Here is a 72,089-nt window from a genome sequence, read left to right as displayed (position 1 = left end):
TAAATGCTGGAAGTTGCACTTTATGTAATAGAAGAGGTGACAATTACAGAAAAAAACAAAAAAGTTTAGAAGTATGAGCAAAATTAAAAGAAGAAAACTGCTGATAGTGGAAGGCAAAAGTATTTCATGCCCTGTTTTAATTGAGTTCTAGGCAGATTCATTGATGCTGTTTGATTTTGTCACTTTTTGTTATTAGACATACGGACGGACGGACGGACGGACAGACAGACAGATGCTGCATTGATGCTAAATAAGCCATAAACTATAAAAACATCAAGATTTATTATGTAAGAAATAAAAATAGGGATAAATAAGCTGAGATGAACACAAAGTCCATAGAGTACAAAAAACACTAAAGAAAAACAATACACTGCAGTCCCTCTGGGCCTACCTATACTGTTCTTGAACCCATATGGGGAGGCTTGTTCACTTACCAGGCTCTACATTGCACAACCTCTTTCACATTCAATCATTTTCTTTCTCTTGTCCCTATTGCATCTTCCTTCCATCAGGGATATTTTACCACAACTAAAGGCTTAGACTAGGCCCAATTTGTTGCTTGTTCAAGCTAGTTTTAAATTCACTTATGGTTTTACTTACTGGCCATGTCAGTAAATCCCATTTGGGGTGAGAAACTGCCCAATTTGCTTAGATCCCTGGTTAGAATTTTCTCATGATATAGTAGACAGTAAAGCAGAATACTTCACATACTGCCCTTCAATGCCAGTGTGTTTATAGAGTAAGGCTGCTAGTCAGAAAATCTCAAAGCCAGCTGAACAGAACTGTAGAAAGCCTTAGGTCCACAGGCTTGATGATAACATTTTCTACTGTTAAATCTTGATTTAAATTATATAAACAGCAATTCAATACAGGTATATTTATTCTCTGTACAATTTAGAAGAGTATGGTGTGAAAAGGAAATAGTAAATTTGTGGACATGTTACTGTTGGTTGTAAATACAGTTCACTTAATACAGTTGGAAATGTGTGTTATCATCCAAGCACTTCATAATAGTATTTTCTTTAAAAAAAGAAAAAAACAACCAGCAATATCAGACTGTAGCAGTGAAATATTGAAAGATAACTGTGAAGACAATTGTAATTTGTCTGGTGTAGATTTTGATTAAATTGGCAACAGACAGACTAGGAGCCAGGTCTAGATGGTGTTTATCGTTCAAAACTCCACAGCCAATTTCATAGCTTGAATTTTGGGTCCAAATTTGGTTTGTGTCATGGATCACAAAGAGAAACGTATCAACAGTTGAATACATTATCTAGATCAAAACAATTTTTTAAACTTGTATATAAAATTAATGCAGATGTTTACAAACTCTAAGCTTGCATTTACAGTTCTACTACAAGAAATAATTCAAGACTTATACAATAGGAACAGGCTGCATTTTGAGCTTCAGTGAAACAGTTTAGCACCCATTTTTTTTTCTTCCATTTTTATTTCTCAAGAAGCAACCTCAATAAAGCAGATTACAAATCATTGAAACAGTGGAAGCAGAGTTAGGTGTGCTTACATCCTCACAAAACCTTGTCTAGACTGTAATTCTCCCCCAAGAACTAGGAACTATTTTGGACCTGGATTATACACTGATGATATCAGAAAAGTTGTGTGTGCATGATAGCTGATCTATTAGTTTCCTGATAGCTTTGCAGTCAAGTCTTTTGTACATTTAGTGAAATACTGTACATTGCCCTTCAGGCAAAGCTAATAAAAAGAGAACTGATGAATCCAAGAACTATATCTCACTGTCTTTCTTGTCTTTCTTCTATTGTCAGATTCTTCTTTCTCTTTCTCTGTCCCAAACTCTTTGCCGCATCTCTTTTTAAAAATTCTAAGACATCACCCTGCAGTTTCCAACTCTTAGAATAAATCAGTCTGGGAAGCAAGGGACAAGTGTGGTTATTCTGAAAAAGTTTATTCCAGAAGGTCACTATAGCTACAGGCATACAGTCCATACCACATAAAATTTGATCAGTCTGCCAGTATTTTTTTTACCATTATATGTACTGCTAATATGCTGCAGCTTAGTCACAGTAAAGGTTGATTTAGTGTTGACAATTCCAGTATTAACCCACATTTTATGTTGCTGCAGTGCCATGTCATCCAATGTGGTGATTTATTACACTTCAAGAGGTGTGCATTAATTATGTCTAAGTTCAATTATGGCTAATCATATTGTAATATCCCAACTTAAGAAGTTAATGTAACTTAACAGTTTTCTAATGAAAAATTATAATGATGATGAGAGTTTGTTATCACTTTCAGTTTAGTCCACTCTGTCACTCAGTCCCATTAATGAGAATAATGCTGCTGTTTGAAATCTACTCTCCGAAAAGAATAACTGTGATACATAATACATAGAAAATAAACTAAGAAGTGAATGCTGATGATCTGCTGTAATGTTAAATTTGGCGAAGTGGTTGTCAGTCTGAAACCCTTTGATGAGCATTGGGTTAAGATAGATAGATAGATAGATAGATAGATAGATAGATAGATAGATAGATAGATAGATAGATAGATAGATAGATAGATAGATAGATAGATAGATAGATAGATAGATAGATAGATAGATAGATAGATAGATAGATAGATAGATAGATAGATAGATAGATAGATGTTTCTCTGTAGATGTCATGTAAAACTTATCCAGTGATTCTGTATCAAATTGATCCTGATTCATCCCACATTATGAGAACGGAAATCAAAATTATATGTGAATTGTAAACTTGCTTAATATTTCACTGGTCTAGCAAATCACTGGTCATATTTCACATACATCAGAGTTAGAAATGAAGACATGTTTACATAGTAGAGTGACAACAATTATCAAATGTTGTGGGCATTGAGGGAATGTGTGATAATATGAGGACAAGGCAGTCTAGGGAAAAAGCCCATACATACAATGCCTCCCAAATTATGAGATGTTTCTACCTTCGAATACAGAAGATAAAAGCAGGGCTTGCAAAATTATAAAATACACTACTTTGGAGTACAGAAAAATGTTCTCTTTGGATAGTCTGTTATTGGTAAAATTAATATAACTGTAATTTTATCTTAATGTAAGGCACTTAAATTGTGGCAAAAATGGCCTAAACATAAAAGACTGGGTGAGTTTTATAAAGGCGTGTGATCTTGTCTTGCAGGTAACACCAAAAGTTTTATAATGTGGCTATGTGGTGGAACCTGCAGGGGAACGGTTGCTCTAAGCCTCAACTAAATGAGGAGAAACCATCCAATGCAATCAATCAGTTCTCTACACTGGAATCAACCTATCAACTTCCTGAACCATCCTGAGGTTTTAGGAAGCAAATTTCCTTGTTTTTGACCCCAAAGAAAACCTTTAAACCCCAAAAAGCTCTTTAATGAGTTTTGCATTTCACAAGAACAAATTGTGTAATTTCTATGAAATTGTATGAGAATTGAAACTTACTTGTTTTGCTCATCATTATTCACAAATGAGGACAGAGAGAGATGATCAGTCCAACAGCAACAGATTTATGAGCATTGTACTGAACTGCAGTGATGGTGCTGGAGCTAATTCCACTAACAAAGCTGTTGATTTACCAGTCAGTCTTTATCCCCATCCTTAGCTATGGTCAGGAGGTTCAAGTAGTGACTGAAAGAATACAATTGGAAGTAGAAATGGCTCCTGTACAGGGTTGCTGAGCTCATTCCCTATGGTAGCGTGAGAAGTCAGCAATATGGGAGGACCTTGGAGTAGAACCACCGCTTCATCAGTTTGAGAGGAGCCAGCCGATGAGGTGTGGGTATATAGTTTGGATTCTCCTTGGGTGCATTTAATATGAGGTAGGAGCAAGAAAGGACAGAGGAATAATATTATTTTAACTGTCCTGGGAGCATTTGGGCATTTTTAATGAAGGAGTAGAGAAAGTTGCTGGGAATGGAAGTGCTAATGAAAATGACGGTGATAATGATGTTAAAAATGCTTCATATTTCAAAGTGGTGCACTTCACTATATAATAGCTAATTTGTATAAACTACAAAATTACACAACTGAACTGGGCTTTACAGAGAGAATGACCAGGTAGAAGAAAGTGCACAAGAGTGGCACTATAAGTTAAATTATTGATGGTGGATATGGGATATCAAACACTTTTAATTTGCATTATTGTTTTGTGTTGAATTATACTTTAGAGTATCCTTGGGTCCTTTGTCAAGTATCTCATGAGTGATGTTTTATAAAATATAAGTGATCAATGTAAATTTAATAAAATGTGGGTAATTAAATTCAGGAGTCAAGCTGGAAACATACATTCCATGCTTGTTAGTTATTTTCATATTTGCACAGACTTCATTTTGCTGTTGCCTCCTTCAAAGTGTGAAACTATTCTTATACTGTACCTGATTAACACTTTATAACCAAAAGGAAGCTGCACATTTCCTGTTGATGATTTGAAAATATGCAACTAGATAAACAGGCCATCAAGCGACTAAGCTTTTTGCATGCTTTTATTTCCAAAGAATGCCTAGAAGAGCTTTACTCAGTTTCAGATGTATTTCAAGGTTCTCTGAAGAATTGATTTTATTACTGTTTCCCTTTGATTGTATCAAGCTCTGAGGAGATGCTTCTATGAAGAATACAGCATAAGTGTAAGCTGCTTTCTCTTTAGTATATGTTTTGAAATGGAAAGGTACGAAAAATGCAAAAATTACAAAATCATATTGATCTGCTTTATGCAGCTGGAGATTGGCCAAGAATGTGCTACAAGGATAATGTTTCATTACATCTCATCTGTGAAAAACACAGCATTCTTTCTCAAATGTACATTTTTGTATCTTTTATATCTTTCTGAACCAAAAAAATAAAAGATGTCTCAGATCCAAATTTTGTAAGGCAGTATTTGAGTCCCTAAAGGGATGTGAATTTATCTTATGATACTCTCCAAGCACAGTCATACATTTTCACAAAAGAACAGTTTAGTACAAATAATCAAGGATACAAAATATATTTGCACTTTGCGTTATGTCCCTTCGAGAAAATATACACAATCACAGAAATACTGCACAAAAACCAAATCATACCCAAGGCTCCTACATATGACCTTGATCATAATTGACTTTAGGACACTTTTACTTTTGATTGCCCTGCTTCTAGTAGAACAAAATCTGATCTAACAGTAAATGAAAACACTTGTGGAACTGCAATAGCATGTGCAACTCTTCTCCTTCCACTAGTAAATTAAAAAGTTCTCTTGTAAAAAATACATGTGCATCTGATAAATACACTGTCAGAAATTCTGTGTAAGACAATGCATTGTTCACATTGTTGTCTTGAACAGAAAATCTCATATTGCTGCTGTTAGTGAAAATTCCTAAAATATCAGTGACATCTATAGCTGCTATTACATCAGCACCCAAACCTGACCTGACCTTTCTTATCCTATGTGAACCATATTTGAAAAGGATTTGAAGCTAATTTTAAACATACTTTATTAGGTATAATTGAAAATGAAAGTAACATATATTTGCTACAGTAATTTATTTATGTTTATTCTTTGTAGATTTAACATGAGAATGTGCCTTTGTGAGTTATGTCTGTCAAATATGGCTTTAGGCTACACCCACACTTACACAAAAATTTAATAAACATAAAACACTGAAATATCAAATTATCTCCGGTATTCCCACACTTTGCTTTGACACTTGAAATCTGGCTCTAGTGCATTACAGTTCTATTTCTTTGATTATCATTGAGATGTTATTACACCTTGTTTGGACTCCACCTGTGGTCAACTTAATTGATTGCACATGATTAGATAGATAGATAGATAGATAGATAGATAGATAGATAGATAGATAGATAGATAGATAGATAGATAGATAGATAGATAGATAGATAGATAGATAGATAGATAGATAGATAGATAGATAGATAGATAGATAGATAGATAGATATTAGGAAAGACATGCACCTTTTTTATACGTTCCCATAGTTGACAATGTGTATCAGAGCAAAATATAGGTCTCTCAGACTGTGAAAAACAAGATTCTCTGCTCTGATGAAACCAACATTAGTGTCATGTCTGGAAAAAAAAAAACAAGCACTACTCATCACCGGTGTTGACCCCAGAGACAAGAAATGCAATTTACAGCATTCCATGCAGTGCATGCCGAGTGGTACACGTGGGACAAACATCTAAAAGACTCGCAACATGTATACAGGAACATCACAATACCATCAGAAGGAAAGATCCACGGTCACTGATTTAGAAACATACAAGTTCCACCAGACACACGTTTAAATGGGACACTGTGAAAGTAAAATTCAGGGCCAATACTAGGAGTGCCAGAGAGCTGGCTGAATCGTGGCTCTCTAATGAAAACACCATTAACAGACACTTGGACATAAGCCCAGCATATGCAGACTTAAAAAGAACAATATCTAACCCCACCTTATTAAATCCCCCTTACAACCTCCCCTTCCACCCCCACCCTCCACCTGCTGTATGTTGCCTTTGATTCCTGTATGTTGTGACAATAATTGAGTCCAGACATCATAAAGAGGTTTGGGGCAGCCACCCGTATCATATCCCTGGCTGCAAAAGGCTGTTTAAAGTAACAGAGATGTTCACCAGACTGAGTCCAAAACAGAACTGATTCATTGCAAGTAAAATGGCGGTTTTAAAGGCCTGTATCGGAAGTGGTGTCATCAAAGGGGCCGGAACTGGAAGTGACATCTTCTGGACCGCATGTGACATCATCAAAGGGCCCGGACCCAGAAGTGCCATCTTATGGGATGGAAGTGATGTCTTCGGAGGCGCCGGAACCTTGCAGGATTTCCCGGGAAAAGTCTGCAGGGAACTGAGAAAGATAGTACCCCGCCACCCCCTGGTCGGATGTGTTATTACAATTATTTAGGCCCTTTAGCTGCCTCTTACTTGCCTGAGTGTGACAATGTCTAATCATTTTCCTCTGGTGATAACACCAGGCAGGTTGTTGAAAGCTTAGGAATAAAAAACTATTTTAAGTTATGTGACTCATTTTCTCTTTTTGTGGATCTCTACCTGCAAATATGCAAACTGTTTCAAAGACCTTTACTTCCATATATATATATATATATATATATATATATATATATATATATATATATATATATTGTGACAAGAATGACACAAATACATTGCGAAGGTTTGGGGCAGCCACCCGTATAATATTTCCTGGCTGCAAAAATGCTTATCACGAACAGACATGTTTACACAACTAAGTCCAAAACAGAATGGATATACTGAAGGCAAGATGGCAGTTTAGTAGGCCAGTAAGGGAAGTGATGTCATCAGGTCGGAACCAGAAGTGATGTCGCTGGCTGCCCCAGAAACAGGCGGGATTTCCCGAGAATGGTCTGCAAGAGATTGAGAGAGAGAATTAGTACACTTCGCCATCCTTTGGCCCAGCGTGAAATTACATGTATTCAAGCCCTTTAGTTGTCTCCTAAACACACGTGTGTGACAATATATATATATATATATATAACAGGTATTTATAATTTCATGTACATTATATACTGTATATATAATTAAGTGACCACTGCAAAATTATTTATATTGTAAATACATTAAAACTTATAATTGTTTTCATTACTTCAGTGGGACCAAATATGCACTTGTCATTACACTAATAATTTCTACAATGTTTTATTTAGGTTGAGATAGCATACATTTACTTTCTTGACTTACTTAAAACTTGAGTATGGAATTGTTAAGGTCACCTTTAATCTTGCACAAATGCTTCCTAAGATCAACTGAATGTACGCTGAGGGTGTGCATTCTTTTTTTTATTTAGTCTGTAAGTGACAGAGACCTGTCAAAATTACTTTTAAATGGAAGTCTTAGGAAAGCTGGGTGTGTTGAAAAGACTGTGAGCTAAAACTGATCCAAATGTTACCCCTTCATTAAAGTGTGTTTTCTCCACCATTTGATCTTCTGAATGTATTGTTTTTTCACAAGACTTGCTCCTATTGGATGAGCATGAATGCAAGGATTTCTTGACTTAAAGTTGTTTGTGTAGAAACAGAAGCCATGTAAAGTTACACTGTCTAAAACCTCTTATTGTTGTAGAACTGTCACAGTGGAAATGGAGAGTTATGCCAACTGGTAATATTATCTGCTAGCAGGTGTGGAAGATTTAAACTCTCAGTAGCAGCACAAAAATGTATTCTCTTCTTAAACTTCTATTTGTTTTAAAATTAAAATGTGCTTAGATGAGTGGTAGTGTTGATATTTTAATATGCTATTTTAATTGATTGTAAAGTTAAATTTATAACCTGATTTATGTAATACAAAAGTAACTGTGCCAAATGAATATCAGTATGAAAATGTAGATATACATATTTATATTTTAAAATGCCATTGTATTTTCAAAGCCCACTTAATCCTGAGCAGGGTCACTGGGGGCTGGAACCTATCCTAGCAAGAATTGGGTACAAGGTAGGAATGATCCCTGGATAGGGCACCACTGCATCACAGGGTGATCACACACACACACACACACACACACACACAGGCCACTTTAGTGTGACCAATCAATCTAACCTGCATGTCTTTGGAGTGTAGAAGGGGAAAACCACTTTTGTACTTAAGGACAATTAATGGAAAAATGTGTCTATTTAGTGGCTCTTCCTCAGCTCCTTCTCCCCCTAAGACAACACAACCAAGATGTGCCAAAGGTCTCTGCTGTCTGTCTTAGAAAGAACAACTAACAGCTGGATCCTGTATCTGCTTTACTGCCAGTCCCATTCTCTTGGTCAGCCTTGCCACTTCCACAAATTTGCTCCTAGTCATCAGCTCCTACTATCTTCTCTGGCCTTTCTTTGTCACTTCTCCCACTTCTCTCCTTTGTCACCTTTCTATTTGTATCACATTTCCCTTCTTTCCTGTGTCCTCATTCTTTTCCTTTGGGTAATTATGCTAGCTGCACCTCTGGACAGACACTGGTTGGAATTTACTGTAGACCAGCAAGTGGATGGATGCATCCTCCTGGAGGACTAAAGTGTCACTACAGAAAAGAAATTAGCTTGAATGAAATGCCATATCCATTTGATGTTGCATGATCAGGGTATTTAGTTGTATTTGTACTGATAAAGGTAGCTACATTAGGCTGTTAATCTCTTTAAGCTTAAAAGCACAGTGAGAAAGCAGTATGCAAAGTTTTACTGCTGATAGAGAGCAAAGCCATATATTAGGGATGCAGAAAATGAACTGGAATGAAGGACAACTATGTGCATTAAAAACAGAATATCTGATAGATATATTGTGTATAGTTTTAGTGTCCTGATGACGATTAGTAACATAAAGAGGTGCAGGAATGAAGGTAATGAAGGAGAATGGAGAAGTAGTAAGACTGTTAAGATGGGTCTGACTGAAAGAGAATGAGGCAATAGAAAGAGGGTTTTACTTTGAAATGAAAAGGCAAAATCAAGGCACATTAGAACAGTTTTAAAGAGGATTGTTGAAACGAGTTGCCCCTTTACTAGAAAGGAATTGTTAGAACTTGTACAAGGTTTTGGAGAAAGGAACCCTGGATCTCTTTACATATTGATAAATCAGATGATCTCTTCCATCGCTCCAGTCTGCAGTTCTCAATCTTAAAGTGTTCTTTGTTGTCCTTACCCATTGTGATTCTTTTGAGCAATCTTGTTTGGACTGAGACTTGCAATATGAGTAAAAATTGAGTTATATACAGAAGCAACATCTTAATTTGTTTATAGGATGATTCCTGAGAAATTAGAAGAGAATATAAGGTTAGAGAGGTGATGAACCTCAGTAATCCCTTAAGGCGGTAGGCATGAGAATGAAATGGGGGATGACAGATACTTGATAGAGTCAAAGATATTTGTCATTTTATATAGAATCATTAACAATGTTCACCACCACAAGGTACATTATAGGTCTAGTAAGATTACAATAAAGTATTAAATACAAGAAATATAATGGAAAAAGAAGTTAATAAAAGAAAATGTCACTGTAAGAGAAATAAAACTATGAGGACTTTAGGAATAAACTTGACAGAATCTGAACAAAAGGTATACAATAAAAACAACTACTGTGTATAATTTCACACATTAAAGCTACACAGGGCATATTGCAGTAGTAACAGAAAAAAACAGTAAGTAACAAAATGGGATGCAAAGGTTAAAATCAGGTAGTTCTCCAGTCAAGATACAAATGCCATGGCAAAAAAGAGTTTTAAGAATAGACCTTGAAAGATATTATCACGGAGTAGTAGTCACAAAGCTGAATAAGTGTTTTCCAAGAGTTGTGTTACGGAATTCGGGAATACCAAAAACCCTAGTGTCAGAGGAGTCTGATTGTCTGACAGGTCTTTATAATCTAAGGGGTATAAGTCGGTACTGTGTGGTGTTAGAACAAAAAGGCTTTATAAATCAGTACCACATTTTGAAGATGATTCGATATTTGCCTGGATGCCAATATACATGAAGCAGTTCAGTAGTGACGTGGCCACAAAATTAGCCAGCAGCATGCTGAACCTCCAATAACCAGATACTTCTCACAGTTAATCAGATAAATGCACTAGAACAACCAAGACATTGCAAAAGAATGGATAAGGACATTACCATTCAAGCAAGAGATGGTGAACGGATATGGAAGATTCTGAGGCCAGGCAGCTGTCAAACAGAGTAAAGCTAACATGGCAGAAATGTCTTGCTAGTTGCAATTAGAACTTATTTTTGAGTTTGAGGGCATGCAGTTTTCACTCATTAACTATGTCACTTAATTGAGCCAGGCAATTAATGACACCGTGGAAAAATTATCTTTCAGTTTTATCGATACACTAGCCACAGTATCAGTCATAGACATTGTAAATGCCACATGGGCTGGATGGGCATTCCGGCCAGAAGAGGGGAAAGTTCCTTACCCAGTCGGGAGACTCTTAACAGGCAGAAAGGCATCCCGGAAGGGGAGGAGAAGGGGATCAGCCTCAGAAGGAAAAACCAGAAGGGATGGATGGACAGCCCACTGAAAGTGAAGATGTCACTGGGGGCTTTTTACTCCCCAAGAACGTTAGATGGCAGCAGCCCCGGATATCAATGCCCAGTAAGAAGCCAGCAGGGCATGCCGGGAGATGTAGTCCTGCAGATCAGCCTTTCTGGGGTCACTGGGTGCCGCAAGTGGGTGGGTGCTGCAGGGAGACAAGGTCTGTGTTATAATGGACTTTCACATGACCCAGAAGTGCTTCCATCAGGCAGTGGCCCTGGTACCGGTAGTACTCCAGGGTCCTTAATAAAAGGGACCGCATTGCCTTACCTAGGCGAGTCGGAGCTGGGAGGATGTAGGGCAGCACTCAACTGGAAGAGGGCAGTGTAGTGGTGAGAGGTACTGTGGAGAGAGAAAACTTGTTTATTTGTGCTTTTCTTACTTTGAGGAGGATTTGTTTAATAAACCTTCCTTTATTTGACTTGGTGTGATTGTGTTTTGGGGTTTGAGATTCGCTGATGACCCTGGTTTCCTTCACAACAGGGCATAGAATAATTAAAAAATATTCATTATCTATTGCCCTACATACACTTTCAGCTATTTCCTTCAGTTTTCATGCATGTCTGAACATCTCTTCACTGGCACTCCCTCTTTTGACCATATTCTTTTAAAGTCTGCTTCTTAGACTCTGTCATCATTTTCAAGGCACTTTTCTTACCTCCTGTCTGGTTTTATATTTGTTGCCCTTGAAGGCAACTCTCCCAGCATGCATCATGCACATTTACTCCTCTTTGTGTGTCTCACACTTGTACTTCCTTTTTTGTTGCATTACCAAAGCCAAACTGACCAATCAGATTGCATAGAGGAACTGGATGCATGGACCTTAGTACTATGTTATATAGTAGATTGAATATGTGAATGAAATTTAATGGCAACAAATCATGCAATAAAGGAGTGCATAGCAAAATATTACTGCATATGCAATCTTAAGACCCTGTGACTTAGTCAGACCAATCTGTGACACACTCCTAGATTTTGTCCTAAGTCATAGCAGTGAGCTCATGTATGTGTAAAAGCTGAAAACCAATGAGCACTTAATGCATACAAGGTTAGTGCAAGGAAAGAAGAAAAGTAGATGTTTTAGACCGCACAAAAAGAAGAGAGGCTCACCTGTCTCATATCTTTTGTTTGTTTTCCGTCTACAGAATGGAAACTGAAAGTGCTGAAATGGTGGATGAACTCAGTATGCCCAGAAAGCATTCATACAGGCACAAGTATTGTCAGTCAACAAGATAACTGGCTGTCAGAATGCAGCAAGATTGCAATACTTTGCAAGTTTGGAAGTTTGTAACTGTACTAAGCAGTTGTCACGGAATTGTTTTATTTGTCATCCCTGTGATTTGTAGTCAAGCAATCTAATTTGCTTAACAAAACGAGATCTGGCAACTGCAGTTATTAATTTAGAACAAAAACTCCAATTTAAGGGGGTATTACTGTACTAGCGACTTTAGGACAATGTTTAATAGCAAAGTCCATAAAACTGGAGTTTTCCACTTCTGCCTCTAATCTGCTATGTGATCTTGACCAACCTGATGAAATCACTTCGTATTCCCATTTGCCCTCTGTAAAATGTACAACTAAATATGTTAAAAGACAATTTTTGCATATTGATTACTAAAAAATGTTATACATTTAATGACAAGTGAATGATGTTTTCAGAAATGCTTGTTTTTTTAGCTTGTATGAATGAGAAGATTATCCTGTAGACAACTCAGTTCCAGGTTACTTTTCACCTTTCAACAGTTTTGAAGTGGTTTCTCAATTCCCCAGAGATGACATTAGGATCAAAGATAATATCAGGATTCAATTCTAGACACAGAACAGAAACCTGAAGGAATTATGGCCATGCTCAACATAATTGCTTATTTAGAACTGAAGACACCCATGAGGAATACTGTCCAATAATATGAACTTTTTTAATGTTATTTTGTTTTTATTATTTATCACATTATTATTATTATTGTTATTATAGTCAATAATTAATATTGCTTACTATTTTACTGTGAAACCATCTTACACTTTTTTGTTAGGATCATGGCCATCTTGCTTTTGATGACAGCTCGACTGGGAGGCATGAGTCGTATTGTGTCTTTCGTAATGGCACCCATCATATTAAAAGATGGATCCAAACATTTCCAGTTTGGAAAAAAGAAAAGATTTTCACAACGAATCATGATAATATAATACAGAAGGGACTTTCAGTTATCATTAGGACTAATTTTTCTCTTGTTTTTGATTTGCATTTTTTTGTTTTGTTTACCTGTTATTCTGACTCGTATGGCTCTGATGACCTGCTTCATTCCTGAGAATTCTTTTTTCTAGTCACTAAAAGTATTCAATGTTTGGATTGATCATTCCCATTTCAGGGCATAATAACCTATAGTATAGTCAGGAGAGCCCGTCATATCTATAAATTGATTCAATTGAATTAAATGAAGGATAGCTTGATTTGTTTTTAATAGGAATATTTTAATATTTTGTATAAAATTAAAAAGTGATATATTAACTTTTGAGGCATTAAACCAAATACAGTAGTTAAGATGGTTCATAGTATATAGTACAATCAATCATCCTTAACTACAAAAAAAAGATAAGAATCCTTAATGGCAAAATTAAACAATGGCAAAAAGAGCTACACTCAGACATGTTTTCAGCACAGCCCGTCATTTGCCTTTTGGTTCACAGAACCAAAAGCAAAGCATTACGAAAAGTACACTCAAGAAGATGAGGATTAAAACAGCACCTGAAAATCTAAAGAAAAAGGAATATCCATGCCTGAATGCCTTTGAAAATACATAACATCAATTATCGATACTGAAATGATGGATTGCAGTAGTTAAAAGAAGCCACAAATGACTACTGCTATCACAAGCTGCTTTCAATAGTAATATTGTTACATAATGCAGGCTGCACACAATGGAAAGTTAGTTTTAGCTGTCAACTCCTTATGTTGCCATTATCCCTCATCTGAAATTTACACTTTGATTATTTTGACTGGGTCATCGCTGGAGCATGGGTTTCCATAGAGTGGTGTCACAGCAGAATAGCAGTCTCAAATGTGAGTCTTACACCCTATACCATTGAACTTCTTATGTTATTATTTTAGGCAAAAAAATGTGTCGATTTCTGCAGCAGCTTACACAGACAGGCCTGATAAACTACACGCAATGCCACTAAAATATTGTATCTTGAGTAGAGTACATAAACATTATAAATACATAACACCAATTCACTGACTTCAAGCTACAGTCTTCATGGCCTTTCTACTTTCATGCCTTACTACCTTTTTCCCATGATGACTAGCACTAGATACGGGAAAGTAATAAATAACCTGTATTCATATATCATTAATATACACCAGATGAGCATTGGCTTCATGTGAGAAGATTTCAGATAGGTATTTTAATATGTCATGAAATGCAATATAAGTTTCCCTGCATTTCTATTTCACAGTTTTAAATTATACTAGTAAATCATATAAACTGAAACACCTGTGATTTCTTCACTAGGAGAAAGTACAGGGCCAACATAAATAGCTTGGAATGCTTTCTCACCTTAAACCCAGCAGTGTGACAGAGACAGCCTGGGATGTCATTTGGCCTAATTACCATGGGCTACTGTCGTGAATGTCAAAACTTTGTGAATTTTGAATAATGTTTTCTTATGGACTTGGACTTGGCCTTTTTTATTTTGGGTTTTTGATTCAAGTAGAACTTAGTTTCTCATTTGCTTTCAGGTTGATTTTTGACTTCTTATTTTATTTCAAATTTTAAAATGTTATTGTTTTTTAGCATGTGCCTCCAGTTTTAGTATTCTGTGTTACCAGGCTTATTGGTAACGTGCATGCTTCAGAAGACAAACACCTGTTGTGTTATTTTATTTAATCCAGTGTCTTATGTATGCCATTGTCCAAGATTTTTGATTCTTTACTCATGGCCATCTGGTGTGCAATTTTTTGATTAAATGGTTTTGCTGAAGTCTACTTCCTTTAGACTCTAATTTTCGTTCACATATTTGGTTGTAATGCATGATCCTTCTGATTGTCTGGTTTTGACCCCCACTCATGTCTTGACCTTCATTTTCATCTCCTGGTCTTTTTCTGCCAGTTTTCATATTGCAGTACTGCAAGAGATTTTGTAAACTGTTGAAATACTTAAAGTCTAAATAAACAGGCCATTCAATCTACTGTAAAGTTACCTCTCTACTTAAAACAGCACACATATCACTATTGTTTTCTTGTTTTTGCTTTTTATTCTCTTTGATCTATTGCTTATGCTTTGTTTTCACTTGTATTTTTAATTTGTCCACAATGCTTAACCATCTTTTGTCTTTAAGGACAAGATACCTCTCTTGTAAACTAAGCTCAGGGCCTGCATTAATTGACACAAATATTTAAGTAGCTCTTTTGGCCACTGCTAATTGCAGTGGCGTTAGTTAGATTCATAATTGTGTTCTTCTTCTCCTTTTTGATTTTTAAATATTCATTTGTGGTCTTCTGACTTACAGCTTTGGCTGTTTTTTGACTTTGGCTTTATAATTACAAATTGATTTTTGGATTTTTGATATTGACTTTTATTTCTGCCACCTTTATTTCTTTTTTGAACATTTTGTTAATTTCCTGCATTCTGGGGCTTTTTTAAAATTTTGTATTCTTTTTTAGATTTTTGGAGTTTTTACATTCTTGTTTCTGATCTCCTTTATTTCTTTGCTTAATTTACTGTGTATTTAATTTATTTAGTAAATTGAAGAACTTAATTTTCTTTTAATGTGGAAAGTGTTATTATCTCATTTTTTGTTTTATTATTTACAGTCTCTGCAGTATTATTTTAAGCTTGTTTTTAGCCCATTAACAGATTGGAATAAAGTAATTTGTTATACATGAAGAAAATTATTACTGAATCTCATTCACATCTTACGAGAGGCATGTTGTTTCTATTTTAGTTGTAGCTATGTTGTTATTATTGTTCAGTTCAAGTACTGGAAGTCATGTCGGGTACAGGTCAGCATCTTTGACATCCTAGTATTCAAGTTTGGGGATATCCAGACTAAGATACCTATGTGTTAGTGTGTTATTTTTCATAAGAAGACTTTTGATTTTCAACTTGAAGCTTGTTTTCTTGACTTAGGTTTATCATTAGCATTTTGAATTCAAATGAAAGTAGGAGTGGTTCTCTGGCATCAGTCAGGGTTTTGGATACTATTTTCTTTTCCTTACATGCACTGAAAAAGGTATGACCTCCATTCAACTTAAAATAAATAAGGTAATGATTCACACTTAATATTTTCAATCTGAACCAATATAATTCTTTTTATCTTCTTGAAACCACAATTTTTAAGTTTTAGGTAAATCATTTAGATTGATTGGGTATAATTCATTTGTTTTATACTGAAGTAAATCTATTTTTAAAGTTGTTACAATTTAAAACTGTTTATTGGTCGTAACCTGTTTTCATGCTATTAGAAATATTATGAACATAACACATTCCAATGCTGTACTTTTTATATTTATTTAAAAATCTAGAGCAAATACACAAGCATATTGCGTGTTAATCTTAAATAATACAACAAAAAATTATGAAACGTTTCTACAGCTTTCTTTAAAGTATGTTTTATTACGAGTTCTTACTTAAAATTAACAGTTGAGAAACAGGGTTACTTACCAGAAATCCTCCTTTATAAAACTCTGCTGCTGAAAATGCCCAGACCATAGCCACGTCCACTCCACTCTGGAAAGTGTTCTTCTTTTTTGGCAGTTGGAAAGCCAGCACGCTGTAAAGTTCGACCGAAAGAAAATACAAACGGCCCCTTGCACACAGCACACGAACAGCCTAAAATATTAGGTTAACTGAAGTAGGATTTTTATGGTTATTCCCTCCATCATAACTTACTTTGGTACAAACAATTTTTTTTACTTTGATTGAGCTCTGAAACCAAATATTTCAAGCTACAACACTAAATGACTTGTTTGAAAGAGAAAATTTATGTTGAATGAACAACGCCAACGTTATACTTTTTTCAGTGTGTGTTTAGATAGATAGATAGATAGATAGATAGATAGATAGATAGATAGATAGATAGATAGATAGATAGATAGATAGATAGATAGATAGATAGATAGATAGATAGATAGATAGATAGATAGATACTTTATTAATCCCAAGGGGAAATTCACATACTCCAGCAGCAGCATACTGATACAAAAACAATATTAAATTAAAGAGTAATAAAAATGCAGATATAACAGACAATAACTTTGAATAATGTTAATGTTTACCCCCCTGGGTGGAATTGAAGAGTCACATAATTTGGGGGAGGAACGATAGAGCCTGCCTTCCTCACCAGTTTGTCCAGGCATGAGGCGTCTCTCTTCTTTATGCTGCCTCCCCAGCACACCACTGTGTAGAAGAGGGCGCTCGCACACAACCATCTGATAGAACATCTGCAGCATCTTATTGCAGATGTTGAAGGACGCCAGTCTTCTAAGGAAGTATAACCGTCTCTGTCTTCTCTTGCACAGAGAATCAGTATTGGAAGTCCAGTCCAATTTTGTCATTTATATTCTAATTAAACAAGGTTTAGGTACATTAAATATATGTAACACCCTGTCCAGACATCATTTTGGGCATCACCATTTTTGTTTATAGTTGCTATGATTTTGCTAACCAGGAAAGACCAGGAGTACGAAGCACATGACAGAATTGATGTACTGGTTTCAAAGGTTAGCACCAAACAGTTTCTGATTATTCGAGATTACACATAATAACAAATAAATTCTCTTTATTTGTGTGTTTTGATTTAAAAATTCTCTGTTATAGCCCCCTCAGATTTTTGACTAAGATTTCTTTTTAGCATTAATGTTTTGATGACAAATACAGTAGAACTGTCTTTTGGTTTAGAACTTTTCCCCAGAATTTGACTATGTCTTTTTTCTTGTCACTATTATTTTTATTAGCTGCCTCCTTGAGACAGCACTACAGTCATGATATTATAAGATGAATAAATACAATGTGAATAAAACTTCGGTAAAAGAAAAGGATGGACGTGATTAAATCTGTGCTAAAAAAATGAAAAAGAGGATTACAAACACTCCTGCTCCTTGAGGAAGAACTAATTAAAAAATGTGTTTACATTTTAATTTTCAGTGAGGAATTATCCATCATCCATTTTGTCATTTGTATTTTGTGAATAAAGATGAGTAAAGATGATTGAAAGATGAAAGATGATTGACAAGGAAAAGGCTGAATTAATTCCTTAATATGACCTTCAAAAAAGTAGATCCTCTACATGATGATCTATGAAAGAGAGGGTTGCTAGAGTGTGAATGACCCATGCAAAATATCTCATTTGCCCCAAAACTGAACATACGAGGGTACCATAAGATAAAGACATGTTTGGTACTCTCAGGAAGAATTATAACACTTTCTCAGGGTGGAGTTAGTTAGGCAACAATCTAAATAATGAGAGAGTGAGACCTCAAAATCCTGACTTTAAATCAGAGGGCATGCTGGGACCACATTTCCTGTAAAAGACCTGAGAGGACTAGTGTAGGGTTGAATCTTGTCCACGAAACTGTCAGGGAACTTGTTCCCAACATAGAATTGCAGCTTTCTTGACTAAATAATGCTTAGAGTTTCAGATAGACCAAGAGTGCAAGTATTCGCCTGATGCCTCTGTAAACTATGGAATTCACCCTATGAAACAGTTCAAGTCAGAGATGAGCCTGAGGTTTAATAAGTATATAATCAGTTGGAAAGTTGGGGTGATGGCTCACTGACTGGAAAAAGGGAGGCAAGAATTGGTTTTAAATGGGAGTTCAGTTGTACCTCCATTTTGTGAATATAGTATGTTTACAGTTATTGTTTTAATCCAGCATTATGTTTTGAAATTCTTTTCATGCACCTTTGTCCTTTCTATGGACACTGCCATTTTGGGCAGTGGTTACTAGTACATGGGTTCTGGTTGCTAACCTAGGTCCCCTCAAAAGCTGCATCATGAAACATCAATATTTTGCTGGGGTCATGCCAGGCTCTTCATCCTTGACTGCAGACATTTCTCTATATACTGTGCTTGTGGTTTCTAAAGAACTCTGGTTTATGAATATCACAACCTGTTGTTTTTTAATTTGACTTTGGTTTAAAAATTTAGCTTAGATGCCCATTAGAATAGATTTCCTTGTTTAGATTCTAACTTGAGTTCTTTGCTATGTCTTCATCTCCTGATCAATCTCCACCTCTGCTCATCTCATTAGAGCTGAACAAAAACATCTTAAGAGGCATTTAAAATTAATACACAAAGAACAATAAAATAAATAAGTAAAACGAATAACCAGGGATAAAAGTCTGGCATAGGCATATAGGGCCTGCTCTAGCTTTTTTATTGCTCTGGGCAAAACTGAAAATGTTACACCCAAACCGCCAAGTCTTGATCGCAATTGCTATACATATTATTGCAGATTGTAGAGTGGCTTCCCCTTTGGTATTTCAAACAAGTTACAAACAGATGTAAGATCAAATAGCTGGATGTGGTGGTCCCACTACACGAGTCATATGTGGATGTCATATTGAATGAAAAGCCACCTTCTTTTGACGCCAACGGCTAGGTCCATTTTACTTATCAAAGTGCCAGCCCCTTAAAATTTTGACACAGTAGGCAACCACCTAGTTTGCTACCACCTAGAGCCGGCCCTAAAAAGCATAACAGATGCAGAAAGAAAGTGACTGTAGGTGTTCAGAGAGAATACTGTGGAGATACCTGAGAGGTAGACAAGTGGACACACAAACACAGGAGCAAAAGAAGGTCCCGAAACACTGCATTTTTCATTTGATTTAGTTTGTTCTATTGATCATTGTACACTCTCTGGGCTTATACTTCCATTGTGTGTTTGAAAATTACTTATTTTGCAAGAAATGTGATATATTGGTATACTGTAATGCTATATTGTAAAATTTGTGAAGACAATAAACAACACAAAAACAACACCAAAGAGAAGAACATTATTTTTGGTTTGTGCAAGCCTTTGTTGAAACATATAGGGATCCACATTCTAATCGCAAGACTGTAACTGATATTTGTGTTGAAAAACAAAGGCTAATTATTATATAACTTTAAATCATTAGACATTCAAGATTCATCATTCATGTATTGTTTGTGAACTCTAATAGGTGGCCCCATTGCAACCCTTGATCCAGATGAATGCCCTTGGAGGATGATAAACACAAAGAGTATGCAAGAGGACCAAAATAATCTGTACTACCACTCGAGGTTTTTCTGAATAGGTTCATGTTTTTGTCTGTGAAGTGGAGGTAGCTTATCCATTTCCCCACTACTCCCATTCTCTCTATCTATCTCACCTCTGACTTCTCTCCCTCTCTCCTTGTCCTCTTTTACCTTCATAACTTTATACTTAATAGGCCTCTGGCTCTAAGACAGCCTTAAAACCCCCTCATAGGATCACTTCCAGCCAAGCCCAGAACATCCTTATTTTAAAATATTATGATAGTACTCCCATTCCCCCACCATTCCCCTAAACTTGGATTAGACAGGTTTAGAAAATGAATGAGTGATAATTGTATATAATATAAAGGTATAGACTTGATTAATAATAACACATTTGCGTTGCAAGTAAGTGAAATAAATGTAAAAGTGAAGAGAACTCTAGGAAGTACAGTATGTCTATAGTATGAATATTATCTGTATTCTTTGTGTAACTGCATTATTTAAATTGAATTTGTTTAGATTTTTTTAATTGATTGCCTTATACTGTTGGAGTTAATTTGGCACTCTGTAGTGCAAGTAATCAGGCCTCAAAGCTTATTTTTTCAAAGGTCAAGTGTTATGGTGAAATAAATTGATGCTGCAGTTCATATTACATTAGCAATGGAAGCAAGAACAGTGTATTCAGTGTATCCAGTTGTTTTCTTCTAAAAGATATATCTTATAGGCAGACTCTTTTAAATCAGGTTCAGTAGAGTGGGGGGGTGTTGAAATTTCACATTTGTCTTTGACTCCGTGGCGTCTTCTTGTTATGGCTCATAACCATAGCTGTCATTCCTTGGGTTGATATCTGTCAAGCAAACCTTTCAGAACAGTAGGCAGTCTCACATGTGCTGATGGGTAGTCCACTGTCATCTGAGCCAAAGCACAGCCTGAGCAAAGCTTCTTTAGGTTTTACATGTATATAGCACATCAATGCACCACATGTACATTTCTTAACTTCACAAAATCTTTCTATATTAATAGTTTAATGTATATTTGTGGAACACCCGCTTGCGTTTATGCCTGGAATGAATAATTTACTATTGCAAATGTTTGCAATTATTTCAAAATAGTGGCAAAGGTGCATTTAAACAGTTTCAAGGATTGGAAAATTTAATGCCATGAATTCAGGTGTATCTTGTTTAACTGTAACAAATACAACAGCCAAAGAAATCCAACTTAAGTATTACATATTTATCCTTTTGCTTACCCTAAAAAGCCAAAAAGATCTGTTTAGAAATTTTAGAGATAGCTCCTGTTGATGCAGTTACTGACTGCACCCACATCACTTTCTTCTTTGTATGACAACACCTTCCTTGTTAAGCCTTGTAATACTCACAGTCTTTCTTCCCAGTGGCATCCAGTTACAGGCATTTGGTTTATAGTATTACTGGCTGGGCTTATTCAATTATTTTTAGTTTATAAGCTTGGCAGAATTCAACAAGCATTCAATGGATTCTTTGCATTTTCAGGTTATGAAATGAAATGACAGAAAAAATGTAGCTGCTGTCAATCAAGTAACATAGGCAATGAATGAATGTTTACTATTTTATTGTTTAATCTGTGGCATACATTATTTTGAATGACAGTTCTGTTTGTAATAAATAACATTTGGTATTTCCTTGACTAGACTATGTAAATACCTTTTAGGTAATTTAGGCTTACAGGTCTGGTAAAGGTATGCATTTCCTTATGAAATAATTAAGTGAAATACTTGGAGTATCTATGTGTTCATCTGCCAAAATATCGTAAAAAAAAAAGAATTTATATAAACATATTGTGATAATAATACCCATATAGAAAGAATGCAGCTGATGCAGCCAATATTTCTAACATAAATTTCTTCATGTATTTTATAAACCTTTTAACCCTGCTTTTGTTGCAGATCCTGAATAGGGTGTCAGTACAAGCAGAGTACTTATTTAACATTCAATAAAAATTGTGTTAAGTCAAATTGAAGATTTCAGATGCAAGGCAAATGAGCCAAGTTATGTGTTTAACCATAATGTTTTTTTTCCTAGAAAGGAAGAAATAATACTGTAGTGGCCATGCAGATTGTGGTTTGGTGGGGAAGGTAACAGCATGTTTTTGAATTGTTTATGGTTAAAATAGACTGCTAATTCTTAGTAGTACTAAGAAACACAGAGTACAAACAAGCAGATTATAGCCTGGCCTTCCAGGGTCCTGTGTAGAGTTGGGGGCATTAAAGTGTGACCTTTGGGAATTTGTCAGTCATGGTTTGAGTACCAATCAAATAATTTAAATAAGCAGCTAAACACCATTAAAAGTACAAATATATTGATTTTTGATGTTTATATTTCCCTTCTTTAACAAGGATATTACCTAAGAAAGTTAATTATGCTCCATCCATCTTCATATCTGCCTAATATCTGCTTAATCCAATTTCAGCACTGATATTACCATAGCTAACTATATATATAGTACATTATTATCTACTGCACAAAATACAAAAAAATACTTTTTTTTTTTAATTTTCTTTCAATTCCATATATATATATAGTTGTAAAATTGTATTAAAAATGTACTGATATACTGTATAGATCATTAGGGTCATTGGGTCTTAATTGTCACATGTTCTAAGTACAGCGACTTTATTTATTTATTTATTTATTTATATGTACCATTGCACCATTTTCTCCCCACGTCTCGAATCACATGCACGTTAGCTTGCTTGGCCATCCTAAACTGACCTCTTGTGCCTGCTCATGAACAAGTGGAAGCGCCACGGGATCAGCCGACGCCCCGTCCAGGGTTGGTTCCTGTCCTGCTCTGTTGGAAATGCTTCCGCACATGCGGCACTTCATTGCTTTAAGCTGGTCCGAGAATATTTTGTTATGTTGTGTTACATTCAGAGTAGTAACTACTCTATTTATTGCGTTTACTCTATTCCTTGAACAATAATGTCAACTATTTACCGCATTCTTTCAACACTACTCCTTAATGTTGCAATAACGGTCGATAGTGTTTTCTTCTAATTGCAGCATTTTTTTAAGTGTTTACCTGTATATGTTATAATAACTAACCTCGGGGGCAGGTTGCTATTTTGCACACTTTTTCCAATAACATCAACAACCTTGAATGTTTCAAAAATTGAGGTCAAGGGTGCACGAGCACGTCTTTGAAAGCCTGTCACTATAGGTGCCTCTGAACGCACAAATATTTCACACTTTTAGAATGGGACTGTTTTACAAGGGAATGCAAATTAGAATCGCGCGCCTGAATTTAATTAACGCGGAATTCTATTGCTTTTAATTTAATAATTCTCTATAATCCCCCTTTTCAAAATGTGACAGTTTTGGTGTTGTTATGAGATTGCATCATTTATGACTGTGTTTATGATTAATTTCTTAACTGATTATTTTCGTTTTTAAGGAGTCAATTATACGTAAACGATTATTCTACGTTAAAAGATGCTTTTTCACACATCTAAGCTTTTTGCAAGCAGATTTTCTATTAACCTATTTAATAATGTATTTTTGTCACAAGAGGATTCGGCAATGATTATTGTTTTTCTTAAAATAAATAGAAGTATTTCTGAATCGAATGTATGTCCGTTTTACATTTCGAATTTTAATCTGTTGTTATTCCGAAACACTGATTTGAAGGACGATTGTAATTGCGCTGCTACCAATGCATAAAAACGTTTTGCTAATTGAATAAAGGTATAATTATTAAAACTTTCACCTAATTTACAATATAAGTGTTTGTCACAAAGCAGGGTGACAAACCTGAATTTTATTATTAGACTGTATAAATATAATGGCATTAATGCATTAATTGTACACAAAAATACTAATTCTGTCAAATGGAATGCAAAGAATGTTTGCACTGATCGAACATTTCCTTAGTTTATTATGTACATAATACTTTCAATAACAATTCAATAGAAACAACGCTTTAAAATACTGTATCTATTATTTGTAACTTCGTTGTATTTTATAGATTACATCCTTAATAAAATGCTGTGCGAAAGAAAAAGGCAAACTGGAGAAAAAATAAAAACTAATTAAATGACGGAATAAAACTGATTTAAAAGAGTCTGAGACTTTCTGAGTTGATGTTGCAGACTGTGTTTCGATGTCGGTATTTTCTTTCGTATTTCAGAATATAAGATGACATGAATAAACATCCTACTTGAGACAAAACTCATATACGTAAATGTAAAAAGTTTATATGTTATGAATTGAGACAAATTAGAAAATATCAAACATGTTAAACCACCATGTACCACGGTAGCCGTTATTCGTGGTAATGAATAGGATGAAATATCTATCTATCTATCTATCTATCTATCTATCTATCTATCTATCTATCTATCTATCTATCTATCTATCTATCTATCTATCTAGTACAGTGCCTTTCATATTCTATATATCTGCAACATTTATTAGTATCAGCAAAAAATAGTTGCATAAAGCCGAGTGTAATGGCCCACACTGAGCATATTAACTAGAAAAACAGAAGGTCCTGAGGTCCAGAGTCGTCCATATATTAGGTGGCGTTTTAAACGATACAGCCAGTACATTTTCCGTAATTCAAAGTTATACGGACACATTCTTACCAGCCCCACTGGTTTTGTGATAATGCCTAAATTGCATTCCTTTGTACCTCTAGCAGTTGTTTTAAATTATTCTTTGGGTTCCTTTCCACCTGAAGGAAGCTAAATTACCAGATGAAATTTGCAACTGTCATAGATGTAGTTTGTTAAGCAGTAATGCATTTTCATTAACTTTTGGAAACGCATTTCAAGCATTATATTAATTTCTTTGCATTAACTTTGCATGCATTAAATGATTATTAAACCTGTTAAAGCTATCAGCGTATCAGCAGGTGGGAAAGAGGAAGAAGACATTTTTAAACAGAGATGAGGTAGCAGGACATGAACATTGTTAAATAAAATGTGTGTAGTTAGACACAGACATAAATGGTGCACACCTGCCATCCACAAGTCCCGTATGGACAGAAGTTAACGTCTTCTGAAGGAGCAGCCTATTTGGCAGGAGGGTCAACTCGCAAACTTGCTTCAGATTGGCTGGTAAAATCCTCAAGTCAGACGTCAATGCGTTTTGCGTGGGGGTTTAATGGCTTTAGACCAGTTAGCGGTATTCCTAATGTTGCATGGTCGAGGCCGAAAGCGGGAGCTACTTTGTTGCATGGACATTATCAACTAAAGTCGAAACACCTATTTCTTTTTAGATCAACATTTTTCAAGGAATTATCGATGCATTGTCGCCAATGAAGCACCACTTTCCTTCAGTGAACGCTATTCCATAAAGTATAGGCGTCTTCAGCCATGAGCTGCTTGGATGTAATGTATCAAGTCTATGGTCCGCCACAGCCTTATTTCGCAGCAGCGTACACCCCTTACCACCACCAGGTACGTTTGTCAGATTGTTTGAAAAAATGCACAACTGCCAGTACAGCCCTGTTAGCTATGTCTAATAGGATTTCTTTTTCTGTTTTGGGTAAGTCTGTTCCGGAAAGTAACCACTCAAGAGTTAATTTGCTTAATATGTCTCGTTTAGGCTGATGCCACCTTTAATTCGTTATTACATAGCAATCCATTTTTTTTTTATCTGAATGAACGTCTAGGATACATAGTGGAAATCAATGGGTGAACATTAACGGACTAAAGTAGTAATGCAAATAAAAACGTTATGCTATGCCTGCTTAAATGTATTTTAAGTGTGTGGATGCAAAGTGGGAAAGGGAAGGTTAAATGTGCACTGAAAAGTTTTAAGAAATTCAGCGAGCTGTAAGTTTCGTTTGTAGGATCTGCATAGCGCGAGCAACGGGCTAAAAACGTGATGCCTTGCCATATCGCTGGTTAGTTTAATCTGTGTGTGAATAAAAATAAATTCTATCTATCTATCTATCTATCTATCTATCTATCTATCTATCTATCTATCTATCTATCTATCTATCTATCTATCTATCTATCTATCTAATGAGATATGTACACCGACAAAAACACAAATTATAAATAAATATCAAGAAAGATCGTTCAGTCATCTAATTTTCAAATTATTTGTTTATACTAAAGCAACAGCTTATAGTATTGTATATAAAATTGTCAAATTTCAGTAGTATATATTTATTAGTTTATTTCTCTGAGCAAAGTTATGTAAACTTTGTAAAAATATAAAACATAAAATGACTTTCTTCATGTAAATAACGTGCACAGTTAAGGAAAAAATACTTTAAAAATGAATGTTAAAAAAGAATACAGAAGGCTTGTTGCATATAAGAATAACCATCTCGCTAAATTTACTGTACCTTCAATGTTGCATTGTGTCGGGGTATTTAACAACAACACCGGGCACAGGGCAGAAATAACCCTTAGCCATAAACCCAGCTTAAATGTATTCTAACTATAAAACACATTTGTTTGTGACTGTCAGCTGCCCGCAAAGTGACAGTTTTAGCTATGCCGGTAATAATTTCCAGCTGTACTATTAATTGTTATGTTCATAATGACATGCTCTTTTTATTTTTATGTGAACCCAAAGAGTATAAAGAAAGAGATTTCAGTCTGCTTGCATAGGAATTTTTCGATTTTTTAGTTTTTATTCTTTTCCCTATATAATAGTAATTTTCATATCACACATTATACATTTATTGTACGTGTGTTTTACTGAATAGAACGGTTTATTTATAATGTAAAGCCACTCAAACTCAAAGTCCAATTGCGCTTTCCTTTAAAACCCAGGAGGATTTGTCCTTTCCACGTCTTCATTCTGAAAAAGAAAAACCTAGAATTTAAAAAACTAGTCTGGAAATTTGTCCGCTCTGTATGCGTCGGGTAAGCGACATTTTATAGCCCTGTCAAGTGACAAGGTTTTTAACTCCGAGTGAAACTCTGGAGACTAAATAAGCAATCGAGTCAATTTGAAAGATTCGATTTATTGACATTGAAATCGCCGTGGTATAAATGGTTTTAAAATGCTTTGGTAACTGTTTCGACGAAATCGATTACATTTTTAAAAGTATGTGATTCAAGATATGAAATAAAGTCTGATGGTACGTATCTTACAGAACAAATAAATCCACCCGCAGAATGATGTGGTGTGACAAGATGATTAGATCGACAAAAGTGAGGTTTCTTCTCCCGTACTGCGCCCTTGTGTTCGATACGCTATTAGTTCTCAGAGTCTTATTCATCTCCAAAAATGAAAAACTGAAATTAATGACAGTCACTTCTTAATCACAAAGTAAACCAAATTAAAATAACATAATCGATTTTCGTTTCATTTAAGTGTTACCTTTAATCTTTCCAGATGTTCGCAGAGGTAAACTAAATTTACCATATTGGTTAGCTGTGCACGTTTGTTTCGTGGACCTGCATATGCGGTATTACCACATATACCTTTAATTGTGAATATTTCAATGTTGTTGTGGTTGATGTTGTTCCCTCGGATTATATCACTCATGAATTGATTTCAATAGTTTTACAGTCACCAAAGCGGATAAGTTTATTTACGCCTGTTGAGCTGGTAATTCTGTATGCAAAACCTAACACGAATCGTGTTTTTTTTTTTTTTTTTTGCTTGCAGAAATTAGCTTTTTACCCCAAAATGCAAGAAGCACCAGAAAGTGCCAGCAACAGCAACAGTAGTAGCAGCAGCAGCAGCAATTCGTTTTCCAGTCTTTCTGCGCCAACCATCAAAGAGGAAGAATGCACCCAAGAAAAGGAGCGCCCCCCTGAAGCAGAATACATCAACTCCCGCTGCGTGCTCTTCACCTATTTCCAAGGAGATATAAGCTCGGTGGTGGATGAGCATTTCAGCAGGGCGTTGAGCCAGCCCAGTAGCTACGCTCCCAGCAGCAAGAGTACGAGGAGTGGAGCGTCCTGGAGAGGTGAGCAAGGGGTCGCTAGTGTTTGTGCAGGCTACTCGGGTTTAAATGCACATAACTGAAAACATTACCCGGATAGATACAGTATGTAGCAGGTTGCTTGATTTAGGTAAATCCGTTCTTTTCGCAGTTGACAGGTGACAGTTCTGTTGCCCTTGAGAATCTCCCGTAAGGCTTATGCTATAGGTTTGGAATCTATAAGGTTTACGTGAAGGAGGTAGCAAACCGTTAGGTTCAACTAATGCAAATTTGGTAAAACAAATTTAGGAGTGCAGAAAAAGATATGACAATCTGAAAGGTGCAGCTGTCTTACCTTAAGCTGTTAAGGAAGGTTCTAGGAAAATATCATGCTGAAATCTTGCATGTACTGTACCACTCACTGAACTGTATACAATGAAATAAGTTTTTAGAGCAGGCACACAAGGAGTGTTGCACATTTTTTGAGATTTTGGACTTTAGACCCTGAGGTTGTGGATTCAAATCCTGTTAATGACACTGTGTGACCATCCGAGGGTCACTTCACCTCCACTGCAAATGGAACAGAAGAAATATAATCAATTGTAGCTCAAATGTTGCACGCTGTCCAAGAAAAACGTGTCTGCCACTCTCAATAAAACTCTCAGTTTTATTCATGTTACTTTTGCATAATAGATTCATTTGCTCATGCTGATCTGGACTATAGCTCAATGTTACAGGTCTATCAAAAGCCACAAAAAAGAACAGCCCACAATATTTAAGTCTCCAAACTGGCTGATCATAAATCTTTGAACTGGCGGAAGAAACCGGAAACCCCTGCAGGAAACCACAATTGAAGGATTGAATGAACAGCAAGATTGCCATTTAATTGATACATATGAAAGAAATGTTGTCTCATTTGTTCAAAGCCCCTTTGATTCAAATTCTCCAAACTTAACTTCTGAGTGGTTGCATGCATGTATGCCACTCCGTCCTTTCCCCTTATCTTATCAGAGGCTTTCTTGCTGCAACACATTCTTAAAGCCCAGGTTTCAAGAGCGATTTCCATTCTGTTGACAGATCATGATACCTGAGCCTTCATGTTTGTTTTTATTGTCAAATAGACACTTAGTCACAAAGAAAATTTGCTAGTCATGTATTTTTTTATATATTTGTAGAGTCGAGATAAAAAGGTAGATGTTCAACATTTATTCCATACTGTGAAAGTGTTATGTCCCGATTCAACACCTTTTGTAGAGGCTTAATTCCTGAAAAATGTGTAACTGCCTGCAACACCTTTCCTCTCTTTCCCTTTTCTGATGCCACATAACATTGAATTCACTTCTAATTTATTCAATTATTTTTCTTAGTAGATTCTCATTTGCTTGTTTTGTACGGTATCTTGTTATTACTCTTATCCTGTCCAAAGATCAGATTTGATAGACATGGTTAATGAGTCTACCACAGAGCTATCCATCCATCCATTTTCCAACGTGCTGAATCCGAACACAGGGTTACGGGGGTCTGCTGGAGCCAATCCCAGCCAACACAGGGCACAAGGCAGGAACCAATCCCGGGCAGGGTTTCAACTCACCACAGGACACACACAAACACACCCACACACCAAGCACACACTAGGGCCAATTTAGAATCGCCAATCCATCTAACCTGCATGTCTTTGGACTGTGGGACCACAGAACTACCATATGCAAATTGCACAAAAGCTATAAAATTAATTTTAGAAAAAGTTTTTTCCCCCTTTTTCACTATTTCATCAAAGAATATGTAATGGGTTTCCTGTTATACATGTAAGGCATTTTCAGGGTGAATTCTTCAAATAATTCACTGAATTAAAATGATGAGAGTAACCTTATGCACCCTTTTTGTTTAGACTATAAATTGATCATTCATATACAAATCTAATGAGGTGTTTACTTAGCAGACTCGGACAGATTCAGCATCTCTTGAAATGTTCAGTCAGTGAAAATGAAAGACGACCCATCAATTTATGCAGCCACGAATATAAAGACACCAAAAAAGAAAATACATGCGGGCAGTCAGCGTCCTCCTGTTAAAGAAGAGCTTCTGCCTCCCTAAAAGTGGATAAAGTGGGTTAAATTAAATAGATGGACAGATACATTTTCATTCATCTTATATTTTTTATACATATTATGAAAATGAAAAAGAATATATATCATTGGTATTGCTTTAAAAGAGAGATATCATTAATATAACACACTGCTAGTGCTGTTGAATAAATTATTAAACAGAAAACCTTTATTTTATATAGCACCTTTATATAGTAATCACTAAGGCATTTGGCTCGTGTTTACCTTTTTTTTTCATTCATACATAGCACAAGTAGGTCAAATGACTATTTAGGGGTCTCCCAGTCAGCATGGAGAGGCAGAGGTTTTTGCCCTTCTTCCACATTTCCAGGTGTGGTTTCAAATTCTAGGCAGGTTACAGTCAATTTGGTGTTTTCACATTGTGGGTTTTTCTTAAGGCCTTTGTGGTTTTGTTCCTACATCATAGAAACCATGCCTGCTAGGGTTAATGGGAAGTTTTAACCAAACAGGAAAGACCATATAAAATAAACATGATAAAAAACTGATTTCAGTTCATAAACTATGTTTTATGATATATATATATATTTCTTAAACAATTTTATAATTCAATAATATTATAATGCAATTTTCCTTGATCATAAATTAGTAACATATCACATTCAAGCAAATTGTACTGTTACATGTCTAAATTTAAAAAAAAGCTAAATATCAGAATTGAATATTGTAAACAGTTGCACACTGAACTGAGTGGCACAGTTGTGCAGTTATGAAGAGTTATGAACATTGCTGCCTTAGAGTTCAAATTTTGTACTCTGGACCTCTTGCTCATGTCCACCAGAGCTTTCTTTAGGTACTCCAATTTACTCCAAAAACCAGGATTAATAACTTAACTGGTGAATTAAATTGACTCATTGTGATAGAACACAGAGATATGCATATTGCACCTTGCAATGGAGTCATGTACAATATACTGTAGAATTAGTTTTTGCCTTATTTATTCTCTTTGCCAGGTAGATCCCAGCTCATTATGAGCCTCATTAAATCAGTTCATAAAATATGTGAATTATCAATATTTTAAAAATATAAACATACTTGGATGGCACAGTGGTCTCACGGATCCAGCATGTGAAGCCCGGTCATTGTCTGTGTGTAGACGACATGTTCAACTCATTTTTTCATGAGTTTTATTCCAGTTTGGTTGTCTTCCTTTTCCCCAAAAAAGTGTGTGTTACATTAATTGATGATTCCCATTTGGCCCAGTATGATTGTGGGACTTAGTTTGAGTGGGCTCTGAGATAGACTGATGCCTTGTTCATGGCTGGTTCATCCATCCATCCATTTTCCAACCCGCTGAATCCAAACACAGGGTCACGGGGGTCTGCTGGAGCCAATCCCAGCCAACACAGGGCACAAGGCAGGAACCAATCCTGGGCAGGGTGCCAACCCACCGCAGGACACACATAAACACACCCACACACCAAGCACACACTAGGGTCAATTTAGAATTGCCAATCCACCTAACCTGCATGTCTTTGGACTGTGGGAGGAAACCGGAGCGCCCGGAGGAAACCCACGCAGACACGGGGAGAACATGCAAACTCCACGCAGGGAGGACCCGGGAAGCGAACCCGGGTCCCCAGATCTCCCAACTGCGAGGCAGCAGCGCTACCCACTGCGCCACCGTGCCACCTGGCTGGTTCATGCACTGCAAATATATAAATGAATATATACACATTAACACAAGCAAATATATGGGAACTCCATCCATCCATCCATTATCCAACCCCCTATATCCTAATTACAGGGTCACAGGGGTCTGCCGGAGCCAATCCCAGCCAATACGGGGTGCAAAGCAGGAAACAAACCCGGGCAGGGTGCCAGCCCACCACAGTGCACACACACACACACCAAGCACACACTAGGGACAATTTAGGATAGCCAATGCACCTAACCTGCATGTCTTTGGACTGTAGGAGGAAACCGGAGTACCCGGAGGAAACCCACGCAGACACGGGGAGAACATGCAAACTCCACGCAGGGAGGACCCTGGAAGTGAACCCGGGTCTCCTAACTGCGAGGCGGCAGCACTACCCACTGTATACATTTTTAAAGATTTAATTTACAATGTAAGAGCTAATTTAACACTAGAAATTTTTCTGTGTTGTTGGCACCTGATGCTGCCAGGATATCTCCAGCCCCCTGCCAACTTGAATTGAATTTAGTTGGATTGAGAATATCATGTTATGTTTAAATAATGGCCAGGATAGCTCAATTGATAGTTCCCTTTATTAAAATAATTCTTAAAGTTTATAGATAATGTAAAGTCGCTTTTTAAAAATAATCTTGTCTGCTGTAGCAATTTATAAAGTTTAGAGGTGTTTTGTTCAGAGTTAAAGTAATATGACATAATGCACTTTAGAAGTTCAATAACATTTTTTAATCAAACAGATCAGTTTTTTACATATATCTCTGCAAGGCACAATAAGTGCAAAAAAGTAGCCTTGTAGTGCAGGTCCTCAGTCAATGGTCATCACTGACCACACTGGGTCCATCTAATGCCAACTAAAAAAGGAAGGCAGGGAGCAAACTGGCACCAGGTTGGCAGCTGTCAAGAAAAGAGTCTGCCTGAATTTTTCTTCCCATTCTCATATAAGTGAGATTCTGCTTACTAATTCAATCTGCAAAAATATAACATTTAATTTAAGGTTACATTTAATTGTTTCAGATTTGTTTGTGAAGACAGGCTTTGTTCTTTCTATGGGGGCACATTTAGAGAAATTGTCATTCCAAGCACATTTAAATAGTACATGTCAAATTTCCTATGGAAATGTTCTCATTTTCAGAAATACTGGGAAAATTAAAATTTTTTCATTTCTGGAGTACAGTATTAGGTTCTAAATGATAAATAAATGCGAAGTGATAGTGAATGTGCCCATAGCTGGAGCACACAATTGAGTGTGAAAAAGCTTTAAACTCCAGCGGATTTACTTTTATTTGAGTAGCACAAGTGTTATCATTTGTTTAGTGAAATGCGTAACGCTGAATGAATCATTACTAGTAATGTAATGATTACTAGTTCATCACAAGTCTGTAAATAATTTACTTTTCTTCATATTTTACCAAAAACTTTAAAAACGTCTCTTAAATAAAGAAAAGACAACAATTTTTATAGCAATAACAGTATGATCACATGGTAGAAGCGCATTTTGGTGCCCTGGACTAAAATCAAAGCAAAGTCCAATATTGGGATAACAACACTATTTATTTTTATTTGTTGGCAAAATAACAATGGTCCAAAATCAGTAGCAATGCACCTGAGGGCAAGCAGTAGCGCTTGCTGCTAAAGCACAGTATTGGAAAGCAAAAAGAAATATCACTATACCATATAATATCAAAATTTAAATAACATTTTGATGTAGCAATTTTAACATGTTTTAGCAAACTGGTATTTGCAATTTGTTTAACTGTTTTCTTTGAATGAAGCAGCACTTTAAATCGCATGTTCAGTTCACTGAAGCATACCTGTGGTGTCTGCCAAGCAGAAGTGATGGCAGACCACAGCTGTCTTTGAAAAAAGAAAACCCACCTGTCCTTTTTTTACAAATCCAGCTCAGGGTCATGGGGGCCAGAGTTTAGTATAGCTGCATCAAACTCAAAAAAGTACCAGTTCTAGTGAAATTATGTTTCAAATGTACAAAACAGTAAAAAAAAAATGCAGAGAAGCCTGAAAAATTCACACATGAGACTGAATTTAAATATATGAAAATTTGTTTAGCTTCCACAGTACGTTCTCAATGATATCTTCATGAAATGTATTCTTGGATAACATCTGTTTCTCCATCCATTTTCACAGAGGCATCAAATGCAAGGCTGAAATCAAGCCAAGCACCTGGCACGCTCATGTACACTGCGGCATCCACTGACACTCTGGACAATTTAAAGTTTCCGATCAATCTAATGTACACTTTGGGATGTGGGAGGAGGAAACCAGAGAAAGTCAACATGATTGTCATAAGAACCCTACGAACTGCACATAGGCCGAGTCACGGTAGGAACTCAAACCCTAGGAACTGTGAGGCAACAGTGCCAGCCACTGCACTATCTTCACACTCCAGTGCCAGCCGAGTCCCGTTTTTTTTTTGCATTAAAACTAAGCTGGGTCCTACAAACATTGTTTTTGTTCTGCCTTTTAATATTTCATTTTATATCAGATTGCCAAATATTGAGTTTTTTAACCATCATATACAGTAGGTAGTCCTTTTAATTTTTATATGTGATTCTGTTAATATCTGGTAATTATATTTGAAAATATAACAGAAACTTGATAAAAAAACACATAACAAGAAGCCAGCTTATGTTCTTTTCCAGACTTTTGCAAAATATCATGAGAATAGGATGAACAATTTTATTTTGATGTACTCATATATGAAACTTGTTTTACATTGAATATTTAATTTTGTTTTGAAATTTTCCATCAGTTCAGTAGCAATGTAACAGTCTGTCTTTAATTAAATAAGGAGTATGTAATTTTTTTCTTGGTTAGTTAAAGTATATAGTTAATATTCAAATCAATTACAGTATTTATTTATTATAGAAACGTTTTTTCTGTTATTCATATTTAATCTTTGGTGGTAGAATGTGTATTTAAGTACCAGAATCCATTAATTCCTCCACTATCACAATAAAAGGACCAGATGGACATGTCTTAGGCATTGTCTGACTTTTCTTCACCACTTTTGGACACAGTTTAACCTATAGAGTAGATGATACTTGATATTTGTTTATGGCATTCTAGAGTGTTCCATATTTTCACTATTACATGTTTTGTTTTACTTGCCATTCACCTTTACCAGGTGTATTACACTCTATACTTTTTCTTTTTTTAATTCCATTCTTTTGCCTAGTTTTGTTTCTTATGAGTATTCTGCTGTTTCTTCTATTTTGAAGCTAAATTGTGAAGAGAAATATTAATCCAGGCCATGCTGATATTAAATGATCCATTTTCTTTGGAAACATATCCATATTGAAGGGTATGATCACACAACATTGATTTATGAACGGCATTATGAACAGGATTTTACTTTTCTGTTCTCCATTTTTACTTAAACAAACAGTAACGTACATTATAATTGGACTGTTTTTGTTTATTTAGCAGTTTAGAGTCAAATGAAAAGCTAAACTATTTATATTGCATTAATGCAATGCCCATTTATTGTACCCATCCAATCTAATGATCTCCAGAGCCATTACTCCCATAGTACACAGTACAAGATAGGAGCCAACTCTGGATTTAGCACACTCATGCTGGTGAATTAATGTGGTATACACATCTGTGAAATGTGGGAGTAAAACTGAAAAAAAGAACACGCAAACTCTACACGTACAGTTATTATGTTGAGATTTGATCCCATTTTGATGGAGCCATGAGACAGTAGTCCCAAACACTGCAGTGTAGAGTTGTTGATATTAACAGGGGAAAAAAATAAAAATAAATACTCTGCAGTATTCAGTTAAAGTATAGTTTGTGTACGTTTTATTATATGGAAAAGTGTTGTTTTCTTGAAACTGTTTATTCCCTTGATTTACTTATTATAATCATCTTCTAGCAGATGGTGACTTCAGCAAAGGGCACCCCCATGTTCCACTGCATTTACAGTAGTAATACAGAAGTTGGGATTTTAAAATGGCAGGTCAGCCTTCTCACACGTAAAAGAACCCAGGAAACGCTGCCCCTTACATCAACATTTATTAAATAGCAAACAATAAACTCAACAACATTTTTTCTTCTCATAAACATATTTTTCATTAAAATATTGCCTTTTGAAAGTACACAAGGTTGGGGTTAATAGATAATAAAGTTTTACCATGCTGCCCTTGGAGTCTGTAAAGAGGCACATTTCAAACATTTGTGAAACCATATTCAGCAAGTTAATTATGACATAATTGTGATTTCATGTTTTGAAATAAACAAATCATCAATGATAATAACATTCTTAAACCCTCTTAATCCAATTCAGGCTCACAGTGTGCAGGAGTCTGTCGAGAATTTCTATAGCATGCTTTGGGCATAAGGCAGGAACAACCCTGAACGGGTTCCAGTTCATCCCAGGGTCCTCTCCCTCATATTCTCAAACAGCACTTTTTGGGAATTTGGAAGGAAAATCCACATACCTTGAGGAAAAAACATATGGACAATAACCAAATTTTGGATTTGAACCCAGAATAATGGATCTATGAAGCAGTAAAAAGATTTCTATGTCACCATGTTGTCATATACCCAAGAACATCCATTCTAAATATAATACTACTAGTTAGGTTGTTGTTAATCATTTGCACTAATGGGTTGTATTTTGTATTAATTTGTAAGCAGAAGATATTTTCAAAAGAAGGCTGTTAATTACATACTAATAGGAAAGCACAATAATAGACATTGCAATGAGAAATTTAGTACATTGAAATGATAGGAAAACATGACCTGTCCATATAATATGTGTTCTGATGAACCCTATCTTGGCCAACAAGAGAGTAAGATAATTGCTTTGCAGGATTGCCACACATTTTGTATCCATAGCAAATTATATGAAGTACATAATTTGTACTGTAATATAGCTGAAGCTCCTAGGTCCATAACGTTGTCGGACCTGAGCACTCTATTACAGGTATCATACCTTAAACAGTGGGCGTGTGCTTTGCACTTGTTCTTCAAATTGTTAAAGAGCCAGTCATTTTGTCATACTGAAACACTGCTAATAGTCTATTCAAAAACATTACATACATGAGTCGTTGAAATTGTTAGATTTCATGTGATATCTTTTCAATCCACTACAGCATAATGCCAAATTAAAATTGTAAGATCCTATTTCCTTTGTGCAGGCTATAAATTCAGTAGTTTCCAGTTGCAAGTATTTTAAGAATCAGTACATATTTTATTTCAGTAGCTTTGAAAATACTTGAAAATGGTAAGGTAATGATATGTGTGAAAAAACAAATGCATTCTGTTTAATCTCATTTCAGAATTCAAACCAACAGTCCACACACTTCATTGCACCTTCATGAGTGTTTGCTTATTTGAAATCTGGAAAAGTAAAGACACACTGAAAAATTCTAACAAATATTTTGCTTCCTTAAATAACGTGTTTGCTGACTGGCAAATGATGAATGCAATACAAACTGAGAGGTTGTATTCATAATACTGAAATATATCAAACAAGGTATGTTCAAAACACAATAATCTAGGCTGCCTGTAATAGTAAAAGTCTAAAAAGTGGACGCAAGTCACGTCTGCAAAAGACTTTGGGATGTCCATTGTTACCTACTATAGGAAGCAATTGTCAAAATAAAATTTATCTAGTAAAATGTATTATTCTTCTAGAAAAGGTGTGATGATGAAAGGAAAAAGTCTTCTGTATTAAGTGAAGGTTTCTTAAGTTCATCACAGTGATTGCTCTCTATGAAAAAAAAGGTTGTAGATACATGATTTGGACAAAATTGTGCCAGTAAATGTTTATTAGCAAAACCCCAATATGTATTTCTATATTCACATTTAAAGTTTAATTTGAGCATGTACTTAGCATGTGTTTGAATATGTATACGATAGATAGATTGTGATAGAGGTGTGAGTGTGAGACAGGCGAGGAGGGGAAATGGCATGGGAGGCATGCCAAAAGTCATCTTCAAAGCCGCCTCAAAAACAATGACAAAATCTGAGAAGCAGGCTTAACGGGAATGTGTTTAAGAGAGGGTGCACCGGTGAAGAAACATTCACACACACTCGAATGCTGAGGAAAGCAGCTGCATATTTTTTAATTATACTATTACCTGTCTAGTAAATAGATAGATAGATAGATAGATAGATAGATAGATAGATAGATAGATAGATAGATAGATAGATAGATAGATAGATAGATAGATAGATAGATAGATAGATAGATAGATAGATAGATAGATAGATAGATAGATAGATGTGCTCATCTGTTGAATGTGGGACTAAAACTGCAGTATACAGAGAAAAAAAATCTGGTCGTGAGTGTCAATAGGAACCAAGTTACCTGAACTCTTCTATAACATTTCAATAATTATTTACTGCTCTGATCTTTCTGATCTTTGCTGATCTTTCTGATCATAAAATAGGTCATTACAATAGCAATTGATGAGAAGAATTCACAATTAATTGCAGAATTGTGGTATTTGAGGGTTCCTCTAGAGTGCCTGTTTCTCTTGTACGATTTGGCTCAGAAACTAATCAATACATCATCATCTCAAAACCGGCTTGAATCTAATTGTATATTCTCTTAATGTACTTATAATTATCTTCTAGCAGATGGTGGCCAGCAAAAGTCACATGCATGTTTAGCTGCATTTATGGTAGTAATATAGAGGTTAAGAGTTTTTAAAAGAGCTCATTGCTTTTTTCAAACTTTTTTGAACAAGTACCACTCCGCGAGGACCAGTAAACTGAAGTACCACTGTCAATGAATCGTTAATTTACGCCCATGTTGTTTTGAAGAAAAAGTCACTATAATCACTATAATGACTATAATTATGACGTTAAAGTGATATTAAACTAATTAAGGAAATGGGTGCCCGCACTAATAAAAGCCGGCTTGGAGTCTTCCACACATTTACAGTAGTATACTTATACTATATATGATTATATGCAACATATTGGCATTCTAGCAACATCGATTCGTGGAAAATAAAGGACCACACGAGTACCACTTGGCATGACTTGAAATACCACCAGTGGTACACGTACCACAGTTTGAAAACCGTGGCTATAGGTAGTGCAGTCTTTAGTGCTGATGCCTTTCAGATCCAGCATGATTGAATTACCCACAACCAGTCGCTGTCTCCGTGGAGTTTGTATGCTCTCCCATTTTTTAAGCCATTCTTTATTCAAGCACTATTTTTATTTTTTTTGCACATAACTAAAATATTTGTGTTAAGTTAACCATCCTCCCTAAACTGGCCCTGTGTGGATGTATATGTGAGAGGGTGCTATGATAGAGTGGTGGCCAGTCTAGGGTTGGCATCAATCTTCCTTATGCTGCTGCTGGGGCATGTCTCCTTTGCCCTGAATGTAATTAAGAAGATTTCAAAATGTTATTTCTATAAATGTTCTTATAATTTGTTTAATGTTAAGAAGCCACTAAATATTTAAGTATTTTCTGTGTTTGGCACCATTTGGTATGTATCTGATTTCATGTGTTTCAGCTAACAGCATGCTGGATAACATAGCAAATGAGGTGGTGGAATTTCACACAGTATTTTTGTACTTTTTATTTCCATTAGGTATTTTAGGCACTATGCTCCTTCAACATTGAGAATTCTTTGCATTTAACTGAAAAAAAATGATTTAGCTTTTATCGCTGTTTTCACACTTGGTGAATCGAAATTGACTGCCTATGTTGGCCTGAATGACCTGGCCTTATTGTAACTCTTACAGCTGTCACTGCCAGGATTGTCTCCAGCTCCCTATGAGCCTGTCTGACATCCAGCAGGTATGAAAAATGAATTATTCGCTACAACAAAAGTGCATTACATGATCCGTGCCATGCCTGAGTTCATTTACGCACAATGAAATATTTGCGTTATAAAAAATATTTTTATATGCATTTTTTTAAAAAAGTGTTAGGCTAGTATTAATTTCGCTTTTATGTTTTAAGTTTGGTAGCCAATGAATTTGAAAGTAATTTATCTTAACATGCAACCTGTTAGGTTTCTGTTTCATGATGTATCTACTAATGAAAATGTAGCATGAGATGGACCAAATAATTTTGTTAAAAAAATCAAAATGTTAGTGGCTTTGGTTTAAAAGAGAAATGAAAGTGATATGAAAGCAGAAATTCAGGTGAGTGATCACGACAGGTGGAGCGTCCAGAGAAAAAACATAGGGGGAATGTTATAGGGATTAGAGGGACTTCTCCATAGCCCTTTAATTTTTTTTTATCTTTGAAAGAAATATTTTTTTCTAGAATTGTATTTTCACTGAGAAGTTTAGACATATTTATTTATTTATTTTTTCCTAAATCTCCTTGCATTGCAGATGGATCATTCCCAATGAGCCAAAGAAGTTTTCCACCTTCTTTCTGGAACAGCACGTACCAGCCCTCAGTCACGGCCACCTTAAGCAGCAGTCTCAGCAGTGCTTTAGGGGCCTCTCACACTGAGATTCCCTTCCCTACAGACCCTTACTCATCTGCCTCATTACACAGTCATCTACACCAGGGGCCTCCAGAACCATGGCATCATCCTCACCACCATCACCACCCCTACTCTCTGGGTGGGGCCATCAGCACACAGAGCTCTGCCTACCCACGGCCCAGCATGCACGATGTCTACAGCACTCATTTTGACCCTCGCTACAGCTCTCTGCTAGTGCCATCGATGAGACCACATCGGCTAACTCCAGCCACTGTTCCAACTCCTGGCTCATCGCAATGTGACATTGGAAAAAGTGAACCAGGAACATCAGCCTGGACAACCCCAGGTGCCTTCTCTGGACCAGGGGCAGATATGGGACAAAGCCTGGGCCTAAATGTGGATGCAGGTAAACTGGGAACCTGTGTACAGTACGCAATTCAGAACCAGCTCCAGTAGCATGGAGGTCATCACTTACCCACTCATTTCAAAAATTAGCATTATTGCCATGATGGTTAAATGGATATTTTTATATGCTTTATGCCCAAACATAACAGTTGTATTTGTCAGAATTCTATTGTTATAGAAAATGTCTGTGATGTTTATATTTAAGTCCCCGTAGCTCATCTGTAGTTGCAACTATCAGTTCTAGCTGAACCTTAATTTTCTTCCAAACATAAAAAATAACACACATCACATAAAGAATTAACCATCACTCTCTCCTTGCCTGTTAAATAAAGTACTCAGAGGCTTATTCAATACAGTATTGGCTTCGTGAAATTTATTTTAAGGAAAAGGAAAGACGGCCCTCTAAAAGTATACAGCTTGCAAGCCTACCAGTCCCCTGAAAAGTACCAGTTTGAAATCATTAATTCAGATTGTAAAAGGTGCTGTGGCTTACTGATTTTGCTTCTCGTTGCACATCCTGTCTGAAGCATGTCAACTGATCTGTTTGAAGCCATTCGCAATGCAGACATTGAGTCAGGAGCTTGCTGAGGTCAAATTCTTTCAGTTTAATTCTGTAGCACATACTACTGTATATACTTTACTCAGCATAGGTTTTGAATGCTTGGGTCTTAACCATTTCAAGGATACTATTGAAAAAATACAAACAGCTAATAATAAACACATAGATATGTTGATTATAGATATAATTATTATAGCTTATATTACTATATTCAGGCATTTTTCTGCTTAAAATGCACATTCTTATTTATACAAAGTAAATTCAGTTATGGCTATGTTCAAATGTTTGAAACTTGCTTCTGTGTGTTTGAGAGGTCAGGAAATTCTGTGTTCAGGTTTGTTTCCGATTTGATGTGTTTTTAGCATCATTATATTTGACTCACCTTTGTAATAGTTGTTTTGAGGGTTGCTTGCGATTGTTCGTTAGGACGGCTGAGAATGTGTGACACGTGACATGTAAAAGGTCACTGTCATGCACTTCCTGGTTTGCCCAGGTTTGTATTTATTCTTCCTAAAAAGTCTCGTTTTTTTTTTGTCCTTCATCCTGATCCTTGATTACAAAATATTTTCTGTCCTTTGGCCATGTCTTTTCATCTTATGTTTTGGCTCACATTACATGCATATCCTAGATTTTGACTCTCTTTCTAAACAGAGTGTTTTTGCGCACTGAGCTTATTTTTTAGATTCTGGATCTCCTGGTAGTTGAGCTAGGCTAGTTTATACTGTTTCTTTTCTCCTTAATTCCATTTCCTTTCAAAACTGCTGCTAACCTGCGCAGTCAGTATATATACTGGTTAAATCTGGTTCATAAAAAGGATGTATATGAAGAATTTTTTTTTTAGTGTGGACACTACTGCATAACATAACATTCTCAGTCTGCTTAATACATTTCTGGGTTGCGGGGAACCGGAGCCTGTTTAGTTGATTGTTAGACCACACACACACAAGCACATGAGGCAAATGTAAAACTGTCAGTCAGTCTCATGCACATTTGTTTGGGATGTGGGAGGAAAGTCAGAGTACCTGGAACAAGACAAAGGCAAAGGCAGAACATATAGACTCCAGACAGGCAAACTCAAGATGTTAAATCTCTAATACAGCCATACTAACCATTGCATTATTTCATATATTTATAAACTCAGAAATCTCACAGCATAACGGTTAGAGATTACACTTTTAATGTTAATCTTTTTCCTTCCATGCACATATGATAAAAGCATTTTGTTCTGTAGAGTGGCAGTGCATAATTGGAATAAAATATACTTTTTATTAAACAAAACTTCTACTACTTCTACTTGAAGAAAAACAATACGATTCCAAACCAGAGATGCCAGACTTGCTGTGTAAATTTCCAACTGTGAATGCAACTGCTGTCTTCTCACTGTCAAATGAAAATCCTGCAGCTGCTTGATGCCATCATTCATATACTTTACTTCTTTTTCTGGTGTGCCTTCTCCCTCCTTCCATCTCCATTGCTTGAGAGAGCTTTTTCCTCTGCTTGTCTCCCTGTCCTTAATATACTTTTTTCTGTCCTTGTTCTCTCATTTCTTCTCTCAGGATTGCAGCCTACGGACAAAAGCAAGGACCTGTACTGGTTTTAAAGTACTGTACTACTACACCTACCTCCTTTGGCTGCCTTGTAAATCTTCTTGTAGAAACAGTAAAAATAAAAACACATAAAAAACAATTTCTGTAACGGATGTTGGTCTTGGTTTCAGCTCATCGTTATTCTCTTTGTGGAAGAACTCTTCTGAGCTGATTTCTGCTGCCGTCAAAATGCTTCAGAGAGAAAGAAAGAAGGTGAAATTGATCATTTGGTCACCAATCATACCGTGTGCTTGATCAGTGCAAAGGCAAACCAGAGGCAACGGATTCAAATGCATTCATGGTGCAAATCTGTCCCATCCTTTGATTATTGTAAAATTCTTTTTTTTTTAATTTAAAAGATTGTTTCAATTTAAACCTGGCAGTATATGTGGAAGGGATTTTCTTAAGAAGATATTTTTTTTACAAACTGTCATAAACTGATGTGGATTGAGACACTTCTGGAGGAAGGTCAAATGAATTTTGATCCACTGTGAAAAAAGTTTAAGTGTGAGACAAGCACTAAGGGAAAAAGAAAAAAAAATGCTGTATGGCTGTGGTTTGACATAAGATGGGGGTTTACTTGAACCACCTGACTTCATATGACTCCCGCACAGCTGTCGGAGACAACTGTTCAAACTCAACAGACTTACAATTAAGGTGGCACTTCTTTGAGTTTGAGCAAACAAGCACTCCGGGCCTCGGACAAGGAGCATTTTGTGAAATCTGGACCCTCCCCCTTCATAAAATAAGAGAGCCTTCATAGGGAACAACTGGACAAAGCAGCAGGAAGGAAGATCTGCAAAGACCACTGTGTCGACACATGAGCTTTGTGACTCTGCGCTTTACTCTGTGTGCGTGTTGTTGTCTTACTGTCACTTTAGTTATTGGAAAATATTCAAAAAGACATTTGTAACTAGAAGTGAGCTGTATTAAAGATCTTTATTACAAAGGTGTTTGAGTCTTCAGTGGTTGCATGCATGCCAAACACAGCTAAATCTGTGGCAGTTTATAAAGTGTGTTTATGGTACAAGCATACAAATCTCGTAGCCTATTTATGAGAACTAGTATAAACCTTTCAGAGATATGGGTTTTCACATGAATATTTAAAGTTTTATATCATCACAATGACTGATTCCACTTGAAAGTATCGCCTGTAATGATGTTTTCAAAACTGAAACGTTCGGACTTGGCGTCCTGTATTTATGAATTAAAAAATTGAAACTATGATGTAATTATGGAATATAAAATGTATAAATTATGACTTATTATCTTGTAATATTTATTTCATCATTAAATACATCCATCCATTTTCTGCACCCGCTTTTTCCATTACAAGATTATGTGGAACTAACGCTTATGAAGTGCAAGGCAGAAACTAACAATAAATGGGACAGCAGGCCATCACAGGGCAAATCACACTCAGTCAGAACAGGACAGTTTGGTCTCGCCAGTAAACTTTACTCCCATATTTAGTCAGTGAAGGCCACACATTTGAAATATTGTGTCTCTATTCATCTTTTCTATTTTTATATTTTCAGTGTGGGAATACCTTTTACTTTCTCCTTTTGAAAATTAAATTAATTCTGTGTTAGCCCTCCATTAATCTATACATGGCATATGTTAGTGAAGGGGGAAGACACTAGAGTACCTGGAGATAAGCCACCCAACATGGAAGGGAATGTGCAAACTCCGCACAGACAGTGACCTACTGTAGCACTTAGAATTGTAAGGCAGCAGTGCTATGCCATCCATAATTAGATAGATTTAATTTTTTTTAGTTTAAATTTTGAAGGAACTATGTTCCCATTGTGAATTTCCCCTTGGGATTAATAAAGTATCTATCTATCTATCTATCTATCTATCTATCTATCTATCTATCTATCTATCTATCTATCTATCTATCTATCTATCTATCTATCTATCTATCTATCTATCTATCTATCTATCTAAGGTAATTTTAATGCCACAGCTATATTTGTTTCTATTGCATTTAATTGTGAACTTAGACATAAAGTAATGATATTACTGTGCTATATACAGTGACTAAATGTTTATTCATCATCTGCTTGTTAAATAACATAAAGAAATTTGCACAACAAAAGCATACGTTACATGTAGGATCTAATCCTTTATTTACAAATATTTGGTAGAGAGATTTATATACCCCCAAATCTTGGAGTACCCTAACACAGTGTTTCTCAACCCCTTTGGTGTTGAGACCCACTTTACTTATGTAAATGTCTTTGTAACCTCTTGGTGATTATAGTGTGATTGTCACAATGTTTTTTGGGAGTGGAGGGGGTCATCCACTGATTCCAATGCTATCATCATATCTTTGAGGGTAGGGTCTAGCAAACCTACATGGAAAAATAAGGCTGGATGGCCATTCTCAGCTTGTCACCACTATGACCCTCCTGTAAACAACAACACATGCAGGGAGTGTGGTGCAGTGGATTTCAACACTTTGGACTTCAAACCCTGAACTTGTGGGTTTAAATCCCACCACTGACACCTGCTTGTACTTCAGTTGAAAAGAAATAAAAAATAAAATGCAGCTGCATCTCAAATGTTGTAAGTCGACTTGGATATAGGAGTTAGCCAAACAATTATAACACTAAATAACAAGCAGGGCCGGCACCACCATTAAGGTGAATTAGGCATTCACCTAGGGCGCAGATCATAAGAGGGTGGAAAAACCAAGGCACACGGGTTAGTTACTGAACAGTTGGTTCGCACACTAATATGCTTGGCCTAGGGTGCAAAATAACCTAGCACCAGCACTGAGGACAAGGATGGGCAAAAGCAAAGGTAACATCAAGGGAAACACTGGGGGACACAGAAGAAAGATTGCATTGTCTCCACACAGAGAGCAAAGGCGCATGGGATTTGAACTCAGGACACCTGATCCATGAGGCCGCAGTGTTAGGCACTTAAGCACCCTGTTATCTTCCTGACACAATTATCTCTATCACGACTAGAGATTAGATAGCCCTTAAAGATCAGTAATATACATTTTACATCTATCTATTCAATAGATTGTTCAGGCTGCAATTCAATTTCCATACTTAACAAATATTTTTATTTAAAAATTAGAAGTACATGAAGATAAACAAGAGGCTAAACATATCACTAAGTTTTTCCATACTGTTCAAACAACGTTCTTTTTGTGACACAGTGTTTTTCTCAGGTAAGCTAATTGTTTCTTTTTATAACTTAAAATGTTCTGGTATATCATGGTGCCAGAGAGTGCTGATGTGGACATGCAAGTAAGAATTTCGCTGTACTCTGCTCACATGAGTAAACGACTATTAGTGCTACCTGCTTAAAATAATTTAAGGTTGTGGAGGACTTTAATACTGGCAGGGATGAACCATTAATTCATGGGGCATCACTGCACTGCAGGGCACATTCACATACAGAGCAAATTGGAAGTTACCAATTGACACGCATGTCTTTGGAAGACAGCAAAGCACACACATTACTGATGATAGGTTTAGGGTTCAGATCCACAAATTCAGGATCTGCAAAGCAGCAGTGCAAACCATAACTGATTGTCACAATTGATAGTAGGCTATTCTCATCCTGAACCGATTTGAAAAAGAACAATGAAAAGTAATAGGACTACCAGCATCATACACCACTAACTTGATCAACTGTAAGCATTTTAAATATTATGAATACACACTGAAGCATTTAATTGACTTCAATTTGAGAAATAACCCTAAATGGCTGAAACAATTTAAAATGAGAAAGAGAAAAAAGAACATTCATCTTAGGAGAAAGCTGGTAATGCAGCTGCTACACAAATACTGTAATGTATGGGACACACAATGGCTGCAGCATATGCACATTGTCACTGGTGTGATTTTTATTTCATGCGCTAATGCATGGCAGCTGGCAATCAATTCAAAATGAAAGCACCGTTAAGAGGTTGAAGGGTAAGAGAATCTTGTGAAAAGAACAGCCTTTGCTGGACTTCCGAATAGAAGAGAAACAATGGTACAGTGTTTGGATTTGATCCCAAGGGACACAGGGTGGTGGGGAATGTGTAAATTATAACAAGCAGCTGCCATAAAAAAATAGCCAAGCAAGAAGGACCGCTAAAATGACATCAACTCATTCAAATGGACAGCTTGAAGGGAACAATTTTTCCATGGCACTCTATGCACAGATAAGGTACTGTTTTGCTCAAAAGTACATGTTCTTTGATATATCATTGTTTCCCTTTTCTCACTTCAGTTCCCTTGACAATTCCACAGCCTTGAAACTTTTTGTACCTTTAAAGTGCATGTTAATGTAATTGGCCTTGTATAAGATTGGCTGCGTTTATGAATGGACTGCAATGGACTGGCACACAATCCAAGGTTGGTTCCTACTTTACTCACAATGCAACCAGGCTAAGCCTGAGTCTCTCTTCAACCCTGAACTGGATTTAGTCAGTTTGAGAATATTATACCAATGTACAACAAAACAGTTATAAATAAGCCATTCTGATTCTTATCAATCTATTACAGCATTATGGAGGAACCACAGCATAACTGCAGGATCCTGGAGAAGTGCAGGAACCATCTCTGAACAGGTAGGGAATGTGATGCAGTAGGCAAGGTGTTGGTTCAATGACTACCTCTGTGTCACCATGGGGAAGTCACTTTACCCCTGCAAACTAAATTATATATATATATATATATATATATATATATATATATATATATATATATATATATATATATATATATACACACACACACAGTTAGGTCCATAAATATTTGGACAGAGACAACTTTTTTCTAATTTTGGTTCTGTACATTACCACAATGAATTCTAAATGAAACAACTCAGATGCAGTTGAAGTGCAGACTTTCAGCTTTAATTCAGTGGGGTGAACAAAACGATTGCATAAAAATGTGAGGCAACTAAAGCATTTTTAACACAATCCCTTCATTTCAGGGGCTCAAAAGTAATTGGACAATTGACTTAAAGGCTATTTCATGGGCAGGTGTGGGCAAGTCCGTCATTATGTCATTATCAATTAAGCAGATAAAAGGCCTGGAGTTGATTTCAGGTGTGGTGCTTGCATGTGGAAGATTTTGCTGTGAACAGACAACATGCAGTCAAAGGAGCTCTCCATGCAGGTGAAAGAAGCCATCCTTAAGCTGCGAAAACAGAAAAAACCCATCTGAGAAATTGCTACAATATTACGAGTGGCAAAATCTACAATTTGGTACATCCTGAGAAAGAAAGCAAGAACTGGTGAACTCAGCAACGCAAAAAGACCTGGACGTCCACGGAAGACAACAGTGGTGGATGATCGCAGAATCATTTCCATGGTGAAGAGAAACCCCTTCACAACAGCCAACCAAGTGAACAACACTCTCCAGGGGGTAGGCGTATCGATATCCAAGTCTACCATAAAGAGAAGACTGCATGAATGTAAACACAGAGGGTGCACTGCAAGGTGCAAGCCACTCATAAGCCTCAAGAATAGAAAGGCTAGGTTGGACTTTGCTAAAGAACATCTAAAAAAGCCAGCGCAGTTCTGGAATAACATTCTTTGGAGAGATGAAACCAAGATCAACCTCTACCAGAATGATGGCAAGAAAAAAGTATGGAGAAGGCGTGGAACAGCTCATTATACAAAGCATAGCACATCATCTGTAATACACGGTGGAGGCAGTGTGATGGCTTGGGCGTGCATGGCTGCCAGTGGCACTGGGACACTAGTGTTTATTGATGATGTGACACAGGACAGAAGCAGCCGAATGAATTCTGAGGTGTTCGGAGACATACTGTCTGCTAAAATCCAGCTAAATGCAGTCAAATTGATTCATGATACAGATGGACAATGACCCAAAACATACAGCCAAAGCAACCCAGGAGTTTATTAAAGCAAAGAAGTGGAAAATTCTTGAATGGCCAAGTCAGTCACCTGATCTTAACCCAATTGAGCATGAATTTCACTTGTTGAAAACTAAACTTCGGACAGAAAGGCCCACAAACAGCAACTGAAAGCCGCTGCAGTAAAGGCCTGGCAGAGTATTAAAAAGGAGGAAACCCAGCATCTGGTGATGTCCATGAGTTCAAGACTTCAGGCTGTCATTGCCAGCAAAGGGTTTTCAACCAAGTATTAGAAATGAACATTTTATTTCCAGTTATTTAATTTGTCCAATTACTTTTGAGCCCCTGAAATGAAAGGATTGTGTTCATAAAATGCTTTAGTTGCCTCACATTTTTATGCAATCGTTTTGTTCACTCCACTGAATTAGAGCTGAAAGTCTGCACTTCAACAGCATCTGAGTTGTTTCATTTAAAATTCATTGTGGTAATGTACAGAACCAAAATTAGAAAAAAGTTGTCTCTGTCCAAATATTTATGGACCTAACTGTATATATATATATATATATATATATATATATATATATATATATATATTATATATATATATATATATATATATATATATTTGCAGTTGGAGATCCACAAAGGGAGAAAAAATGAATCACGTATCATAAAATAGTTTTATTCCTGAGCTTTCAACCCCTGTCAAGGGTCTTCATCAGAGGATAATGCTTAGACTTACAAGAATCAAAGGCAATATATAGCAACACATTCAGTATGGGGGGTGAGGGGGTGGGGGGGTGGGTGGAGGTGACTAAGTCAGTATGATCAAGGGGGGGGGGGGGGGTTGTATAGTTTAATTAATGTGTATATGTCCTTCTTAAATTGGCATATGCTGGGTTTATGTCCAAGTGTCTGTTGATGGCGTTTTCATCTGATAGCCAAGACTCGGCCAACTCTCTGGCGCTTTTTGTACTGGCCTTAAATTTTACTTTTACGTTGTCCCAGTTGAATGTGTGTCCTGTCGATTTAGTATGTGCATATATCAAAGATAGTGCGTCCTTTCTTCTGACGGCGTTGCAATGTTCCTGTACACGTGTTGAGATTTTTTTGACGTTTGTCCTATGTATACAGCTGAGCAAGAATTGCATGGAATACTATAAACTGCGTTTCGTGTTTCGGCTGTCGATTTCTTGTTTTTAGCATTAAACAGGACCATGCGCAGATTGTTGGTGGGTTTATGTGCTATTCTGATGCCCCACTTGGTCAGGGTGCGTGCCGTGCCTTCTGACACGTTATGGTGATACGGGAGTGAATGCCAGGTGGGGTGGGGGTTCTGATTTACGTCAATTGTATGCTGATTCCTTTGGCGTCTGCTGTGTAGACTACGATTAATGAATGATTTTGAGTATCCGTTCGAGGTGAAAGTTGAAACAGATAGCGTCTCTCATTAATTTTTGTTTCCTTGGTATTACAATGCGTGTGGACTCGTTTATATAGGGTTTTCACGCAGCTCCGTTTATGAGATACTGGGTGGTTGCTGGCGTAGTGTAGGATCTTGTCTGCGCAGCATTGTTTGCGGTAAACACTTGTGGTCAGGGTGGCGTCACTATTTCTTTTGATGTAAATGTCCAGGAAGTTGATGTGTTGATTGTTTTCTTTTTCTATTCCATTCCATACTGAATGTGTTGCTATATATTGCCTTTGATTCTTGTAAGTCTAAGCATTATCCTCTGATGAAGACCCCTGATAGGGGTTGAAAGCTCAGGAATAAAACTATTTTATGATACGTGATTCGTTTTTTCTCCCTTTGTGGATCTCCAACTGCAAATATGCAAACCGTATCACAGACCTTCTCTTCCATTCATATATATATATATATATATATATATATATATATATATATATATATATATATATATATATATGTATATATATATATATACACAGCATATATATATATATATATATATACCACAATATATATATATAATAACATAGGGTGTGTCTGGGTCATTTTAATGTACAAGATGTATGCTTAAGTAGACTCCATGTGTGCCCTGGTGCTTCAATTGAAGAACTCTTTTTGAAGTATCAGCTGACACCCCCTACCCCCACTAATTATCTCTCTTCATAATTTTAAATACCTTTCTCAAGTCAACTCTTAAACTCTGCTTTCTTCATCTTAGAAGGTTCAGTTCCTTCATTCTTCCCTCACACCATGAAATACCCACAGCAGAGGAATCAGTATGGTGTCTCTTCTTTGGAATTTCTTTAGAGCTGATTTTTCTGTAGTATGTACACTAAACTCCACACTCCCGTTAAGGTTTTACAAGTTTGTTATATAGCATACACATAAACTCCTTCACTTGCTATGTAACCCAGTTTCTGCACGTAAAAGTACACTAACAATCTAATCTTTAGTGCCTGTGAAGCAGGTGTGGTGCCAGTATTGGGCCAGGGTAGGCCTATGCCCCTCACTTTGCTCATTGGTCCACACTGTTTTGCAATGTAGCTCTTTTAATTTTTTTCTTTAAAAAATAAAAATGAATAAATTCTGCATATATGCATTTCAATATACATCTCCCTCGATTAAAATATCAACTGTCACAGCAAAATTGCCAGTATTACTTTATTACTAAAAGAGTTCATTTAAATGTTAAATTATTTGGAAAGCACATATATGGATAACAATCTTACGGCACACATCTACCTAAAAAAGATTAGAAAACAAGGTTGATTTTACAGTATAGTGTGTCAATCACTACCACTTACAACATAACATTAACAGGATGCTATCAACTGGTGCCTACTGAATTTACTAGCTATGTAGGTGGGTCTTGTTGGAAGTTAAAATGAACAAAGCAAAATAATTGTGGATGTTGTTTCATCAAAAAACCTTTTAAGGTTTTATTAGTGAAAGGAAACAAACAGAACTGCTTTCCAGTGTCTGAAAATTTCAATGATGACCCAGTCGCAAGTGAAAACCCAGCTACTAGCTTTAGTGAGGGATTTGCTAGTAACACCACAACTGAGTACACATGAAAGAGCTGGTAAGGCGAAAAACTCTGCAGCTCATTGATACAAGAGGTACAGTACATGGCATTTTGTGCAGCCATCTGTGATGCTTGAATTGAAAGCAGATACTCTTGCTGTCAATGAGACCCACTGTATCAAATCTTCTAAGACAAAAAATGAATAACTTAAGAACTTCTATGTTAGGTAGAATGCTCAGTGAGGGCTGGGTGGTTTTTTGGTCTTGGAATCCTTGCAGATTTCGCTTCGCCAGCATCTCACCTCTAGAGTTTTGTTTTTTATTTTTCTGTCCTCCCCGGACATCTGATCTTATCATCAGACTCTCTAGAGATTTAAAAAATGAATCTATGTAAGGACTATACTTTTCTGTTAATTATATATCAATATTATGTAAGTGCATATTGATTTTATTTTTTTTTCTTATCTCATTTTAATTAGTTTTTCTTTTCTTGTAACATTTTCTTTAAGAGCTTGTAAAGTACTTTTAAGTTACATCCTGTGTATGAAAATATTCTATAGTAATACATTTTGTTGGTGTTGCTGTTGTTCTTAAGTGTGAATTTCGTATAATCTGTAGTGCTCATTGTAAAAGTGGCAATGAAAAATATTGATTGATAAATTACTTGCAGAAGAAAATAGACAGTTCATTCATTCATTTTCTGATCCCAATTATTCCAATGGAATGTTTCAGCGTGCTCTCAATAATAAGGGATGGGTGATGCTACTGCTGCTGTTCTCCTCTAACATTCCATTCCATTCCATTCACAAGACATGACACAGCAACATCACTTTGTTTAAATACCCAAAATATCCTCTGACTCTAGGGACTCTTTAATCTTGGTGCATACCATTGTTAATGCAAATCATAGGCTTAATCATTATTTGATGCATTACGTCTATTAGTTAGCACTGAACCATCTGCTTTCTGAAAACAGTGCCAAGAAATGAAAGCAAAATGCATCTATCCTATATGAATAAAGCAGAATGTGACACAAATGTCTATCCAGACATGTTTTGAATTCACTTTTTTCATCATGGCCTTAGTATAAACATGGGTGTGCCTGCGTGTGTACCCTGTAATAAACTGATGTCCTGCATTTCACCCAAGGCTCTGGCACTCTGAAGTGGATTAAGCATCCTTGATAATTCATGCATGTGTACCGTTGGGCTGTTGAAGAAGCCTGGAGTAACTGAAAAAAAAAACATGGATTGATGGGAATCTAATTTGGGTCACTGAAGTGGTAAGGCGGCACTTTCAACTCATTTATAACCTTTAACTAAAATTATTATTTGCATTTCTTTTCTACAAAACAATAAGTAAAAAGGAATTCAGATATAGTAAATGGTGCCAGATTTATATGAAATGTAGAAAAGAAATACCCATGAAGCAGCCTGCTAAAATCTGTAGCTTGTACAGCATAATTTTTATTTGACAGTGCCAATGGTTACAGATAGCATTCAGTCACATAAGGTGTAGCCTTACATATACAAATTCACATACTGATTGAATTTTCAAGAAAATGTGCCACAGTTAAGAGCATCTTGTAACAAGCAGTATTTAAACAAAAACCAGGTAATTTTAGGAAAAGTAATTAAAAAAACACTTTCAATGTCATTGCTATGTAAGTGTGCACACCTTTTTAAAAAGGGGTCTGTAAATGTGTTCAGACTTAACCAATTCCTCTCAACGTTATGCACTACATGTATAGTAATTTGTTTTCAACTGACATCAACTGAAATTAATTTGCCCAGGACAAAATAATCTGTTACAGTAGATCTTCTTGACACTATATTGGTTGCACAGGGTAGAGGTACTCATTCTTCATGAGTAGCTAACTAAAAGGCCAGGGGATCTTACTTTTGAAAGGAGCAGGTTAGAAGTGGGATATTAAATAAATATGAAAGCACTGAGTGCATTATGGAACAGTGTGAAGAAAATTACAAAGAAGTGCAAAGACATTCAGGACATGGCAGATGTCATGGCAACAGCTCCCAAACTAGGTAAAGAGAAGGCTTGCTGGGGCTTGCTAGCTAACCTAAAAGGTGTTGCAGGAAGTTATGGAAGTAACTGACTAATGCATTTACATTACGATGGTTTTGCATATTACCCATAAATCTGAGCTATGGTATAAGGGTGGTAAGACAGAAGCCAATCCATGTAATAAAGAACAGAACAACAGAAGAACCTGTATAAATTTTGCTAGAAGACACACTAAATGTCCCAATCTATGTCGAAAAGCCTTCTTTGGTCTGATAAGGTTTTTGGCCTCACAGATATTTTTTTGCAAAGCCATCAAAGCTCATCACCCAGTGAACAGAATACCCATTGTCAAGCATGGTGTTGGTGGTGGCATCATAGTATGAGGCATCTTCTATTCAGTGTGGAGAAAAACCATCTTCCTTCAGTCTGAATGTAGCGGTGCTTCGTGATTAATGTCATCGTAAATGTATTTTGTGCCGAGTCCTGTCTTTCGTCATGTTGTCTTGTTTACATAGTCTGTGTGTATATAAATATGCTCCCCTGGAAATAAAAGGGGAAGGATAATACTGTGGAACCGTGGCCCATCACAATAATTGGTCCTGTTAATTCCATCACCTGCATCCGATCATTCGCTATTTAAACGGAAGGGCAGAAAGAAAACAAAAAAAAAAACATTCTACTATATACTGCCAACGCACTACAGAGACCGGAGAAAGTGCTGATTGAAATCATTCACACCTTTGTCTACCTACCACTTTCAACGCCCGACAACAACAGCTTTGCACCGCAAAACCCTGGATTACACCACATACCAAGGATAACCACGGTGAGACTGTTTCTTGTTGTTTGGGGAGAGGTGCAAGCCATCATTTTCATCCGTGTACTTTCCGTAGGACGATTTTTCCAGCTGAACCAGGTTCACAAACATTATCAATTTTCTGGACTTTTATGTGTGTTTCGTGCTTTCTATGTGTCTTAGTGAGTTCATGTTCAGTGTGGGGTCAAGGAAGGGTTTGTATTGTATATTAACTTTGTGCTACACTTTTGCTTTTTATTATTAATTTCCCCTGGACACTTTTGGGGTTGAATGTTATGTAGGGGTTGATTGGGGTATGATATATATATTGTTTACAGTTTGTTAATTCCTTTCTTTATCAGTATATACTCACTTTATTATTTTACATACTGTTTATTTTTTGGCTTATTTTTGATCGTCAATTTCGAAGAAGTACGGCTTGTCGAGTCTAATGTCCTCAACTTGTCAGGTCATGGGTCTTGGTAGTGTTGCTGCCGGTTTTGGAGAATGAGTCGGCCATTACGAGAAAATCAGTGTTAAAGCAGAATTTCACGTCTCACCATAGCAATGATCAAAGTATACAGTAATCTCATTCAATAAATGACTTACTAAAAGAGATCACCATGTTGAAACTGTTGAGGACCCACCTAAACACGGACACTAATCTTGCAGTCTGACTAACTTTAAACTGTTGTGCAAAGAAGACCAGGCAAAAAATTCCAACATCCAGGTCTGTTAAATTGACAGGTACCTAAACAAACAGATTTACCACTATAATCTATAAGACTATAAGAAAAGTGTGCTTTTAAAAGGTATTAGGTATAGGTTGTACACAATTACGAAACCAAAGCATTATCAGTTTTCCTAAAGATTAACTATTTATTTTACTTAACCTACCAATCTGTCCTCAGACTAAGGCTACATTCACACTGCTATGTTTTTATTTGAAAACAATCTCCTCCTGCGCTAACATTTTCACATAATTCATTTAAATATTCTTGTCCATACTAAAATGGACAAAAATGTATGTGATGCAACAGTCCATCTACACTAGGCATATGCATAGCAAAAACTTCTTAAAACGGGCATGTACTGTGTGATTTGGTGTGATTTTAAGCCAAATTTGCAACAACAACTGATTTTCGGAGTCAGTTTGAATTTCTGCTTCTTTGGCTGTTGCTTGAGACCGTATGAGAGTGGTTGCGATGCCCAGTTGCATCTTACGATTGGGCTGTCACATGGACAGAAGAATTTCTGTCATGTCAAACATTTCAGTCAGCTGTCTTGTAGCGTTAGTGGTTTCACAAGCCAATTTTCTGATATTGCCATCACATTTCCTGAAATTCATTGTATAGTAATCGCAGTGAGTGTGCATTGTATACATATGGTCTGAGCATGACAATCAGACTGAAGGTGCTTTGCAGTCTGAGCACATATATGATTGTCAGCTCTATCGTTAGTAGTTGCTTGATCACAATTTCTAAATGGAATTAAGATGCATACAGGCAATAAACACAATAAGCACCATGGAAAGCAACTTTGTTGTGCCTGCTATGTTGAAATATGTTTTTGTTCTATGAAGGTTGACCAGTCAGGGAATAAGGTGTTTAGATGAGCAGGATCCAATCAAAGAAGAGCCACATAATAAATACAAACCAAACAGAGCACAATGGAGATTGTCTTTCAAAAAAATCTTTGTTTATTGTCTGTCCACAATGACATTTTCAAACGTTTCTAACTCTGGAGAGTGTTTTTGAAAGTATTAATTTTCCTTGGATGACAATTGTTGATGAAAGGTGAAAATGGAGGCAAATGTCTGTATTTTTAAATGAAAATGTAGTAGTGTGGAAAGGACCTAAGATCTGCTTTCTCTTTTAAAATAATCGCCTTACCTTTTCTTTCTGAAATTCCAAGTGGTCACCACCACCTTATTCTAAAGTAATCACTGCAATTTCATCAATATGGGTATGTAGATTTTTAACAGTTGTCTCAAATGATGCACATTCTTAAATTACAGTATACCTAAAGGAATGTAAATGTTCAACACTAGTTGATTAAACATTAAAAAGCAACTCATGTTTTCTCTTGACCGAAAAAGCTCCCAAGCCCTCAAGTATGGACTATTCACATTTTATCTATACTTTTCCTTCTTACGCCTCCAAGGCAGCACATTTTTTTTTTTTTTTTACAAATCAGGGAATGTTATTCACTTTGGTTGGCTTACAGCTAATATGTCCCAATGTCTCATTACTTGGTTCCAGTGCTTTATTCTGGGGTCTGTATGCTGTTCATTAGAGGTCAATGGGAGATCATTCTGCCAGTGTTCCCTGACTTCTCACATAAATGAGCAACCCTGCCAGCTAGTAACACTATGTCGCCACCTGTCAGTCGAAGGGTCTTGTGACCTCTTGTCACCCTTCCATAACATCTTTTTTCTCTTAGAAAGGGCCACCTGTCTTTCTTGGGATTATTGTATGATTCCTCCCTAGGCACCACTCTTTCTCACCTTCTTTGATTTTGGACTTCCATGGAACCATTAAATGAATGAGTTACCACCACCAAGTGACCCCTGTTTCCTACATTGTTATGCAAAGTTTATTTCTTTACTGAGATTTTTTTGGGGGTCTTCATCATCTATTCCAACATTTTGCCTTCCAAAATTTTTATGCTTATAGCATCTGACTGTCTAGGATCATATCCTGCTCCTAGTGTGCTAAACCACTTCACGTGATGGATAAAATGACTGATATGGATGAAATAAGTAAAATGTCCTGTAGTCCAGGCAGCTAGTTTCCCACCTTACTTGTAACAACAGTGCCATTAAAGCAGGACTTCAAACTCCAGGCCTGGAGGGCTGCAGTGGCTGCAGGTTTTCATTCTAACCCTTTTCCTAATCGGTAACCAGTTTTCACTGCTAATTAACTTCTTTTCCCTTCATTTTATTAGCCTTGTTTTTACGATTCAGTCCTCTGAATTTATTTCTTTCTTCATTAAATGAGAGCCAAACAGAAATGAGATGCAAAATGAGCCAACAGATGACCAGCTAAACTGGGATTTCAAACTCTAACACTGTTTCAGTCCAACTAATCTCTTAATGAGAAGCTGATTCTTGCTGTTAATTAAACCCGTTATTTAATTCGATGGCTTGCTGTTGCTCTCATTTTGCCACAGCAGATATTTTCAAAACTGTTGATTTTTCTGTTTTTTCTAAGAACATCGTCAAAATGTTTTGGTGAGAGATCAACCTTATTGAGACCTTCACCTTTCTTTATTTTCAGATATTATGTGATGGGCACAGGTGAGCTGGTCATGTGGTGGCTTATTTTGTGTCTCATTATTGTTTGGCTGCTAATTAAGGAAAAAGAGACAACTAAGGGGCTTGAGTCAAGTTAATTAAAATTAAGGCAAAAGAAGTTACCGTAATTGGCAGCAAAAACTGGGCGGCACGGTGGTGCAGTGGGTAGCGCTGCTGCCTCGCAGTTGGGAGACCTGAGGACCCGAGTTCGCTTCCCAGGTCCTCCCTGCGTGGAGTTTGCATGTTCTCCCCGTGTCTGCGTGGGTTTCCTCCTGGTGCACCGGTTTCCTCCCACAGTCCAAAGACATGCAGGTTAGGTGGATTGGCGATTCTAAATTGGCGCTTGGTGTGTGGGTGTGTGTGTGTGTGTTCTGCGGTGGGTTGGCACCCTGCCCGGGATTGGTTCCTGCCTTGTGCCCTGTGTTGGCTGGGATTGGCTCCAGCAGACCCCCGTGACCCTGTGTTCGGATTCAGCGGGTTGGAAAATGGATGGATGGATGGATGGCAGCAAAAACTGGTCAGTAATGAAGAAGATGGTTAGAATGAAAACTTGCAACCACTGTGGCCCTCCAGGACCGGAGTTCAACACCCGTGCATTAAAGCACTGTAATATATACAATGTGTACAGAAAAGCCCCCCCCCCCCTCCATTAAAATAGTCACATTTTGTTGTTTAGTAGTCTGAAATGGAGACAAACACAAAAAATATTTCTCCAGCTGTATTTACTTAATGCAACTTACATATAACAGCCAAGAGAAAGATATAATAGCAACATTTCAGAAAAAAGAAAAAATAATAACAAGACTCACTGAGATGGTTAAAGGATCACCTTCTAAAAATTCCTTGTAATCTTAATAAGGTGTACCTAGTCACCTTCTCCATTGCACGCCAAGCTAATTGGCTTCCACCTATGATCAATTGTGATCATTCTGATAAGTTCAGCATAAAAACAGCTATTTCTAGAGCATTCCAGTGCTTGGAAGTGCAACTGAAAGCAAACAATCAACTGTAGGTGGCAGGGCACTGTCAAAAGATCTCTGGGATAAAGTTGTGGACAGGCACAAGTCAGGAGATGGATACAAAAAAAATCAAAGGCTTTATCAATCCCTAGATACACAATAAAGTCCATAATTAAGAAGTGGAAAGTGTTTGGTACTAGCAGGACACTTCCCGGGTAATGCTGTCCCTCCTAACCGGATGATAGAGTGTGGAGGAAACTGGTCAGAGAGGCTACCAAGAGGCCTACAGCACCTTTGAAACAGTCACAGGAATTTTTGACAAAGAGTCGTCATGGTGTGCATATGGTGCACAAATGCTCCACAAACGTGGCTTGTATAGGAGGGTTGCAAGATAAAAGTCACTCCTCAATAAAGGCCACATTAAGTCTTTAAGTTTTGCCAAAACGCATCTTGAAGACTCTGAGGCCAAATGGAAAAAGGTGTTATTGTCAGATGAAACCAAAATTGAACTATTTGCCCTCAACACTAAATGGTATAGCTGGCAAAAAAGCCAATGCAGCCTATCATGCAAAGAACACCATACTTACAGTAAAGCATGGAGGTCGTAGCATCCTGTTGTGGTTTTTTTTTTCTGCCGCAGGGACTGGAGCACTTGTCAAGACAGAAGGAAAAATGGATGGGACAAAATACTGTCAAATTCTTGAGGAAAACCTGCTGCTCTCTGCCAGAAAGCAGTCAATGGGAAGAAGGTTCACCTTCCAACATTACAATGTCCTGGAGCACACAGCAAAGTTGACCACACAGTGGCTAAAAGAGATAAAGGTGAATGTCCTTGTGTGGCCTAGTAAGAGCCCAGACTTTAACCCTATTGAAAATCTGTAGAATGACTGGAAGATTTCAGTACACCAATGGTCATCAACCAATTTGACTGAGCTTGAATATTTCTATAAAGAAGAGTGGGCAAATCTAGAGGTGTACAATTGGTAGAGAAGTATCCCAACAGACTCATGGCTGTAATCAAAGCAAAAAGTGATTCCACAAAGTACTGAGATGATGAGGGTGATCCTTTAACCATCTCAGTGATTCTGGCTTATTTATATATTTTTTTCTGTACTGTTGCTATTATATCTTTCATTTGGCTGTTATAAGCTGCATTGAATAAATGCAGCTGGAGAAATATTTTGTGTGTGTGTCTGCATTTCAGGTTGCAAAGCAACAAAATGTGAATATTTTGAAGGGGGTGATTCTTTTCTATACACACTGGTATGTGTGTCACACTATACAGCCATTGTATAGTACTGAGCAGCCTGGAAAGACCACATCATATTTAAATAGAGGCAACAGGATGGGTATGAAAAGGGGTGCTCCGTGTTCCAACTATTCTTCCCTTGCATGGACACAAGCTTTTCGACTAATTTAGATCCCTTGCCTTATGTGTTCTGTCTGCTTGTAATTGGCATAAAATAGGTATGCACTTTTTAGTTCACGCTATAAATAGGGCACACATCTTGTTTGCCACCAGTTTACAGTTTCGACACTAGTAAGAAGCTGCACGTGGTGGCACCATTCCAGGATTAACAATGTGTTTGGAGCAAACAAAAAAGCATCACTGCTGAAGCTGGTCTCTAGTCCTGTTTAAATTATTCTCAGTTTTAAAATATTGTTGATTATTACTTTTTTTTTACTGACTCTGAATGATATTAAAGAGCAACGCAGCTTTTTTTTAATTAAAAAATAAGGCACCAACTTTACAGATACATTTCTGCACCTTGCAAAGCTCTGTACATTTTAGAAACATCTTTCAGGTGGCAGAATATTTACCTTGAAATTGAAGAAACTGGGATATATACTAATTTGTGATGAACTGTAACCACAGCCAGGACTGTGCCTTGTACCTGATGCTGTCAGGCACATGACCTCCATACTGAGCTAAGCAGTCTGATAATAGAAGAACAGAATGTGTATTATAACATCTTCCTCTAAAATTTAGCTCGCAGTTCTTCTAAAGCCCTTTCTTATGATTTCTAGGTATAAATCCCAATAACAGATTTTAAATTAACTGTTATATTTGTTATGAGTTCACATTTTAGCATCAAACGTAAAACAAATAAATTTGAAATGGTATACGGTTCAAAACAACCCACTCTCATGTAACTGAAAATCAGTAAGTGAAGCCGCCAGCAGCACTTTCTCTCTCTCTCTGCCTCTCTCTGCCTCTCTCTCTTCTCCATGGTCTGAAGTACAGTTTCAGCGACAGGACATTTGATAGCTGCTGTTTCCGTGTCTGGAATATTTGTGAAGTTAACGCATAATCTGAAAGCAGAGGCTAATAAATTATAGGGTGCTAATTGGAGCTAGAGTGGAGCTGTCAATCATTTTAGCATAAACATACAGAGTCCCTTACAACCTAAAAAGGAAAGAGAGTCTGAGAGCAGCAAGCAGTTGTCACCCTGTGTATGCTTCAGTGTAGCCATAGTGCAGAGGGTCAGTTAATCCTGATTATGGCAAGAGTCTCGAAGACAAAGATCAGTAACATAAAGTTCCTTTGTTGATCAAGCAAGTTTTTATGGACAGACCTTGAACTGGTTACATTTTCCTTTTTCTGTTATAAAACTCTATAGCTAGCATAGCTGGTTGAAGAGCCTATGTTTTTCTTTCCTATTTATTACTCATTTTTGTTAATGTAACACCATAATGAGCTCTCTTCGAGGTAAGGTTGCACTATCTGTAAAGCTATTTTCAGATAACTCTGAGAAAATGAAGATTATTCCATCCTAGGAGTGTTAAATGAGAGCAGCTAGCCTGCTGCAAGGTATCTTGTTGTGTGTTTGTGTTTATTTATGATATAAATGATATTACTGAGAGTGTAGCCTTATGGAACATGAGCCAATTCCAGCTTCTACCCCATTTTTTAATGAGCATCTTCCCTTCCCTGAGAACAGAGAAGCCATAAAAGGTGAGGCTTACTTTAAAATATATGCATTCTCTGTGATCTTTTAAAATATTTATTGATAATTTTGTGTTTTATTTTAGTAAATATCAACAACTGCTTGTTACAGTCGAATGTTAGCTTGTGTATGGATGTAAATTAGATAGGCAGGTTTTTAGAAGCTCTTGGGTTTTCTCACTATTGTGTAGGCAAAAAGAGAAAGTCAAATTCGAGTTTATCAATGAATAGCTTTGTTGGAAAAAGGCATCAGACCCCATGGCAGTCATGATAGAAATTGTGATTGACTGATTAAACATCAGTCTTTTGATAATATGATGTGTTAAAAATAAATAAAAGCTTATTTCCCCTAATTAATTTGGGAGATCATAAGATTTTACTTTGCCGATAGTCCTGCGAAATATGGAACCAGTTACTGGAACATTCTGATTGAGAATCTGATTGATTGAGTGATTTTGCAAATGATGAAACAAGCCTTTATTAAAGAATTAGCCATCCCCCGCGGCTCCACCTGCCTAGTGTTGAAACAGGACAGTGAGGAGGGCCTGACATCATACTTCCCCTCCCCATAGCATCTGTGAACTCTGCGAACTATGATTCTTAGCACAATGAGAGAAGTTGCAAAATCAACTGGAATGTTCAAGCAAATTATAGAAAAAAACAGATCTAAATCCGTTAAGTAGTTCTCTCATTCGCTAGCTAAGCGGAGGTAAGGTACACCCCGTGGCTGGCGCGTGAGTGAGGAATGCCCTGACCCCCTCCCCTCGGTCCACTGCGTGTCTGTCGGAGTTCTCTCGTCAAAAGTGGACAGCCAGACAGACAGACAGAGAGACAGACAAACGTTGGATTTTATATATATAGCGATACACGATCCCATAAAGATTTGCTTTCCTTAACATGACTTAATTCTTGACATGACTTCATCTGTCTAATATAAAACTAAAGGTTTCCAGGGCTACAAGCCTTGACGTTACAAAGGTGCCAAAAGAAGCATTGCAATTAAAGTGCCTTGAATTTGGGAAAGGTGCTATATAAATAAAAATTATTATTTCATTATTCATTAAGTTAATTTATTGTTTACTTTCAATTGACTTCAATTTGAAGCTGTTGTGGTGTGAAATTTTGCATATAAGTTAATAAATATTTTGTATGTCTTTATTTGTAACTTATAACACTAATGTATATAATTGAAAAGAACAGCAATGGTTTGATGGCTAAGAACCCCTTCCCCCCTTTCAGGATTGAGTCTTTGTAATTTTACAACATGGTTGGGAAAAGTTCCTCAAACCAGTTTGGCAAATGTTTCTCTGTAGGACTCTCTCAATGAACCCCCACAGGAAAGCCAGACTGCCTAGCTGGCAAGCTTCAGCTCAACACATGGTTGTGGGGGCAGGTGTGAATGTATTTTGTGCTCCATTGGTCTGAAGTATGGCTGTTTGGAATTGGCTTGTATCAGAAGCCTTTAAGTACCATGACGCCCTTTTGGCTGTAGGGTGTGGACAAAGAATCTATAAATTTGCTTGCTTTACCTCTCTCTCTCTCTCTCACAAATATCTGATGAAAGAGCATCTCGCACACTATGAACTGAAAAAGACAACATAATGAAGAGCACATCTTGGCAGCCATATTGAGACAGGCATGCGGCCTGTTCTGAAGACAGCTGACCAAAAACAATGCCTTAACTAGAGACATTTTAAGTAACTAACAAGTCTGTGTGCTGCCTGAAACTACACATCAGCATTTATCAGGTTGTATGGTTGCCAGTGTTCACTTGTATTTTGCTTATTATTATTATTTATGAATATTATCAATTTGCTTCTTTGTTTTCTAGAATCATCTTTCTACATAAAGTGGTGAAAAACTAATTAGATGGTGCTTGCACATTAATTATAGAGTGAGCATAGATATTAAAATTGTTTTACAGATAATGGTAAAAGAAAATAAGGAATGTCAAGAGAGGCAAGCAGAAGTGTGGTTTAGAAGTGGGGTCAAGTGGACAGATAGTAAGATGACTAGTGGTAGAGGGAGAAAAGGCAAAGGAGAATGTTGTGATGTGTTCAGTAGTCAGCAGTCATCCCAGAGTGGGTGATGTGAATTGACTGCTGATGGCAGCCACCTTTTCATAGAAAAGGTTGCAAAGTCATTAACAGTCAAGAAGATTGAAGGATAATTGTGGTGGAGGGTTGAAGAGAGGGGTGAAGGCAGACAACAAGCTACGACTATCAAGCGTGTTGCTAATTGTGTTTTGAAAGAAACTTACCTTAGCGCTGGTGGTAGCAGAAGAGAAAGAAGAAAGAAGAGATGATACTTATCCAAGTCAGCTTGGGTTTTTGGCTTTCTCCATTTCTTTTCACTTGTCCTAACCTCTGTCCTTGGACTATGTAGACCATCACATCACCATGGTCAATGGGGGCTTTTGCATACAGGCCAAGAGAAGAGAGGACACACAGCATCAAATCAGGAGGACAGAGTTGAGCATAGAATGTCAGTGGAAGCATTGGTGTCAAGAGAGGAGAAGTGGTTAGGAGGAGGGAGAATAGAGACTAGGGAAGAGAAATAGGTGGGAAAGAGGGAGTGAAGGTAAAGGTATAAGGACTGTGTGGGAGGAATGGTGGTGGAAAAAGTATGAAGGAGCAGAGAGCACTGAATGAAGAAGTGGTCAGATGTAGGTAGTGGAGTGACTGTTGTGTTTGTAGGTGAGCAGTTCCATGAGAGAACAAGATCCAGAGGTTTACCCACTTTGTAAGTGAGAGGAGTGTGGATCTGTTTAAGGTTAAGAGAGCATAGAAGCAAATGGAAGTCTGTAGAAGGACTATTCCAGGAGGATATTCAGGTCCCCAAGGATTAGAAGTGGACTGCCATAATCTGGAATGGAGAAGAGCAGCACATCCAGCTCACCAAGAAACTTATTTAGTGGACCTGGAGGGAGATAAAGAATAACAGCGTTAATGTTAATAGGTTAAGAGACAGTGATTACTGAAAGGGTTGCACTTGCATACATTATCTGATGGTGTGAATCTCCAGTCCTTGGAGACTGGTGTATCTGTCCCTCCATCTCTTTCAGTAAACTGATAGGTATGAGAGATGTGGAATCCAAAAGAAATGGCTATCGGTGTTTCCATACTCCATGAGCAGATCCACATCTCAGTCAGTGCCACAACCTACAGTCCACTTTGGGCGACAAACTCTGGAATGAAATCCATTTTGTTCACTATAGACTGACAATTCCACAGGCCAAAGGAGAAGGGAGTCTCTGAAGGTGTGGCTGGTTAAAGATTTCCTGTCTAATGCCTTCTCTTCTAAGTGGTACGAGAGAGATGCATAGCGTTAATTACAGGAATGCACTGAAAACACCTACAGACGAACAAGAGAAAAAGTGTACCTCTTCGTAGAAGAGTATCCACAGCCTTGATCGGTGTCCTTGCTCAGTGGCCTCGCTTACATACACTTGCTGTGTTTACAAAAGTCGATCTTCACATGAGGTGGGCTGCATGTGAGGGGTGACACATCATGACAGCCCTGAAGCGCTCTTATGCATAAAGCAGTTGATTGTACACAGCTGTTAGCATTGAAGCAATTAGCAACAAAAAAGAGGACAGCACTTGAGAAAAAGACCAAAACTGAAACCAGTCTGCAAAGAAACAAAAGACAAGGATCGATTGCTAAAGTAAGCACAGAAATGCAAGATAGATTCAATTTAGAAATCATAAAAATCTTAGCACAACACATAATACTTTGCTATAAAGAAATTAATAATCAAAACAAATCAAGCTGAAAATACTTACCACTCTCAAAACAGACAGCCGAAACCCAGAAGGGCCTAGCTGAGGACTGCAAACTGCCATTTACATATAATACCCTCGCTGGGTGCTGTGAGTATCGAAGCATTTACCAGGACAAAGCAAGATGGGAGCATTTGTGAAAAAAACTGAAATTGGTCCACAAACAAACAAAAGATGCACATTTATAAGTCTGAAAATGAATAATGAAAATAATCTGTTTGACAGCTCAGGACTCATAATGTTCCACTCTTTATAGACTTGTTTTAATTATCCTAGAACTGTGATCAGTACTCAGCACCTCACCCACTGTACCCTTCATTTTGTTCTTTCTCTCCCAATAAAAATTCTGTTTGCATCCTCATCACAGTATTATGCAAACCATCCTACAAAAATCACTCCTCAACTTCTTTTTGTTCCAGTGAAGTCTCTTCTATGGGACACTATATTATCCTATATTATCCTATTCCCCATAAATATCATCTGATTGGCTTCACCCTGATCTTCTTTACCAGTTATGTTTCCTTGGTGTGCCTGGCATCTTTCTCTACAATGGGTACTCTTCCGTTGCCCTTTCCTTTTGGTATGACGTGTCACTTGTTACCTTTTTTCTTTCTTGAATTATTCTGCAGTTACCTTAAATTTTTGTTTGTTTGATGTTTCTGTGTATCACCGCTTAATTAACATCAAATATATGTTAAATAAAAAAAGATGGGGACTATTCTGCTACCACTGGACAGAGACTAGAATGATACAAATAGGGAAGAGGGAGCTTTGAAAGACACCCACCCTTCTCTTACTAAGACAATCTATTCTTTCATACTAGTATTTGTCCTTTAGAAAATTTCCACTGATTTTAGAGTTCTTGCTATGTTGCAACCAATTAGCATAAACAGGTTAATGTACTTTCATTCCAGACAGATATCTTTGTTACCAGACACATGAGTTTTCCTCACCATGGCTAACCAAGTAGGTATGGGTTTGTTACTTCTGTGTTCTTCCATCATCTTAAAGTACATATATTTGTGGCACAGTAACAACTGTCTTTATTAATTAAATAATATGATTACCATTTTTTAAACATTACCAAGAGTACTGATATATTTGCACAAGTTGAATTCAAGCTGAATGCGCATTTTCTTACAGTTAGACCAGAGCTTGTATACTCTATATTCACACATACCGAAGTATATTATTACGGCTGGGCATTGTTATACACGTATGCTTGGGAGTGAATTTTAGGGCTTGTCTTATGGAAATGCCAACATCAGTCAAGGGTTAGCACTGTTGCATAATGCCTCTCCCCTCCTTTCTCCTGACATCACTTCCATGTTCCCGTTCCTCAGAGCCTGTCTCTTCCACCTTGCATGCCTCTTAACCGGCTCCACCGTCATCTTGTCTTCAGTCTAGATGTAGACTCACATCTGTGAAGAAGTTCCTCAAGTTACATCTTAACATCATGTTTATTATTTTGTTTCAATTGTACAAGGTTAGCCCAAGGGTGCCCCAAATGTTAATCTTTGTGTTTTCATTCACATCAAGGTATTTTCAAATATTACCATTTAAAAACTTATTATTAATTGCTCCCTTAGACTTTCTTTCCACATTCTTCAGCCATTATTGCTTTATTTTAATTTTTATATTCTGATTAGAGGTATATTAATGTGTGTTAGATCTCTGAAACACTTTATTTATGTATTAAAATAGGAAATAGCCTCGAAAGGAAAAATGTTGTTGGCATATTCATTATGTTTACTTGTAGAACTAGGGTGTTGTACTGTGTTAGCCATTATGAATGTAGTGAGAAGTCAAGCAAAATGACACCTTTTATTGGCTAAATAAAAACACACAGTCTTTTGTAATATAGATGTAGCTCCTTTGCGCCGCCGAGAGTGGCAGCCTTTTCAGCAGCTCCGTGTATGACTGTATGTGTATGTGTATTTTTCTACTTTTATTTTTCTATTTTTATTTATTGATCACTCCTATCACTGTTTTATGTGGATTTGTTCACTGGACACACTTACTTTTACAACATGGGCATGGATTTTTACACGCCGAGACTCGCCTATTCAAGTACTCAACTTCGAGCGCTGAGAACAAATGCCAGTGCCGGTGTGGTTCCCTATTTACCTGACGAGGTAAGAAGGCGGTATCGTGGCAGCAGAGCGGGCACTAAGCTAAAAATGAAGCGGCTTGCGAGAAAGTGGCGTTTTAAGCCTTCGGTGCCTTCTGTGATTCTAGGGAATGCGAACTCAATCTCAAATAAGATCAACGAACTGGCTGTGCTGGTGAAAAATGTCAGAACCTACAAAGAATGCAGTTTGTTGTGTTTTTGTGAAACGTAGCTCACAACTAACATCCCAGATGCTAACGTGGAGCTACCCGGGTTTAGCACAGTTAGAGTGGACAGAGATGCAAGTACCTGTGGGAAGCAGAAAGGAGGAGGACTCGCTCTCTATGTTAATAAACGGTGGTGTAACTCGGGACATGTTAACGTCAAAATCTCCACTTGCTGCAGGGACATCGAACTGTTGGCCGTAAGTTTACGTCCCTATTATTTGCCCAGAGAGTTTGGACACGTCATTGTTGTCATCGTGTACATACCTCCTCGGACACACGTGGAGTCAGCGAGTGACATCATCCATTCTGCTGTTGCTAAGTTACAAACGCAGCACCCTGAGGTGCTTGTGCTAATCACTGGAGACTTTAACCATGTGACGTTGGACAAAACATTACCTGCCTTCTCCCAGTATGTGAACTGTAACACCCGGGGAAATAAGACTATTGATTTACTGTATGCAAACGTTAAAGATGCATACAGCGCCACCCCGCTGCCTGCGCTTGGGAAAGCAGATCATAACCTAGTTCTGCTTCAGCCTCACTACAAACCAAAAGTGAGAGTCCTACCTGTAACCACACGATCATTCAGGAAGTGGACCGTGGAGGCTGAGAATACTCTGAAAGAATGTTTTGGAACTACGGACTGGGATATACTACAGGGATCACATAGTGAGAACATTGAGGAAGTTGTTGACTGCACTACTGACTACATCAACTTCTGTATGGACATTGTAGTTCCAGTAAGAACAGTACGCTGCTATGCTAACAACAAGCCATGGATTACAAGTGACATCAAGGGCCTTTTGAACCAGAAGAAAAGGGCTTTTAAAGACGGTGATCAGCATGAGCTCAAGCGTGTGCAGAAGGAACTCCGAGTCCAGCTCAGGGCAGCGAAGGAGCAGTACAGGAGAAAGCTGTAGCAGAAGTTGCAGAATAACAGCATGAAGGAAGTATGGGATGGGATGAAGATCATCACTGGCTGCAGCTCAAAGCGGGGTACCACCATCGAGAGAGACGTGAAGAGAGCAAACCAAATGAACAACTTCTTTAACAGGTTTGACCACCCTAACCCACTCTCACTCTCACCTCGGAGTACTGCACCCTCCACACATCCTTCTGCTGATACCAGCATAGGAGAGACATCCCCACCCATAATTACAACAGCGCAAGTGAGCAGAGAGCTGAGGAGACTTCGTGCCAGCAAAGCAGCCGGTCCAGATGGAGTATCGCCACGACTGCTAAAGGTCTGTGCATTGGAGCTGGGGGGTCCTCTACAGCGCATCTTCAACCTGAGCCTGGAACAGGGGGGAGTCCCGAGGCTTTGTAAAACATCTTGTATCACCCCAGTCCCAAAGGTATCACATCCTAGTGAGCTGAATGACTTTTGGCCTGTTGCTCTGACATCACATGTGGTGAAGACCATGGAGAGGCTGCTGCTTCACCACCTTAGGCCACAGGTTCAACACGCCATTGACCCTCTGCAGTTTGCATATCAGGAGAAGGTGGGAGCGGAGGATGCCATCATCTATATGCTACACCGATCCCTCTCTCACTTGGACAGAGGCAGTGGTGCTGTAAGAATTATGTTTCTAGACTTCTCTAGCGCCTTCAACACAATCCAACCTCTGCTCCTTAGGGACAAGCTGACAGAGATGGGATTAGATTCATACCTAGTGGCATGGATCGTGGACTATCTTAAAGACAGACCTCAGTATGTGCGTCTTGGGAACTGCACGTCTGACATTGTGGTCAGCAACACAGGAGCGCCACAGGGGACTGTACTTTCTCCGGTCCTGTTCAGCCTATATACATCGGACTTCCAATACAACTCGGAGTCCTGCCACGTGCAAAAGTTCGCTGACGACACTGCTATCGTGGGCTGCATCAGGAATGGGCTGGAGGAGGAGTATAGGGACCTAATCAATGACTTTGTTAAATGGTGCGACTCAAACCACCTACAACTGAACACCAGCAAAACCAAGGAGCTGGTGGTGGATTTTAGGAGGCCCAGACCCCTCATGGACCCCGTGATCATCAAAGGTGACTGTGTGCAGATGGTGCAGACCTATAAATATCTGGGAGTGCAACTGGATGATAAATTAGACTGGACTGCCAATACTGATGCGCTGTGCAAGAAAGGACAGAGCCAACTATACTTTCTTAGAAGGCTGGTGTCCTTCAACATCTGCAATAAGATGCTGCAGATGTTCTATCAGACAGTTGTGGCGAGCGCCCTCTTCTACGCGGTGGTGTGCTGGGGAGGCAGCATAAAGAAGAGGGACACCTCACGCCTGGACAAACTGGTGAGGAAGGCAGGCTCTATTGTTATGCATGGAGCTGGACAGTTTGACATCTGTGGCAGAGCGAAGGGCACTCAGCAGGCTCCTATCAATTATGGAGAATCCACTGCATCCACTAAACAGGATCATCTCCAGACAGAAGAGCAGCTTCAGCGACAGACTGCTGTCACTGTCCTGCTCCACTGACAGATTGAGGAGATCGTTCCTCCCCCAAACTATGCGACTCTTCAATTCCACCCAGGGGGGGTAAACGTTAACATTTAACATTATACAAAGTCATTGTCTTTTTTTCACCTGCATTATTATCATTCTTTAATTTAATATTATTTATTGTATCAGTATGCTGCTGCTGAAAAATGTGAATTTCCCATTGGGATTAATAAAGTATCTATCTATCTATCTATCTATCTATCTATCTATCTATCTATCTATCTATCTATCTATCTATCTATCTATCTATCTATCTATCTATCTATCTATCTATCTATCTATCTATCTATCTATCTTTACCATCTCCTATCTGTTATTTCCAAGGAGAAGGATGAGGTCTTGGATCTCTCCTTGTGTGTTCTTCTTAATGTTATAGAAAATTTTGATTAAGTGGTTTCTTATCTTTGCAGATGTCCTAGAACAATGTTGTTCTGCAAACCGAGTATTATAAGTGTGTGTGGTTGGATTCCTTATCATGATGCCTTTCAGGATAAGATTTTCCTTTTTGCATTTCGTTAAGAAGAAGATGTCGCTGTCCATGTGTGCCAGTTTCTTCCACTGGGTCTTCAATTCCATTTATAATACAGACCGTGTAGTTATACCATACTGCAGACTAGAACATTCTTGCAGATCATCTAATGTGGTCTACCTAATTCTGTATATGAAATGTCCTGACACTGCACTCTATGTGAGAGAAACTGGACAAACACTCCACCAAAGAATGAATTTACACAGGTTCCACATCAAGCATGGCTGCACAGATGTTCCTGTAGCAGCCCACTTTAACAGCCATGGACACTATGAGAGGGACTTTAAAGTCTCAGTGCTTTGGGCAACTTCAGAACACAGCAAGAGAGAAAAGAATGGGAAGTTAAACTCATGCACTTAACACATTACAACATGGTTTGAATAGAGACAAGAGTTTTATGGCTAGATATGAGGATTGTTTGCATCTTTCAGACTGACACAGACAACCTGACTACAGATCCCCATTGTATTGAAAAACTCATCAGAAACTTCAAAAGACTTTATTTGTTATCTTATCCAAAGATTTGACCATACATTGTTCTCCTCTCTTGCTAAATGAATTTTAGCCTGGAGAGGTGTATTAATTTTTTACATTTAAGATGTCTCACTTAAAGGTTTCCCAACGTTGTATCTGTCCTAGTGTGTATATAAACACAGGGAACTCCAGTTTCTGTATTACATCTTGCCTAAGTAAGGGGCCTGAGTTGCCTCAAAAGCTTGCAAATTGTAGTCTTTTTAGTTAGCGAATAAAAGGTGTCATTTTACTTGACTTCTCACTAAATTATGTTTACTTGAAACATGCATAGTGTGATTTAATTCACCAAATGCCGACTTATAGTACAATTGTGACTTAGAAAAGGTCACAGTGTGAGTTAGAGGTAGGGATTGAATGGGCAAATTTTGGGATAAAAATTCCCATACATTTGCCAGTTGACCTTATATTAAAAAGAAACCACAGTTATATAAAAATAACTTATGATACCAGAGGCTAAAACTATTATGTTTACTTATTACATTTATCTTGTAAAAACACAGTAGAATTGCATGTTCTTCTTTAATTTCAATTTAAGGAGTTTTCTTCATCTATCAAACCAGTAGTGAAGAGCTCATTATTGCATATATTTTATAAAATTAAGCTTGTATATTTTTTTCTGCTTGCCCATGTTTTCACCTGTTCAATAGGCTATACTGCTTTAGGGACAGAACAGGTAG

General features: G+C 37.2%; 1 protein-coding gene across 3 annotated transcripts; it reads left to right on the top strand.

Moving 5' to 3' along the window:
- Positions 1–25,357: 25,357 nt before the first annotated feature.
- vgll2a (vestigial-like family member 2a) lies at positions 25,358–43,820 on the top strand. 3 transcript variants are annotated; one of them, XM_028797817.2, is made up of 4 exons: positions 25,358–25,677; positions 27,854–28,157; positions 40,224–40,727; positions 43,003–43,820. In XM_028797817.2, the coding sequence occupies exons 1-4, from the start codon at positions 25,594–25,596 to the stop codon at positions 43,041–43,043; spliced, it is 933 nt and encodes a 310-aa protein (XP_028653650.1). In that variant the 5' UTR covers positions 25,358–25,593; the 3' UTR covers positions 43,044–43,820. The 3 variants fall into 3 exon arrangements, with proteins under 3 accessions (XP_028653650.1, XP_028653648.1, XP_028653647.1); XM_028797815.2 differs by having other exon boundaries at positions 42,842–43,820; XM_028797814.2 differs by lacking the exon at positions 43,003–43,820 and having other exon boundaries at positions 25,359–25,677; positions 40,224–42,200.
- The last annotated feature ends 28,269 nt before the right edge of the window (positions 43,821–72,089 follow it).

This window comes from Erpetoichthys calabaricus, chromosome 3 (genome assembly GCF_900747795.2).
Source record: "Erpetoichthys calabaricus chromosome 3, fErpCal1.3, whole genome shotgun sequence".
Taxonomy (NCBI): Eukaryota; Metazoa; Chordata; class Cladistia; order Polypteriformes; family Polypteridae; genus Erpetoichthys; species Erpetoichthys calabaricus.
Note: the sequence above shows the minus strand (reverse complement) of the source record. Positions and strands in the feature narration are given on the sequence as shown.

Bases quoted from the DNA above. Each gene is read 5' to 3' on its own strand.
- vgll2a (XM_028797814.2), top strand. From the start codon at position 25,594: ATGAGCTGCTTGGATGTAATGTATCAAGTCTATGGTCCGCCACAGCCT. The intron at 25,678-27,853 runs GTACGTTTGTCA...TTTTGCTTGCAG, and splicing joins ACACCCCTTACCACCACCAG to AAATTAGCTTTTTACCCCAA. The intron at 28,158-40,223 runs GTGAGCAAGGGG...CTTGCATTGCAG, and splicing joins GAGTGGAGCGTCCTGGAGAG to ATGGATCATTCCCAATGAGC.